The sequence below is a fragment of the Nyctereutes procyonoides genome, unplaced genomic scaffold (assembly GCF_905146905.1).
Source record: "Nyctereutes procyonoides isolate TBG_1078 unplaced genomic scaffold, NYPRO_anot_genome, whole genome shotgun sequence".
Classification (NCBI taxonomy): Eukaryota; Metazoa; Chordata; class Mammalia; order Carnivora; family Canidae; genus Nyctereutes; species Nyctereutes procyonoides.
In genome coordinates, this window is record NW_026575124.1 from 3918736 (window position 1) to 3985979 (window position 67244).

Consider the following 67244-nt stretch of genomic DNA (forward strand, 5'->3'; position numbering starts at 1 on the left):
CCGCTCCCGCCAGCGTCTCTGCCCGGTGCTAACTTTCACCGTGACCTTCCCGGAGTCCGCTTCCTGCTCCGTGGCCGGGAGGCCGGGCCGCGACCTGTGGGCGACCTGTGGCCCGCGGGGCTCCTCGGCCGGTTGGCGCCGAGGCCCTTTCCCCTTCGTTATTTTTTTAATCTGAGGCTAATTACCGCCCGCAGGAAGTTGGCCTGTGGTGGTTTTTTGAGAGAAAGGGGGAGGGGAGAACCTCAAGCAGGCTCCGCACCCAGCGCAGAGCCCACAGGGGACCCCGCGACCTGGGCCAGCCGGGCGCCCCCTTCCCCTCTTCTGCCGTAGCTCAGGCGGGATCTTCCCAGGGGCAGGAAGGCGGACGCCCGGAAGGAACCTGGGGGGGCACGGAGCCCAGGAACCTCCGTCCAGGACTGGGAGGAAGATGGGGGGCCGTGCAGACACCTGGGAGCCCAGCCGCCAAGGGCTCCCCCCGGCCCTCACGCGGGCCCCACGCAGGCCTTTGGACCCACGGCTGCGCCGAGTGGCCGAGGCGGGCCAGCTGCGGGGCTCCGCGGCGGGCGGGGGCAGGGGGTACGGGGGGGGGGGGCAGGGGGGGAGGGCGCTGGAGCGCAGGTGCCGTGGCGGCCCGGCCTCGCGTGCCGCCCCCCGAGCCGCCCTGCAGCAGGAGCCCGGGATCGGGGCGCCCGAGCAGCGCCCGGGAGGGGACGGCAGGGCACCCGAGGAGGGTCGCTTCTGGGGTGCCTGGGCCCCGCAGGCCTGGACCCGGGGGGGCGGGGAGGCCCGGGGGGCGGCGGCTCCCAGCACCCAGGCCCCAGGAGGGGGTGAGCTCCACGGCTGCCCCCCGCCTCGACTCCCCTCACCCAGCAGGAGCCCGAGGAGGCGACCCCCCAGCACCCGAGCCCCACCCGGTGCTCCCCGCAGCGCCAGCCCGGCCCGACCACAGGCCGCTTGGGCTCCCCCAGGCCTCCCACACGGCGCCTTCACCCTCACCTTCCTCACAGCTGCCCTCAGTCTGAGCTGACACCCGGCCACCATCTGGGGAGCCCCCAGTTCCTGGGAACCTCACGAGTCCCCCTGAGGGGCAACAGCGGCGGCCTGAGTGGGAGGCTCTAGCCCTGCCCACGGCCCGGGCCCAGCCTGGCCCCTGCTCCCTTTAAGGATGAAGACCTGGGGCGCCGCCTGGCTCAGAAGAGCCTGGGACGCTTGATCTAAGGGTCGTGAGTTCAAGACCCACGCTGGGTGTAGCGATTGCTCAAATAAATAACAACCTTATTTAAAAAAGAAAGAAAGCAAGAAAGCTTAGAACTGACCTACCCCCTTCGGCAGGCCTCCCCGGCTCCTGGTCAAAGACCCTAATGGCATCTGGGAAGGACGAGGTTCTAGAAGAGCAAGCTACACAGGGGCGCCGGGCTGGCTCAGTCGGTGAAGCGTCCGACTCTTGATCTCAGAGGCAAGTCCAGGCCCCAGACTGGACTCCACATTGGGCCTGGAGTCTACTTAGGAAGAATTTTTTTTTTTGTTAATTCAAAAACAAAAGAACTAACTATAGACTCCAAAAAAGCAAATTTTCACATCCTGTGTATCTGGATTACATAACCAAATCTTCTCCCAAATACCCAGAATGACCCTCAGCCCTGCCCCCTGGCCACTAGCCTCTCATCCCCGTGGCCTTCCTTGGGGCTTCCCCAAACTCCTGCCTGTCCCCTCCTCCCAGTGCCTCCCCACCTGTGTCCTCCCCCGCCCCTGCCCCCGCCCTCCCTCCGGTGGTTCCCGCAGCTCCGACCCCGCTCTGACCCCGAGACCCAGGCCCTCTAGACCTACTGGACACCAACCCAGCCAGGAGCAGTAAGATCTAGGCTCCCCAGTCCCACCCACAACCCCCCCCACGCCGGTTCCAAATGCCAGTCTCTGAGGGACCCACGCTGTCACCATGCCTCTCCCCAGCCGCCAGACTGGAATCAGAACCAGGTTGAAATCGGAACCTTTGCCAAAGGCCAGGGGAGCACAGAGGCGACCCAGTTGAGAGCTGAGACAGGGAGGGACGATGGCCTTGGAGCTGGTGGCACTGGCTGCCTTGGCAGGCCCTGGACATTGAGCCCTGGGCACTGGCTTCTCAGAACCTACACCCCCCACATGTCAGTTTCCAGCACAGGAGATCCAGTGGGGAGGGGGAGGGGGTAGGGTCGGGACGTGCCCAACACTAGAGACCCATGTGGAATCTGAGAGTGGAGAAGATGCAGAGTTTCTAGAAGGACCTCCGTCCCTTCCTTCCAGCTTCCCCTCCAGGGAGACCCAAATCACGCCAGGGCCCATGGGATGCTCCCCGGCACCGGGTCCCCACGCTGCACAGGAACAGGGGTCAGTGCCAAGGGGACGCGTCCCTGAGCCGGTCCCTGAGCCCTGAGGATGGCTTTCTCTGCGCTCAGGGGGGAGGGAGGGAGGGAGGACCAGCGCCAGCTCCGCTCCAGCTCCGGCTCCAGCTCTGGCTCCACCTCCAGTTGCTCCAGCTCCAGCTCTAGCGCCGGCTCTGGCTCCAGCTCCTGGAGCCTCTGGCTCCAGCTCCAGCTCCAGGTTTAGTTCCAGCTCCAGCTCCAGCTCCAGCTCCAGCTCCAGCCCCGGCTCCAGCTCCAGCTCTAGCTCCAGCTCCAAGCGCCAGCTCCAGCTCCAGCTCTAGCTCCAGCTCCAGCTCCAAGCGCCAGCTCCAGCTGCAGCTCCAGATTTAGCTCCAGCTCCAAGCGTGCAGGCTCCGGCTCCAGCTCCAGCAGCTCCAACTCCAGCCCCGGCTCCAGCTCCAGCTCCAGCAGCTCCAGCTCCCGCAGCTCCAGCTCCAGCCCTGGCTCCAGCTCCAGCAGCTCCAGCTCCAGCCCTGGCTCCAGCTCCAGCAGCTCCAGCTCCAGCAGCTCCATCTCCAGCCTGGCTCCAGCTCCAGCCCTGGCTCCAGCTCCTGAGCCTCTGGCTCCAGCTCCAGCTCCAGATTTAGCTCCAGCTCCAGCCCCTGCTCCAGCCCCGGCTCCGGCGCCCCCTCCAAGCGCCGAGGGCTGCTGGGCCGCCGGGGGTCCGGGGGTCCCAGGGGTCCCGGGGTCCCGGGTCGCGGCCTGGGCCCCGGGCCGGCGGGGCGTCCTCGTCTGCCTGGGGCGCGGGGACCCGGGGCCCTCCGAACCGTGTGCGCGGCCTTCCGGGCTCCGGCCCTGCCCCGCGCTCCGCCGCTCCGCCGGGCGGCCTTCCCGTCCCCGCGTCCCTCCGCGGCCCGAGCCCCGGGAGAAGGCGGGGAGGCCGGGAGGGAGCGGGCGGGGGCGAGGGGCGGGGAGCGGGGGAACGTGGGGATTGGAGCCCGACGGCGGGAGGGGAGGGCGGCGCGAGGGCGGCGCGGGGCGCGGGCCGGGCGGGAGCGGGCGGGAGCGGGCGAGCGCGGCGTCGGCGGGGCGCGGGCCGCGGGCCGGGCGGGATGGGCTGGCCCGGGGGCTCCCCCTGCTGCTGCCCCGCCCCCCCGGCGCGCCCCCGCCCCCCCGGGCGCCCCCCGCAGGTGAGTGGCCGCGCCGCGCGGGCGGGAGGGCGGCGGCCCGGGCGTCACGGAGGCCGGGCGGGGCCGGGGCCCTCGGGAGGCGGGGACGGGGGGATGGGGACGGGGACGGGGGGACGGGGACGGGGAGACGGGGATGGGGACGGGGGGCCATGGGCCGGGGTTGGGGATGGGGGGACGGGGATGGGAACGGGGGTGAGGACGGGGATGGGGACGGGGATGGGGACGGGGACCGAGGGCCGCGGGCAGCCGGGAAGGGGAGCAGGGGGCGGGGCGCGGCCCGCGCTCACACGGCGGCCCCCCGTCCCCCGTCCCCTGTCCCCCTGCCCCCCCCCGTCCCCCCGTCGCGCGTCCAGGCCCCGCGGCCCACCCGGGCCCCCGCGCTCCGCAGCCCTCTCCCTCCCCGGGCCTCACCCCTCCTCCCGGCGGGCCCGCGGCCTCTCCTCCAACCACAGCTATTTCCAGGAAGGGGGAGTGTGGGTGGAGGGGTTTCTCCAAACAAACCCGAGGCTTGGGAGTGAGAGGGGGGCCGGGCCAGGGAGAGACTGGCCGGCTCCAGAATGTTCCAGGCAGCAGGAGGGTGAGGGTCCCAGGGGTCTGTGCCTTGAGCGCCCTCCCCCTCCACCCTGGCCCTCCCATCCCCATCGCCCCGCCAGTGGGGAGGGACCCAAGCCACTTCCCCGCCACCGACCCAGGGGTTAGGGAGCCCCCCAGAGGGAACTCCCACCAGGTGAGGGGACTTCTCAGGCCCTCTAGGGCGGCAGGTGTAGAGAGAAGGGTGGGGGGGGGGTGGGTCCTGGTCAGGGGCCGCCCCAACCTACCCACCACCACAGTGCTCCTCCTCCCTGCAGCTCCACTGCGACCCAGACAGGCCGGGCCCAGTTGCCCACACTGGCCGGGGCCCTGGAATGTCCCGGGGCCCAGCCGGGGTTGGTGGGATGGGAGTGGGTTTGCACAGCCAGTGCCCCTCTCCAGTTACACGCTAGGGACCCAAGCCTGGCCACAGAGCTACCTCCGGGCCAAGGTACTCTGGGGACAGACTTCCTGACCTGGAAGGGGAATTAGAGCTTCAAAGGCGAAGCCTCAGCCCAGACCCCTGCCAGGCAGGCCCTAAATAGTGTCCCGAGTGGACTCTGAAGGGGGCTCGTCCCAGAGGAGGCAGGATTAAACCAGCCCTCGGGCGGGAGAAGCCTAAGGACCTGGTGGGAGAAGCCCGAGCTCTGGTACATTCAGTAAATTCCATGCAAATGAGGGGAGGCACGTTGGCACATTCTTCCAAGTGACAGCTCCAGCCAGCCTAAGGGCAGCCGGCCAAGGCTCAGGCCTGAGGACCCCGTGGCCCTTAACCCCATATATTTTTGGCAGATCACTCCCCCCCACACACACCCACTTCCAAGGCCCCAATCCACCTCCTTCCCTCGACTCCCGGGACAGGAAGTTGGCCCTGTTCCCAGGAGGGAGGCAGGAGGCCCACGGAGGGGGTTGGAGCATGTGTTGGGAGGGGGACCTCCTGTCCAGCCCTTAGGCCTGGGACAGCTGCTGAGGAAGGAGAGCAGAGCTAGGAGGGCCATGAAGGTAGTACTCAGGCTGGGGGGGGGGGGTGGCAGGGCCCGGCCCTAGGGCCTGGGTCAGGGGCTGACACAGCAGCCTGGGAAGAGGGGCTGAGGGGCTGGGAGGTCTGGCTGGAAGAGGCCAAGGAATGGAGGCGGGGGCAGGGTGTGGGGAGGACATGGGGACTGTCAGGAACAGAGCAGCGGGGTGCTCTCAGGAGAAGGCCTTGGTCTGGAGCTGAAGGCTCATCTTGTGGTGAATCAGGCCTTCCAGTGGGGAGGGGGAGGGGGAGGAGGCCTACTTCCCAACCGGTGGAACTGAGGCAGGAAGCTGCCCCTCAGGAGGACTCCCGATGCTGGGCTGGCTGGGGCAGTGTTCCCAGCTCCCCCTTCCTCCCCACCAGAGGTCCCCTGAGAGCCCGACAGTCCAGGCTGGGAGGCTGGCCTGATGGGGACACAGCGTTCCCCACTGGCCCTTGAGCCCTGCCCTGAGACCTGAATCCTCACCCCGCCCCCACGCCACCCCACGGAAGGGGGGGCTGGATCTCAGGATCCTTGTAGATCCCTGGACAGGGTGGATCCCTGGGCAAGGAGCAGCTCCAGAGCAAGGGGACTGGGGGGCCAAAGATCCAGGACGGACACTCCCAGCAGGGTAGATCCTGGGAATCTGATCTCCTGGCCTCCCCCACATCCCCCCCCCCCCCCCACTTCCTGGAGCAGCGACCTGCCCCTTTCCCGCCTGCACTCCCCTCCACTTCCAGGGCCGGGCTTCTCCTCACACCAGCCAGACAGCCTGCCCTCCACCCAGGGGAAGCAGCTGCCTCCGCCAGGCCGCTTCCAGGAAGCCCCGGGCCGGGCCCCAGCATTGTTCGGGCCCGCGGTCGGCGCCCCAGCCCGCCGGACACCATGAAGTCCAGCGGCCCCGTGGAGAGGCTGCTCAGAGCCCTGGGGAGGAGGGACAGCAGCCGGGCCAGCAGCAGGGTAGGAGTGCCCGCCGGCGGGGAGGAGGTGTGGGCAGCGGGACGGGACCAGGACTGGGCCAGACCCTGCCCGCGCCCTCCCGGCTCTGGCTCTGCCGGCTCTGGCTCTGCCGCTCTGGGGCTCTGCCTCTGGAGCGGCGGGGGCCGTGCGTGAGCAGCACAGTCTGGATCAGAGCAGACCCCGCGTCCACCCCGTCCCGGCCCGAATTCAGGCCGGCCCTGGGGATCCCCGCCCCCTAGAGCTGCACTGGGTATACTTCACTGTGGGACCTCTCCAGGCACTATCCTGGAGCCCCAGAGCAGGGCTAAGAGATCAAGCCCCTTCCCGGAACCTAAGAAGTCTGGGGGTAATGGGGTGGAAGTGGCAAAGGGAGGGGGCGCGGCGGCCAGGTCTGGAACGTGCCTTAGATTCTGGGGCTTTGCCTTCCCTTGACATCACCCGTGCATGCTGTTAATGCCAAGATGCACCCCACTCTCCTGACAGGTCCAGCAAGGCTGGTCCGGAGAGTTCAGGTGGTGGTTAATTCAGCTGCTTCAGGACAGCCAAGAGAGCAGAAGTGCTTCCCGGGGCCCCAGGATGGCGGGCCTGGAGGCCTATCACTCCATCTCCCCACATCTTCTCAGCCTTGCCCCCCAAAAGAAGCAGCTCGAGGCAACATGAGACAATATTACTGCGGCGGGCTGCTGGGGCAGGGGTGCAGGGGGGTGACGGAACTTGAACTCCCGAGGGAGTGGCCAAGTGCCTCTTAGGAGTTTGGGGGCTTGATCAGGATGGACGAGAAAGAAACCATTCAGTGCAGAAAAATGGGTAGAAGGGAGAGGAGGCATAGGTCCCCGGATGGAGGAGTGAAGGGGACCCACAGCGGGAGGAAGGGACTGAGGGCCCTAATGGGGCCTCCCCACCTCACTGCACCCCGGGTAGGGAGGGTAGGGAGGGGCCGATAGGGCATCTCCTCCACCCCTGCCCCCATCCCATGCTGGAATCCCCAAATGACAGGGAGCTCCCTACATCCAGAAGTCGCAAGAAAGCTAATGTCTCCCCCGCGCCCCGCTCCGCTCCTGTCTGCCTGTCCCTCCAGCATCACCACCCCCTCCTTACACAATTGCGGCCTGCGCCTCAATGCACAATGAGTAAACATGTTGTTCTGACAGAGGGGGAGGAGGGCATGTCAGCTGTCTGAGCGTGGGGACAGCGGGAGCCAGGGCAGCAGAACTGGCCGAGGCCGCTCCTGCCGGGTCAGTCTGGGTGTGGGGTGGCTGACATCCCACATCCGTGTCTGGATCCCCCTCCTGCTCACTCTCCACGGGGACCTTCATCTGGGGAGGGCATATGGGAGGAGAAATGGGAAGCCCTGGGCAGAGAGCACCCCTCACCCAGGAGGGAAGCTCCAGCGCTCGGGGAGGCAGTGACCACCCGGGTTCACGCACCAGGGCGCTCCGAGGGGCCCGAGTGACTCCTCAGAGAGGAGGTGAGCCAGCTGGGGTGATGCAAGGGGGCAGATTCCACACACCCTCAAGGACAGGCCCCACAGTGGCTCAGAAGCAGGTGTGGCCGAGGGCCTCTTAGGAGTTTGGGGGCTTGATCAGGACGGACGGGGAAGAACGCAGAGCGGCGCCGAGACCCAGCCCAGACCCAGAGACGGCGCCGAGCCCTGACACTGGCCCGCGTGTCCCTCCACCCCTAGCCTCGGAAAGCCGAACCACATAGCTTCCGGGAGAAGGTGTTCCGCAAGAAACCACCGGTCTGCGCGGTGTGTAAGGTGACCATCGATGGGACTGGAGTCTCATGCAGAGGTGAGGTGCCCTGTCCCATGACTCAGAGCCTCCACCCAGCACCACTGGGGGCACAACTCCAGCGGGCGCACTCACAGAACAGCGGTCGTAACGTGCGTGCTGCCCCTGGACTGGGCAACATGGGAACCAAGAGGCAGCTGCCTCCCTCCCCTCCCCACGGGCCTCGCTCCCCATGAGACAGCGCCACCCCGCAACCAGGAGACCTCTTACTCTCGGCTGCTTCCCCACTCTGACCTGTGATGGGGACTTCCCTCGCCCCCACCCAGCCTAGCACTTTAGCCCAGCCTGGGCAGTACTACCCCACTGCCATATGCTTCCCCTGAACTGCCCCTGTGCCCCCACCCCCTGCTCCATCTCAACACAGTCTCGGAAGTCCCAAGATCTGGTCGCAGGACCTGGGGCGGTGGGGGGTGGGGAGGGCCGCCCCCCCCAACTGCCCCAAGGCCCTTGCTAACCTCTCTCTTCTCCCCACCACCCCTCTCTAGTTTGCAAGGTGGCAACACATAGAAAATGTGAAGCAAAGGTGGGTGCTTGATCGGGGGAGGGAGACTAGAGTCCCTTGCTCTGACATAGGCTTCTCCAGCCACACTGGCATCAACCTTCCACCCCTCATCATTGGGGGACCCCTGCTGGGGTGGGAGAGGGTGATGTTCTGGGCCCTTTAAGAACCACCCTACTCCACCCCCTGGAGGGCTGGCCCAGGCCGGTGGACAGGAGACAGCGTTTGTCTTGGTGCTGTGCCCAGGCTGCAGCTGGCGAGAGGATGGGGGTGGGGAAGAGGAGGAGAATGAGGAGGAGGAAGGGTGGGGTGGGTGGGTGGGGGAGCAGGATTTCAAAGACTGGGCAGCCGGATGGGCTGTGCCTTCCCTCTGGGGAAGGGTCCTCAGGATGCCTGGGTGGGTCTGGTCCTGGGCCCTGGACAAGGCTGGGCAGATGGCACAAGATAGCAGCACTGTCCACTGGGGACCCGAGACAGCCCCATGTCAGGAGGTTCCCCGGTCCTCCTCCTGCAGTGCGGGGGGTCCCGGGGCTTGGAGTTGGCCTGGGGGGGCTGTGTGCCCAGGGGCGGGGTCTCCCGGTGAAAGAGGCCAGTGTCGTCCCTAGCCATGGCCTGCCTACATGGCTCTATATATAACTCCGGGCCCGCAGCTGGATGAATGGGGGTCTGTGTGGGCAGGGGGCTGGGAGCCAAGAGCAACAAGTGGGGGGCCCAGGGGTGGGGGACCGCGAGGCCAGAGGGGAGGCTCCCTTAAATAGAGGCACCTCGGCTGGAGTGTGTGGCCAGCTGCTGAAAGCCCCTCCACCTTGCTGAAGCCGGGGGCAGCCCCATCCTCAGGCCCAGGAGAGCCTCCTGCACCAGCGCAGTCCCCCCCTCGGTGTCCTTCCAGGTGACTTCGTCCTGTCAGGCCTTGCCTCCCGCCGAGCTGGTGAGTGGGGGGGGGGGGCAAGGAACCTGGCTGAGGTGCCCCAAGGTCTGGCGGCCACCCCGAGGGCCCCCAGGAGGCGCCCCTGGGTACCTGGGTGGACTGCTGTGGGTGTCGCTCGTCCCGAGGGACAGGGAGGAACTGAGCCCTTCCGCGCTTCTTGCCCGCGGGCCGGCTGGGGGCAGGACTCCGCGCCCTCGGCCCTACAGCCCCCGACAGCCCCGACAGCCCCCGACAGCCCCGACAGCCCCCGACAGCCGGGCGCCCTCCCCACCGTCCGGGGCCCCCCTGGGCCCCGCCTCGCCCTGACCCCGCCCCCCTCCCGCCCCTCCTCCAGCGGAGAAACACCGCCCCCGTGAGGCGCATAGAGCACCTGGTGAGTGATGCCGGCGGGGGCGGGAGCAGGTGCGCCTGGGAGCGCGGCCCCCTGGGGACCCCCCGGGGCTCTGGGGGGCGCCTGGAGCGCGGCCCAACCCGTGCGCCGTGTCCTCTCCCCCACCAGGGATCCACCAAGTCTCTGAACCACTCAAAGCAGCGCAGCACCCTGCCCAGGTAAGCGAGGACGCCGCGGGGGGGGGGGCAGCCCCCACCTGCCCTGGGGACCCCGAGGCCTCGCGCTGCGCCCCCGCCGGCCCCCGGAGCCCCGGCGCGTGCCCGACGCTGGCTTCGCCCCGCGCAGGAGCTTCAGCCTGGACCCGCTCATGGAGCGCCGCTGGGACCTGGACCTCACCTACGTGACGGAGCGGATCCTGGCCGCCGCCTTCCCCGCGCGGCCCGACGAGCAGCGACACCGGGGCCACCTGCGCGAGCTGGCTCACGTGCTGCAGTCCAAGCACCGCGACAAGTACCTGGTGAGGGGCGGGGCCTCCCGCAGCCAGCCAATGAGCGGCCTGGGAGGCCCCGGGGGCGGAGCCTCCCGCTGACGTCGCGCTCGCGGGGCGGGGCCGGGGGCGGGGCCTGCTGGGAACGCCCCCCCCCCCCGGGCCGTCCGGGCCTCACCGAGCCTGCGACCTCCTCGGGTTGGGAGGGAGACTTTGCTTAGGGCCGCGGCAGGGGCCGCCTCGCTCCTGGAGGTCACTTCCATCAAGGCCCCCCTTCACTTGCAGCTCTTCAACCTTTCAGAGAAAAGACATGACCTGACCCGCCTAAACCCTAAGGTAGGCGGGGGTTAAAGCCATTAAGCTGAGCCCCCCCCAGCCCCCCCAAACCGCCCCCCCCAAGCCCCTGCAGCCTCATTGATAGTAGCGATTGGCATCCACCTCGTTCTTACACACTTTCCCGGATGACTTGCTCCCGGAGACACTCCAAAGCCTGGCGCAGCAGGTACCAACCCATGTGCCAGCGAGCAAAGTGTGAGGCTCTCCCGGAGGACCAAGAGCCCCTTGACCCTGGCCCCGACTGACCCTACACCCGCTCCCTCTTCCAGCCCCACCCGTCTCTCTCCGGTCGCGGCCCCCACCCTCAGTTGTACCCCCACACCTGCCCAGGTCCAGGACTTCGGCTGGCCCGAGCTGCACGCGCCCCCCCTGGACAAGCTGTGTTCCATCTGCAAAGCCATGGAGACGTGGCTCAGTGCTGACCCACAGCACGTGGTTGTACTGTACTGCAAGGTGGGCTGGGACCTCGGGTTCACGGGGCTGGGGTGCCCTGAGCCTGGGGCGCCGGCTGGCCCTCCATTCCCCTCTCTCTCTCCCTGTCCTCAGGGGAGCAAGGGCAAGCTCGGCGTCATCGTCTCCGCCTACATGCACTACAGCAAGATCTCTGCAGGGTGAGGCTCCCTGGCGCCTGACCGGCCCCTTCCCCAGTGACCCTGTCTCCAGCTGCCGGTGATGGGCCCAGCTCCCTTGAAGCCCCCCTTTGTGTTTGGAGAGCCGTTTCCTATAAACTTGGCCTTTCCGCCTCCTTTTTCTCGCTTGTATCTCACCACAGTTCCCAGCAGAGGATTTGTATCAGGTTCCCAGAGCTGCTGTAACAAAATGTCACAGACTGACTCAGTGGCTTAAGACAACAGGAACTAGTTGTCTCCCTGGAGGCTAGGAGTCTAAAACCGAGAGGCCAGCAGGGCCGCGCTCCCGCTGAGACCCCGGGCGGGACCCTTCCTTGCCCCCGTCTAGCTTCTGGTGGTGACCAGCAGTGCTTGGCGCTCCTCGGCTTGCCGCTGCGTCCCTCCAGCCTCCGCCGCGGTCATCACGTGGCTTTCTTCCTGTGTGTGTGTCTGTGTCTGTCTGTCTTTCTCTTCTTCTAAGGGCACCCATCATAGTGGATTAAGGGCTCATCCCTACTCCAGTATAACATCTTAATTAATTCCATCTGCAACGACCCTATTTCCAAATAAGGTCACGTTCTGAGGTACATATCTTTTGGGGAGACACAGTTCAACCCATAACATGGTCTCATCACCCCCATTTTACAGAGGAGGAAACTAAAAACTCAGGGAACACTTGCCTGAGGTCCAGCGAGTAGTCAAGTGACTGTATGTGGGGCTTCTAGTTCTTTCCACCTCCATCCCGGGGCTTCCTCTAGAGTTAGGGGATCACACATCTCCTCCCTCCCCTGGGGCTTGGGGTTGGGAGGCCTGGACGGATACCAGCCCCTAATCCCCCACACTTGGCCCTGCGGTCCCCAGGGCAGACCAGGCGCTGGCCACACTTACCATGAGGAAGTTCTGCGAGGACAAGGTGGCCGCGGAGCTGCAGCCCTCCCAGCGCCGGTGAGCAGCCGGGGTGGGGCTGGGCCACGGGAGCCCCGCGGTCCATGGCCGCCCAGGCCGAGGGTCGCTCGCTGGAGCAGCACACCCGCGGGGCACAGGGCCTGTGCTGAGAACTCAGGCCCAACACGGTCCCTGCTCTCACGGAGCTTGTGGGAAAGACAGACTTGCAGGACAGTCGGAGCCCACCTCGTCATGGGAAGCAGAGGGCTGGGGGGAAGAGCAGGCTGGGGCGGAGCCAGCAAGCGCAGACCTTTGAGACGGCAGAGGGTTGAGGTTAGACGTGAGGAAGAACTTTCCGGTGAGCTGGGAGACGGGAGGGGCGTGCTGGGAAGGGCCGGCCTTGCAAGGCTGGGCAGGGGTGTGCTTAGTAGAGATGAAACAGAGGGACCTCCAGGGGAGGGGCTTACGTCACACACACACCCTGCCCCCACCCCCACAGGTACATCAGCTACTTCAGCGGCCTGCTGTCCGGCTCCATCAGGATGAACAGCAGCCCCCTCTTCCTGCACTACGTGCTCGTGCCCGTGCTGCCAGCCTTTGAGCCCGGCACCGGTGAGTGTGCCCCGAGGCGCCCCGCGGGGAGGCCTGTCCGCCAGCCCCTCGGCTGAGCGCCCCTCCACGCCCTCTCCCGCCTGCCCCTCCAGGCTTCCAGCCCTTCCTCAAGATCTACCAGTCTATGCAGCTGGTCTACACCTCGGGAATCTAGTGAGTGCTCTGCTCCCGGCCTTCCTGCCCTTCCAGCCTCCCCAGCACCCCCCCCTCCAGCTCCGGCCACTGCACCTGGTGCACCAGGAGGGAGAGGCTGATGCTGAGCAAGCTGGAGGCATGTCACTGGGGCTCACACCCCAAGCTCGCGGCTCCCTCCTGACGCCCCACACCCCCGCCGCCACCCCAGCCCCACTGCCTCCCATTCAGCCTCTGTCCCGTCCTCTCCTCCTCAGTCACATCGCCGGCCCCGGGCCGCAGCAGCTCTGCATCAGCCTGGAGCCGGCCCTCCTCCTCAAGGGCGATGTCATGGTGAGGGGGCCATCCTGGGGAGGGGGTGCATGGGGGAGCGTACCCGCCAGCTGCACGGTCTCCCGTGAGTCATCCAGAGGCCCACTGGCCGGCGGAGAGCCCGTCCCCAGCGAGGGCATCGCCTTGAGCTGAGGCAGGGCAGAGCCGCAGCCAGACAGCCTCCAGGACGGAAGCACAGAGGGGACGCCAGCGGACAGGGAGGCCTGACCCCCGGTCTCCCTTCCCTCATCCAGGTGACCTGCTATCACAAGGGTGGCCGGGGGACAGACCGGACGCTTGTGTTTCGAGTCCAGTTCCACACGTGCACCATCCACGGACCACGGCTCACTTTCCCCAAGGACCAGCTGGACGAGGCCTGGGCTGGTGAGTGGGAGACAGGTGTGGGGCCAGAGCCCCGGGGGATGGCCAGGGGGCCTGGCTCCTCACCATGTCCCCTGCCGCCCCCCCCCCCCCAGATGAGAGGTTCCCGTTCCAAGCCTCTGTGGAGTTCGTCTTCTCCTCCAGCCCTGAAAAGGTCAAAGGTGAGAGCCAGCCCGGTCGGGGCTGCAGGTCAGGGCTGCAGGTCGGGGCTGCAGGTGGCGCCGGGGCCCTCAACACCTGGGTGGCCCTTCCGCAGGCAGCACCCCACGGAATGACCCTTCGGTCTCCGTTGACTACAACACCGCAGAGCCCGCCGTGCGCTGGGACTCCTACGAGCACTTCAATCAGCACCATGAGGACAGCGTGGACGGTGCGGGGCAGGCCCGGCCGCCCACTCCCTCCCTCCCCGCCGCGGACGCCCCTGAGCTGCAGCCTCCTGCAGGCCCCCGGCATTCACTCCCTCCCTGGTCCTCTCCCGCCAGGCTCCCCCACCCACACCCGGGGACCTCTGGATGGCAGTCCCTACGCCCAGGTGCAGCGGGCCCCCCGCCAGACCCCGCCGGCACCCTCCCCGGAGCCACCTCCGCCCCCCATGCTCTCCGTCAGCAGCGACTCCGGCCACTCGTCCACGCTGACCGCCGAGCCGGCCGCCGAGTCCCCTGGCCGGCCTCCCCCGACGGCCGCCGAGCGCCAGGAGCTGGACCGCCTCCTGGGGGGCTGCGGGGTGGCCGGGCCGGGCCGGGGGGCCGGGCGGGAGACGGCCATCCTGGACGACGAGGAGCAGCCCCCCGCAGCCGCGGGCCCGCCGCTCGGGGTGTACTCGGGCCGCAGGCCCGGCCTCAGCCGCCACTGCTCCTGCCGCCAGGGCTACCGGGAGCCCTGCGGGGTCCCCAACGGGGGCTACTACCGGCCGGAGGGAACGCTGGACCGGCGGCGGCTGGCCTACGGGGGCTACGAGGGGCACCCCCAGGGCTACGCCGAGGCCGCGGTGGAGAAGAGGCGCCTCTGCCGCTCGCTGTCCGAGGGGCCCTACCCCTACGGCCCGGAGCTGGGGAAAGCCGCCAGCGCGGACTTCGGCTACCGGGCCCCGGGCTACCGGGAGCTGGTGATCCTGGAGGACCTGGGGCTGCCCGCCCTGTGCTCGTGCCCCGCGTGCGAGGAGAAGCTGGCGCTGCCCACTGCGGCCCTGTACGGGCTGCGGCTGGAGCGGGAGGCCGGGGAGGGGTGGGCGGGCGAGGCGGGCAAGCCTCTGCTGCACCCGCTGCGCCCCGGGCACCCGCTGCCCCTGCTGGTGCCTGCCTGCGGCCATCACCACGCCCCCATGCCCGACTACGGCTGCCTGAAGCCGCCCAAGGCCAGCGAGGACGGGCATGAGGGCTGCTCCTGCGCCCTGTGCCCCGACGGCAGGTATGGGCATCCGGGGTACCCGGCCCTGGTGACCTACGGCTACGGAGGAGCGCTCCCCAGTTACTGCCCGGCGTACGGCAGGGTGCCTCAGAGCTGTGGCTCCCCGGGTGAGGGCAGGGGGTACCCCAGCTCCGGCGCCCACTCCCCCCGGGCTGGCTCCGTCTCCCCGGGCAGCCCGCCCTACCCACCACCCAGGAAGCTGAGCTACGAGATCCCCGCGGAGGAGGGAGGGGACAGGTACCCGATGCCTGGGCATCTGGCCCCAGCAGGACCCCTGGCATCCGCAGGTGAGGACGAGCGCCCAGGGAAGAGGAGGAGGGTCCTGGGAGATGGGGGGGGGGGGCGGCGCAGAGGGAGACAGGGCCAAGCTGGGCAGCGGGGGCCACGGGCTCACGGCCCCTCCCGTCGCCTTCCCCAGAGTCACCAGAGCCGGCGTCCTGGAGGGAGGGCCCCAGCGGGCACAGTACCCTGCCTCGCTCCCCCCGTGATGCTCCGCGCAGCGCGTCCTCCGAGCTCTCGGGGCCCTCCACGCCCTTGCACACCAGCAGCCCGGTCCAGGGCAAGGATAGGTACGCGGAGGGGCCGGGGTGGGGGCGCCCAAGCAGCCCGGGGGGCGGGGTGGGGGGATCGGCTCCTGCCGGGACTCCGCGCCCTGCTAACCGCCCGCCCGCCCTCCCAAACTGCAGCACCCGACGGCAGGACACCACGTCCCCCACCTTGGTGCCCACCCAGAGCCCAAGTCCCGGCGAGCCCTTGCCGTCCGTTCCCCAGGGAGGCGCCGAAGAAAAGGCTCCCGAGGCGCCAGCGAGGAATGGGCTTGAGCTTCCGGCCCCGAGCCCCTTCCCCGCCGCCTCCCCGCCCGGCTCACCCCACGACTGGCCTCAGGAGAGGAGCCCGGGGAGCCGCTCGGACAGCGCCAGCCCCCGGGGCCCCGTGCCCACCACGCTGCCTGGCCTCCGCCATGCCCCCTGGCAGGGCCTCCGAGACCCCCCGGATAGTCCGGACGGGTCCCCCCTCACCCCCGTGCCTACCCAGATGCCCTGGCTCGTGGCCAGCCCGGAGCCGCCGCAGAGCTCCCCCACGCCTGCCTTCCCCGTGGCCGCTTCCTATGACATCAGCGGCCCCTCGCAGCCACCACTGCCCGAGAAACGCCACTTGCTGGGACCTGGGCAACAGCCAGGGCCCTGGGGCCCCGAGCAGGCCTCCCCACCAGCCAGGGGCACCAGTCACCATGTCACCTTTGCACCTCTGCTCCCGGACCAGGTCCCCCAGCCCCCAGGTATAAAGGCCTTGAGGAGGGCGGGGCCCCCTTGGGAGAACCCTGTCCGCCTCCCAGGGAGGGACACGACGCAGGCGCTAGGAAGCACCGGCGAGCCCAGTCCCTCCCGTCCTAGAGCCCCCTGTGCAAGAGAGCCAGAGCAATGTCAAGTTCGTCCAGGATACGTCCAAGTTCTGGTACAAACCACACCTGTCCCGTGACCAAGGTGAGAGGCCAGCGTGCCGCTCCCATCCCCCGCCAGGCTTGGCCTTGGCTCCAGGACCCGTCCTTCCAGTTGGCGCCCTTTCCCTGGGCTGAGTCTCACTAGCAGGTGGTTCTGGGCTTTGGGCCCAAGGAGGTTTAGACCCGACAGTGCCCGGGCGGCGGAGGCAGAGGGGCGACCCGGGGCTCAGGCAGCCACTGACACTGCTCCCGCCTCCTCCCAGCCATTGCCCTGCTGAAGGACAAGGACCCTGGCGCCTTCCTGATCAGGGACAGTCACTCGTTCCAAGGAGCCTATGGGCTGGCCCTCAAGGTAGCCACAGCTCCACCCAGCGCCCAGCCCTGGAGAGGTACGCGTGCCCAGACCAGAGGGGGAAGGGGAGAGGAGTGGAGGGGACAGGCTGCCAAGGCAGGACAGGGCAGGCTGGGCCGTGCCACCCGCTGCGGGGGAGGCAGGAGGTGCCCAGCAGGGGCAGAAGCTGGGCCCTAGGGTGTGACCGAGCCTTCCCGTCCCCTCCCCGCAGGGGACCCCCTGGAGCAGCTGGTGCGCCATTTCCTCATTGAGACTGGGCCCAAAGGGGTGAAGATCAAGGGCTGTCCCAGCGAGCCCTACTTTGGTGAGCAGCAGGGGCCGAGGTCAGAGGTTGGTCCAGGGGGGCCGGTGGGAAAGCTGGGGGCGCCTCAGGACCTGCCTCCCTCCTCCCACAGGCAGCCTGTCCGCCCTGGTGTCACAGCACTCCATCTCCCCGCTGTCCCTGCCCTGCTGCCTGCGCATCCCCAGCAAAGGTGGGTGTCCTGTCAGTGTCCTGTTGTCCGTCCACCCACTGCCCATCACCCGCTGAGCCCAAGGCTGTGCCCACTTGGGGCAACAGAGTCTTCAGCTCCCAGGGAAGGTGACTCCCCGCTCAGCTCCGCCCTTGGCCCTCCCTTCCCTCAGATCCTCTGGAGGAGACCCCAGAGGCCCCGGCGCCCGCCAACATGAGCACAGCGGCAGACCTCCTCCGTCAGGGCGCCGGTAGGAGCCCCCCGGGGCGCAGGGGGGGTGCTGCAGAGAGGCCCTGACGTGTGGGGGGGGCGGGTCTGCGAGGGGGGGGATCATCCGTCTGGGACCTCAGCATCATGGGCACCTGCTAGAACGCAGGCTCCCGGGGCTCCTTCCGGCGGCTCCCACCGTGGATCCAGGGAAACCGCAGCGTCTGCCCATCAGCAGGTGCGCGGAGGGGAGGGGAGGGTAGGGACGAGGCCTCTCCTGCCCCTAGCCTGCAGCGTGCTCTACCTGACATCGGTGGAGACCGAGTCCCTGACCGGCCCGCAGGCGGTGGCCCGGGCCAGCTCGGCAGCTCTGAGCTGCAGCCCCCGGCCGACCCCAGCCGTCGTCCACTTCAAGGTCTCGGCCCAGGGCATCACGCTGACAGACAACCAAAGGAAGTGAGTATGTGCACCAAGCCCAGGGAGCCCGGGGGCCCCCGCTTCTGGCTGTGACCCCCCATCCTCCTCGCAGGCTCTTCTTTCGCCGCCATTACCCGGTGAACAGTATCACCTTCTCCAGCACCGATCCTCAGGACCGGAGGTGAGCGTCCCGGCCGCCCCCCGGCTCTCACGGCCCACGCTCCCGCCAGACAGCACCCCCCCCAGACCTCCTCCACGACACACACCCTGGGCGCGTGGCTTCACCGTCCTTCTCTTCCCGCAGATGGACCAACCCCGACGGGACCACCTCCAAGTGAGCCTCCCACGAGCCCCTGCCCCCCACGGGACCCAGGCGCTGCCTCCCTCTCCGGCCGTGGCTCAGCAGTGTCTTGTGGAAGGGATGTTGAGCCCCATCCCCACTCTGCCTCTGCACCCCTAGGATCTTTGGTTTCGTGGCCAAGAAGCCGGGAAGCCCCTGGGAGAACGTGTGTCACCTGTTCGCAGAGCTTGACCCAGACCAGCCCGCGGGCGCCATTGTCACCTTTATCACCAAAGTCCTACTGGGCCAGAGAAAGTGAAGGCAGAGGCCACAAGCTCGGAGCCCACACCAACACCGCGCACCTCTCAGCACCCCACAGTCCTCACTTCCCCGGGCCCGGGCCCAGGAGCCCCAGGAGCCCCAGGAGCCAGCCCCCTCCGTCGGGAGCGGGGAGCCCGGGACACCGCTCTCCTCCCTGCCCCCAGCCTGCTAAGCCAAGTGGATGGGCCTGTGAGAGGACCTTGCATGTGCGCAGATGGCAGAGACGGGTGTGTGAAGGGTGAGGCGGCATCGGCAGTTGGACCCCGGGGGGATCTGGACAGCCCCGCGTGCAGAACGTCAGGCCTGGCGGGGAGACAGGGCTTGCCAGCTCCACCCAGCTGCAGGTCCCAGCCTGGCAGGGCCGGGGAGGCGGGCGGGGAGCAAGGCACTCCCTCCTCTGCCTCCCCTCCGAGCAGAGGGATCAGAGTGGGATCACATGAATAGGGGAGGAAAAAAAAAAAGAGTCTATTTTTGTCTAATAAAGAATTTCTAGAACATTACCTCGGAGTCGGAGTCGAGCCTTGCTCACGGGAAGGTCAAAGCCTCGCGTCTCCTGGGGCATCCCAGGCCACAGCCAGGTCCACAGAACACACACGATCCCCGTCCTTGGCCTCACACTGGTCCAGGTCTCCGGCGAGCAAGCTGCCTCAGCTGCGCCCACCTCTAGCCTCTAGCCCTGCCCCTGCCCTATAGACTGGAAAGGACGCCCCTGTCCAGACTGTACTGATAAATACAGAAACTCCGTCTTTATTGGCTGTATAAACATCTCTGGGCTGTACATACATTTCATACATCGTAGCGGAGGGCCGAAGGGGGGACCCCAGCCACACAGCAGCTCACCCCCTTTCCCCAAGGCCCACCCACTCTGTGCAAACCAAGGCTAACAGCTCCTGCCCCCTCTTCCTCCCAGGAGAAGTCACTGTATGGGAAGGGGGTCGGGGTCAGGCGGCAGGAGACAGGAGGGCTTGGCCGGGGAGGACACATGTAAGTGCTAGAATCAAACACTGAGGCAAAACAGGCAACTGGCACAGGCAGCAAGCTGGGGCCTGGGTGGGGCAGGGAACGGGGGCGAGGGGCCACACTGCCCTCTGGGCTCACGACCACGGCTCTTGGGGGCTCGGCCTCACCACGGCAGGAGAGACCGCTCTGGACTCTGCCTACAGCCCAGGGAACCAGAGACGGGGTGCCACGGGTAGCCCAAGGATGGCCAGGAGGGAATGGGAGCCAAGGCCCAGCCCCCTCACCGAGCAGCCCCTCTCACTCCATTAAACACACCACGGACGCCCACCTAGGTGTGTACGGCTGCGGGGAGCCGGAGACCCAGATTCTCTGTGGGACTCTACAGCACCTGAGCAGGCGGCGAGGGAGCAAGCGGGCTGTCAGGGGAAGGAGCGGAGACCCCGGAGGAGCATTCCTGGGACAGCAGTCAGTGGAAAGAGAGGGAAGGCCCGGGAGAGCCCCCCTAGCCCAGCCAGGGGGGACGACAGCAGCAACCGGTCCACACGATGAGGACAAGAACAAAAAAGAGAAGATGCAAAGAGAAATACTGTGATAAATAGGGGAGTGGGCAGTCTCTACTCCACCCTCTGCAAAGCCTCATGCCCAAATAGCAGCTGAGACGGGGCCCACTCCTCTCCACTTGCACGGCCCGTGGGGAAAAGCGGGTGCGGGAGTCCACCAGCCAAAGCGAGGGGGACCCACCAGTATAGCAACACCATCCTTTGGGCCTGTTCCTTTCCAACCAGGGACTTAGGCCCAAGACTGACTGATGGTCAGGATGGCACAGGTCAGGAACGTGGGCACAGAGGGGCGTGGCGGGGACCTGTCCGGGAGAGGCAGAGGGGCTACGCACTCCCTGGGGCCTGCTGGGTAAGCAAACCCGGGGGGGAGGCAGGAACTGGGCACCTGGTTCTGCAAAGGGCGAGGGAAAGGAGGCAGGGCAGGTCTAGGGGAGAAGCCCCTAGCCACTTAGGGGATGCAGATCCACTTTGACTTTCTCCCCACAGCTCAGCATCCCGATGGTGGGGAAGAAGCCCCCAGAAGGTACAACAGCATCCTTCTTCCCGATGATCTTGCCGTTCCGAGTGAAGAAAACCTGGGGGTAGAGGCAAGGCGAGGAGTGGAGCAGGCTGGCTCTGGCCTCCTCTGCTGATGCCACAGTCACACAGGCAGGACCCCAGGGCAACCCCCCACCCAGGCCCTCCCAAGGGGAGCCTCAGCATGATGTGGGAAGTGGCCACTAGGGGGCGTCTGGAAACCAGGTCCCACCGCGGCCCAGGGGCGCGTAGCTCCTCAGAACAGCAGCCCCTGCCAGGGCTCCCCTCTTCCAAGCGCTCTGGCTCCCATCCTATCCCCCGAGGGGCAGGCCCCCCAGACCCAGGAACCCTAGTCCAACCCCCACCCCACACCCGCCCCACTCACCACCACTTTCTTGCCCTCATGCTCTTGCTCAATCTCTTCCCCATCTTCTTCCTCTTCCTCTTCCTCCTCTTCCTCTTCTCCCTCCTGGTGCAGGTACATGACATTGCGGACGTTCCGGACGGCACGGGCAGTGGGGGACAGGATCACTGTGTCACAGCTGTCATCACTGTCACCTAGGAGGCCGGGAAACGTGAGCCCCTGTGGTGCTGCCCCCACCGTCGGCCCGACACGCCTGGCCGGCCACCCTCAACCCACTCACCCTCACTGTCCAGAATGTAGTCCCGGGGGAACATGATGCCACAGCCCATGATGTCCCCTTTGTAACAGCGTGGCCCGAAGGGGTCCCCCACACCACTGCCATGGAAGATCTTCCCGTCATCTGTTGAAGGGAGGGGAGAAGAGGAGACTCACACCCGAAGGAGGGGCTGACGCTCTGCCCCCACGCACAGAGAGGCCCCTGCTTCAAGCAGAATGCTAGCCTGCCTCCCTCTCTGCACCCCCCAGGGGTGGGGGGGGGTGTCAAGGTGAAACAAAAATGGAGACAGAAATAGGAAGAGGCCCCAGATTAAAAAAAAAGACACTCTGTTGAAGGGGCTGAGGGACAGACTCCCTCAGGGAGCTGGAGGGAGAGGGAGAGGGCTGAGGAAGGGACAGGGGTGGCACCAGGAGCTCAGGGCAACTGCTTTCTAAAGAGAGCCCTAAAGGAAATCAAGCCGATCCAAAAAAAAAAAAAAAAAGGCAGGATCTACAAGAAGGCGCAGAGGGAGCCAACTCAGAGGCCTGGAATGTCCAGTTTGGGCCCAGATCCCCCGCCCCTGTTCGGCTCCCCTGGCTTTTCAGGCTACGAGGAAAATCAGGAGAAAGCACTACCAGCCTGGGAAAGGGAGAGGAGACAGCAGCCGGGGAAAGTCTCCCCTGCCAGAGGCTGGAGGGGAGACCATCCGCGGGGGGGTGGGGGGTGTCAGAAACAGGCGTGTCTATGCCTCCACATACCCCGCAGCTCTAGGGCAGCCCCCACTCACCTGCATGATAAGCCACAGAGCCTCTGCTCCAGCCAGGGTGTCTGTTCTTGGGATAGTCCTGCACCAAGAAGGAAAAAGAAAACCTATGGTAGGTACCATGTGCGGAAAGAGGACAGGAGAGAGGGCGTGTGAACCTTCAATCTTTTCAGACAGATGGCTGTTCACAACCCTGTGGCCTCTCGGGCACTAGAGAAGCCAGGGAAGCAGGGAGGGGGACGAGGGCGCTTGGCTTTCCCAGCCAGGGCTGCAGGCCGCCCCATCCCACCTTCAGGCCGACCTTCCATTGGGTCCTAGGTCATGGGGGGAGGGGGCTCTGTCCCAGGTTAAGACCCTCCCTCCACAGCCTGCCCACCTCCCCCCAACTTTCCTAAGAGCTTCTGGACCCCATCCCGCCAGCCCCGGAGCAGAGCAGCTCTACAAGTGCCCACCTTCCGGGCCAGCCCCAATGCGATGTAGCACTTCTCTCCAGGGTCCACAATCTCCACCTCAAAGTAGTGGCTACGGGTGCTCAGCGGGTGCCGCGCCTGGGCCAGCCCCACGTCGACGATGCTCTTGCCTTTGCCTAAGTACTCCAGCAGCTGCGGGGGGAGAGCCGAGGGCAGAATGACACCTGCCCCAGAAACCTGGTCCCAAGGCACTCAAGAGCAGTTTCCTGGGTCCAACAAAACCTCTCGCCAAAAGGGAAAGGATCCTAGAGGCGCATCGTGGGCCCCAATGTCCTAGGCAGGCATGGGAGAATGGGGTGCAGTGTGGGTAGCAAAGGTGGCGGCAGGGGCAGGAGGGCCGGGCCCCGCAGCCACCTGCCATCTGAGCCGAAGACGCTCTCCTTGCCTCGGGAGAGAAGTGGGCAGCGGCGCAGCAACCAGGCGGCCGGGTGCCAGTGGCCATGCTGGGGGCCTCTAGGCTCCGGCACCCCCTCCCTGAGCACCTGCTGGACAAGGCCTCCCTGGGGGCCCTGGGCGCAGAGAGGACCCCTGGAGGGGCCTAATGGGGACAGGGAGGGCACAGAGGGTAGGTGGCAGCTCCAGATGTCTGAGGAGCAGAGGAGAGCTCAGAAACCAACGTGCCTGGATGGGAGTACCAGAATGCCTCAGGGCTGTTCTACTTGGCTTTGGACAGAGCTGGGCCGGGGGGCTGCCGAGGGGAGCCGGGGAACCCAGAACCACCGGCTCTACTCCTTTACCTAACAGACGGCAGCGGGAGAAGACACGAAGGCAAGCCTTCCTGTTCACAGCCCCCCGCAGCTCTCTCATAGCACAGGGATGTGGGGGGGCGGGGGCAGAGGGGAGGCGACTGATGGACTCTTGGGGCTCTTCGGTTCCACAATGGTCCTGCCTGGGCATGATGGGGCGGCAACCCCCAAGCTGGGAGGATTTATTTATCAGTTGTCATGGTAACGGTGGGGTTCTGACTCAACCCCATCCCCTCTTGCCCCACCCTAGCATCACCTGGGAGTCCTTAATCCCTTTTTATTTAGCCAAACTGCCCCTCAAGACTTTACTCCAGCTCCTCCAGCCCCTCCAGCCCCGAAGAAAACACTGCCTGGGGACCTCCTCCACTTATCCCTGGCAAGCCTCTGGACCCTGGCCTCTCACCACCAAAGAACTCCTGCCTGAACAGGAAAGGAATTACGTTCGCCTGCACCAGCGTGGAAGCCTGTGTGTGTCTCTGGGACACCCCCAGACGCAGGGCCTCCATCCTCACCACTTTCTTCAGAGAGGAACCAGAAGGACTGGGTCCGTGCTCAGCCTTGGCTCCCCAGAGCCCCACCACCCCAGGTCCATCCTCCCCTCCTCTCCAAAAGACACCTGGAGGTGGGAACGGGGCGGGGGGGGGGGGGGGGGAGACGACAACCAGGGGAAAAGCCAGACGACAACCAGGGCAACCTCCTACATCCACACTCAGGCTCTTTTTCAATTTCCTCCAGCCACGACCCTCTCTGTTTCGGGTTATGCTGGCCCTTGCATGTTTACGCCCCAGCCCAGGTGTCCTCCGTTGGCTCACACTGCTTTCTTTCTGCAGAACGGGGTCCCTGGCAGGCCATCTTCTGACTTTCAGGGTGCTCATGAAGGCCCGTGCGGCTGGAATTCCCCTCACGGCCCCCTGTGTTCTCAGCTCAGCCTGGGTTCCTCCTCTGAGTCTCCCCACAAGCGGGAGGGGTGGCGCCTGGTGCACATTCACTGGCTTACACTCCACCCAGCGAGAGCAGCCCCCAGCCCACCCTCTCCGGCCAACATTGCAGAACTGGGTGGGGGACCCCACAGCTGCCCTTGACCCACTCCATCCAACTGGCCTCGGTGTAGGAAACACAGTGTTCTCCACTCCCAGAGCCAAGAGCCAGCCGCTCCAGCTCCTGATCCTTGGGAAAAACCCGCCCAACCATCCCCTAGGCCTCAGCCCTGAGGAGGGCCGCCGCTGCAGTCTTGTCTGTGGACAGGGTGGGGACGCTTCCTCCAGCTAAAAGGTCAGGAGGATGAAGCAGACGACGGTGGGACTCTGAAACCCACTCCCCAGCCGGCACAGCGCTCAGACAGGCAGACGGATGGACAGATGGACAGACGGCTGCCAGCTGGGAGGCCAGGTCCCTGCAAATGCTGCCCTCCGCACGAGAGGGACACCCACCCCTCAGGGCAGAAGCTGCCCGAATTCTGCTCCTCCCTCAGCTGCTCTCCCCTCCTGCCCAGTGATGTCCCCCGAGTCCTCAGAGGAGTCATCCAGAGCTTTCTCAGCACTTCCGGGGGCAGGTGGGCACTGTGGCCTCCCCGACAGCCTGGCTCCAGTTCACTCCTCCCTCCTCAGACAGAGCGGATGGAGGTCAGCCCCGATCCGATCGGGGCCACCGCAATCTCCACGCTGGTCCCTCAATCTGCGCCTCAGAAGCCTCAGTTGGAAAGACAATCACACAGTAACTCCTGTGACTTACGAGCCCCTTTGAGGAAGTGACTGGCTGCTCTAGGCCTGTTTCTTCACCAGTAAAAGAGGGTTACTACCACCCGCATTTCCAAACAGACTAAATGAAGTGCGGCAAGTGCCGGGGGTCATTACGCGTCTGCCTTTCCCTAATCAGGAAGTGGGGTCTAGACCGGAACACACCAGCTGGCCAATGCTTAAATGCTTAACAGTCACCCCAAAGCTACAAAAGACCAGACGTGCCAACTGCAGAAGGAAACAGCCCTCCATCTCAGCCCTTACCTCCAACTACAATGGCCTCTGAGGCTCCCAGAACCGTCACCTTTCCCCCTAAGAGAGGAGCATGCCCCAGATTACTCTATCCCCTCCGAGCAGCAGTCCCCTCTTAGTGCTTCTCCGCAAACAATGCCCAGCCAACAATGCCCAGCGGATGGGTCCCCTACACGTTTGATGGGGGGAGGGGTGCCCTTTCCTTGGGGCTCTCAAGCCCCCCTGACTCCTGTGCCTCCCTCCCCACACCCACAAGGCCTTGGAAGGCCAGACAGGTGGACTGGAGGGCACAGAGCTGAGGCTGCAGAGGCAAGTGCAAAGAGCCTCCTGCACTCCAACCCCCACCTGGTACCAACAGCACCACCCCAGCCTCCTCTCTCCCGCTGGTACCCGCCCTCCTCCTCTTGCCAGCAGAGACCCTAATCCCTCTTGACAGGAGCAAGGCTCAGTGCCCTGAGGCCTAGAAGCAGCTGAAGCAGGAACCCAGAACGTGCTCCCCACCAGCCAGCTCAGGCCCCAACACGGTCTCCTCCTGGGTTGGGTCCGGGAGGACCCCTGGAGGGTGGGGCCTCAATCACCCCTCTTTGTGTACCAAAGCTGTTGCCCCGTCACTAAGGAGTTGTCAGAGGAGCTATGTGCATGAAACAAAGACAGAATGAGTCTAATCCCCCAGCTTTACCTCCTGCCCCCCACCCTCCACACATGACCTCACTTTGCAAGGCCTGGGGGCAGGGATGAGGTGAGGAGCAACACCCCCATCCCTAAGCAAACACAGCAGCAATTCTTCAACACCCTCATAGCTCTGCAAAGGTAGGGGGACTCTAGGAGGGGAAACTGAGGCCATAGGACATAGGGGCAAGACTTCCATTCAAGAAGAGCCAGGTCTGTCTGTATAAAAACAACAATTGAAGCTAGGTAGTGGGTAGATGATGGATGCTCACTGTATCATTTCTTCAACTTTTCTGTACATAAGAAATTGTTCATAATTTAATGTCAGAACCAAAAAAACGGGGGTCAGGAACTTGCTCTTCTTTGTGGGAAGAACCAGTGAGAAAGAAGGGAGAAGATAACTGAGATTCCAAACTGAGAGAGAGGCCCAGGAGGCAAAGGGTCCCATGGCAGCCCAATAAACTCACCTAGAAGGGCTGTGGCTAAGGGAACCGGTCAGGAGACTCACAGGGAAAGTAGGAACTTAATCCTGGGAACTCCAGATCCATCTTATAAGAAGGGCCAGGAGGAGAGATGACAGGCTACAGAAGGGGGGCTGGGGAGAAGGACACAGCATGTATCTGGTAGTGAGTGGACAGGGCAGGGGCAAAGGATCAAAGAATGAATATCCAGGCTTGGTTTTGCTGCTAATTCACTGTTTGACATTTGAACAAGTCTTTTCACTTCTGTATGGGGCTGTTTTTTCATCGGCTGCACCAGAAGAGATCTGGGAACAAAAGGGCTGTCACAATGACTATGAGAGGTTGCTCTAAGTCATCCTGGGTCTGGGCGCCAGGGATGCTAAACATCTTGCACGTCAAGTAACGGTCTCCAGCTCCATGCTGGGAAGCCCTGGACTAGATGGCATCAGAGTTTCTCCCAAACCATTAATGATCTAAAGGACATTCTACTGGAAACGTCACCCAAGACGGTAGAAACAGGCTCCAACCAACAACAGAGGTCTGAGGCCCCAGGGAAAGGCTCCCCACAGAGCGGACAGGAAAACAGGAAGAGCAAAGAGAAGAAACAGCTGAGCTAGACGTCTTTAGAAATGGGAGGCACACGCATGGCCCAAATGACCTCTCCCAGGCTCCTCCAGGAAACACAACTCTGGTGGCTGGATCAGAAACACAGTGGATGGTCAGAAGGGACAAGAGGGCGCAGGGCAAGAGACAAGTGGGGATGGAGGAAACTGGGTAAGTCACTCTCATTTGGAAGATGGGGTAGTTGGCAAGAGGAGACAACAGGCATACAAGTCTCAAGAGGCTCATGCCCAGTCTCTTCCCCAGAGGACCAGGCGCTCAGGGAACAGTGTGTCCACCCTGCCACCTGTCCCAAGCTGGGGTGAGGGTCTGAGAGAAGAGCCAAACGTCGCAGCTTATGTCTAAGAAAGAAAAAAATTCTCCAATGTGTGACCTAAGGGCATTGGGGGAGGGCAGAGAGGAAGGAAAGCTATTTTTAAACGTCTACAGGATCCTACATCAATTAGAAAAGATTGCCTGGGAGGAGCTGGGGGCAGAGTGGGGACAGGTCCAGGCAGGGAAAGGATGCCAGGAAAACACTCTTGAGGAGAGGTCAGGGATGAGAGCTGGAACACCGCCCTGGCTCAGTCCCAAATTCAACTCTGTAGATGTTGTCAAATGATGGTGGAAGGGGGAAAAGAAAGGAGAGAGATGAGGGTCAGGGAGTGGGCATATGAAGCCCCCGGCTTACAGCCATCCCGTCCTCAGACTCCAGGGCCAGAGGGGGTGCAGAGTGTCAGAAGCAGCAGGAGGGCACATGGTCCATCTTCCCTAAGTCTGACTCACCTCAAACTCCAGAATGGGGGGAGCCTGGCTCATAATCTACTCCCACCCCCCACTGTTTCTGTTTTGCTATCAAAGACTGAGTTGAAAACAGCCTGGGTTGGGGTGAGAAGGCCAGAGGGTGGAGAAAAAGGTTGAGCCGGAGCAGGAGGGCAGCACAGGGACAATTCCAAGTGGGAGGTCCAAGCAGCCCACCAGAGGTCAGGGCCAGCACCCTGACTCAGCATCCACTCACACCCAACCCAGGACGAGGCATAGAGGGTAGATGTGAAGAATTTCCTCTCCCGAGGTCCATTTGCTCCCCCAAGAAAGTTTCAAATCCAAGGAGAGACCAAAGCAGGTATGATGGGAAGATGTATAAAAAATCAAACTTTGGAGAGTCAAGGATTCTCATGGAATCTTCCTCTGCCTTTATTCTCGTCTATTAAAATGTAGGGGGAGACAGAAGACACTGACATTCACACTGACTCCAAACGGATCTCACTTGGTGGCTGGAACAGAAACACAGTGGGTTTGGGGACCCCAAACCCACTCCCACTGCAGGAGTAGGACTTGTGACCACACATGCCCCACAGCACAGTGAATGGACAGCTCCAAAGGCACGTGTGCAGAGGGCAGCAGAGGGTACCCGATGCAGAAGGAAGCAAAGAAGGCAAAAGAGAACTTACTGCTGTTCTGAGAGCAAAGCAACTCACCTGAGCTCTCAGGGACAGGGAAGGGAAGGAGACAACCAGCACTAAGGAGAACACAGATCTGGATTCTAAGAATCATGTCAAGGCCCCTGATGCCATTTCCCAAGACCCTGCAAGAAACACCACCTTGCTCCCCATTCTAAGCAATTCAGACACACTTATATGGCCCGGGGGGTGCGGCCCAGCCCTCCCTGGCAGTGACCACCGCATCCCATGCTTCTCACTTACAGTTCCGCAGACTCTGACATCATGCAGCCGGCCCCACTCGTCCTCGTAACTGTCCACCATCATGACGCTGTCATCCTCGCGGCCCAGCTCAGCATTGAGGTGCAGCCGCACCTCCTCACCCAGAGAGTGCATGCCCACCGCTGGGAACAGTCCATCTGGGGACATGGGCATGATGGTGGAGCCCACCTGGAGTGGAGGGAGGAAGGGAAGGAGAGAGCTGCCGCCAGGCTCCCTTTTCTATAGCTCACCTGATTCTCTCCAGGGTACTTTCGAGATGATGCAACAAATAATTATCACACACGCAGACAGACAGAAAAACAAAAGTACAGAAAAGATGGAAAAGTTGCTAAGCACTCCTGGCCAAGCAAGGTATCCACAGAGCTAGATGGCAAATGCAAGTCTCTTGACTTGCTGCCGAATGGTTTTGGTACATGTGAGTGTGTTCTGGAGCAGGTAAGTGAGGAGGCATGGATCCTATGGAGGGACAACCTCGTGGCCAATGCCTGGGACAGCGATCCTCCCAGGGTGGGAGAGGGAGCTGGGTAGGAGAAGTAAAGAGCTAGGGGGCTCTCTCTCCTACTTGCTCTTACCCATCTCTTCACCACTACTAGCCTCTCTCTGAAGCGGGAAGGAAAGAACAAGTGAAACAAAAGAACGCACAGAGGGGCATATCCTCACATCTTCCAGTCAAAGCTCCAAAGAGGACCTCTAGCTTATGCATCCAGGCTGTAACTTCTCCCTCTCTTTCTGCTCAAAACCTTCCCCTAAATCACCTGATCCTTTTCCCAACAATCTCTGCTCACCCTCCACTGCACAAACCTACCCCTCTGCATCTATCCTCTAGGCTAATGTCCCGGCATCCCTGGGCAGGGGCGGTGTCTTCTCCTATATGCAGACTTCAGGAGAAGCTCAAGATGGCCTGAAGGAGATGGGAATTCAGCCTCGGGGTCCCTGGGCAAGCCCCAGCCAGTAGATCATTTGCACACCCACAATTCTTCAGATGGCTTCAAGCCCCTCAAATCCCACCCAGAATTTCCCACTCACCCGCTTCCCATTTTTGGTGAAGAAGATCTGAGCAGTCTGCACATCAAAGGACACAGGCTCAATGCCACAACCAATCCGGTCCCCAGAGTTGCACTTTGACCCAAACTGGCGGCCTTTGGCTCGGCCGTTGTACAGCCTGTGGACAGAGCAGCACAGACACAGGACCTAAGCCTGGCCTCCCAACTTCTCCACGGCACAAACCCCTGGGGCCTACCTTCCTGCTCCCAGTCACTCTGCGATGGCATCTACTTGTGTCCACACATGAGCTCCACCCGCCCCTCTAAGTCCGAGAACCTCCAAGTCTAGCTATTAGGCCACCTTCCCATCCTGATCAGAAAAGTCCACGCAAAACATGCCAAGATAGGTGACGGAATGGCAGAAGCAATCCAGGGCAGTCCTTGGTATCTAAGGTTCCCGAATCCATAGGAAAGGGGTCAGGTTCCACAAGAGGCAACTCACTTGCCATCATCAGCATGGTAGGCTACGGAGTCAGGCAACCAGCCAGGCTGGTGATCCAAGCTGTAGTACTGAGGGACCAGCCCCACAGCAATGGTGCCCCGGACCCCGCTGTCCACAATCGACACCTGGAGGAAGGAGAGCAGGGCACAGTTAGCAGGTACCAGAAATGCGATGAATTGCTGGGGGTGCTGGGGAAGGGGAGCAGACATCAAAGACTCAAAGAGGCTCAAAGAGACGAAAGACATGCGGATTGGAGAAAAGACGGGGCACTCTGAACTGGGGAGACTAGGGCCCTACTTTATCATGATTACTCAGAAAATCATTTCCAAATCATGGGAAAAGATTGGACATGGAGCAGAGGCTGGGCTTGGGTTAGCAGGTGGGAAAGGACATGGGTCAGAGCCTGAGATACGGGTCAAAGCTACTACCTAGCTGAGGGGCAGGAGAGCAGAAGGACCAGGGTGACAGGACTAGGGCACCTATCTCTCATCTGAGACGCCATACTATCCTCTGCCCTTTTCTCAGCTAAAAAGACAGCCCAGAGGGAAAATTAAAAGGATCAGATCAAGAATCTAATAAAAGAGCTCCCTGGAGCTTAACATGCTCACCCCCTGCTCTGCCCACCCACTGCCTTGATCACCTCAAAATAATTGCTGTCCTTGGTCAGAGGTCGAGAAGCCACGTAGCAGCCAACTTCCCCGGAGTTTCCATGGTAACTGATGGAGGAATGAGGGCGGAGTTCCATTAGCAGCCTAGCCCAGGAGTTGGGGGGAGGGCCTCAGATCCCCAACCCCCCAACCCCACAAGGGCCAACACAGAGGAGAATCCATCAGGTCACACTTCAGGACATCTGCACAGACACCAGAACAAGATACTTGAGGTCACCTACCGCTCCTGCTGCCTCCAGCCAGGGTCCTACCCACGCCAGACCAACACAAGGCCAGCTCCTTCATTTCCAGGGAGAAGAGAACTAAGCAGAGCCTCGCTTAGTTGCCTAATGGGGGGGGGGGTCTCACAACCTTGTCTAACCTCAATCCCTCATGCTGCAGCTTCGGCCCTTTCCCTCTGGCTCTGTCCTCAGTGGAGCTGAAGAGCCGCTAGTCTTTATCCTCTGTACCAAAGCCCTTCGTAGACTGGAAGATGGTTATTCGGTCCCCACACCTCAGCTTTCTTGTCTCCAGGCTAAAAAGCACTACTTCTTCCCCGGTTCAGGGACAACTCTGAGAGAGAATCAGGCTCAGGAGGAGTCAGGGAAGGGGTCAAGCCAGAAAAGAAAGAGAAAACAGGGGATCCCTGGGTGGCTCAGCGGTTTACTGCTGCCTTAGGCCCAGGGTGTGATCCTGGAGACCCAGGATCAAGTCCCACATCGGGCTCCCTGCATGGAGCCTGCTTCTCCCTCTGCCTGTGCCTCTGCCTCTCTCTCTCTCTGTGTGTGTGTGTGTGTCTCTCATGAATAAATAAATAAAATCTTAAAAAAAAAAAAGAAAGAGAAAACACACACACACACACACACACACACACACACAGCACAGGGCTGGAGGGTGGTGGGCAGGATGTACTATAGAACCATCCTTCCCAAAACAGGAGATCCACTGCCTCTGAATCCACGGCCACTCTCCATCGGACCCAACCCGACACACAGGCTGTGGAGACACAGACACCCCACACGCCCCTGGAGTCCTCTCTTCCCCACAAGGCACTTGGGCAACTCGAGACGCCAGCGGCTTCCTACCTCTGTCGTGAGTGCTTGCAACACAGACCAGAACACAGTGACCCAGAGAAACAGGCAGAAGGGGGCATGGGGTGTAGCCACACACACTGCTCCACTCAGAAAGGCCTCCAGGGTCAAAGGCCCTCCCGGTACAGTGCAGACAGTCTTCTGCTTCAGAAAAAGCCCTTTTCATCTCTAAGACCTGGCAAAAATGGGGATCCCCGGTGGCTCAGCGGTTTAGCATCTACCTTCGGCCCAGGGCGTGATCCTGGGGTCCCGGGACCGAGTCCCACGTCAGGCTCCCTGCATGGAGCCTGCTTGTCCCTCCTGTGTCTCTGCCTCTCTCTGTGTCTCTCGTGAATAAATAAATAAAACCTCAAAATAATAAGATCTGGCAAAGCAAGGAAAATGTGGAAGCACTCCCCTAAACTCACCTCAAAGTGTCTCCATCTACAAGAATGTGCTTGAACCTCTCCTGGTATCGGAAAGCCCGGACCTCTCGAATCTCCCGGATCCTCCGGCGCCAGTTCAGAAACCGGTAGTGCAGGTTGAGGTCATCCATCTTGTTCATGAGAACAAACCTGTCACGGAAAGAAGGGGACTGAGAAGGAAGTGGGGCCCCGAGCAAAGCACCTCAGCCTGTTTGACCCAGAATGTGGAGAGGGCACCGGACGGATGCGAAGCCAGCCATGATCCCCATCCTCATTCTTCCACTCAGCAAACGTTTACTGAGCTCCTACTACGTGCCCTGTTCCTGGTGCAAGGGGTATGGCTGTGAACAAGATGGGTGGAATCCAGGCAGCCCAGGTGGCCCAGTGGTTTAGCGCTGCCTTTGGCCCTGGGCCTGATCCTGGAGACCCGGGATCGAGTCCCACATCAGGCTCCCTGCATGGAGCCTGCTTCTCCCTCTGCCTGTGTGTCTCTGCCTCTCTCTCTCTCTCTGTATCTCTCATGAATAAATAAATAAAATCTTAAAAAAAAAAAAAAAAGATGGGTGGAACCCGTGCTCAGCACTTCCAGTCTGGTCAGGGAGACACGACAGGTAAGACGCGGACCCAGCAGCGCCGGACACTGGAGGACATAGCCGCGTGGTGTCACGCAGAATAATGAGTCAAACTCTAAAAACGACTTTGGATACAGTGGACAGAGGAAACCTCTCTAAGCTGACATCTGAGTTGAGATGAGAAGAGGCCCAAGAAACAGTATTTCAGGCAGAGGGGACGGCTGGCAGTTGGGTCCTGGGGCAGAAGGGGGCAGGCATGGCAGAGGAACAGACAGGCCAAGGTGGCTAGTCCGTAGGGAATATCCAAGAAGAGAACGGGAAGAAAGCGGGAGCCAGCAGGAGGCTCTAGGAGGCCCCATGGGCCACGCTAAGGAATCTGGATCTTATCCCAAGTGGGCTGGGCAACCTCCGGAGGGCTTTAAGCAAGGAAATGATAGGATTTCAAGGTTCAAAAAATAAAAAATTAAAATAAATAAAAATTTCAAGGTTCATCGGGTCGTTCAGGTCATTCAGGCGGCTGGCTCCGAACTGATCATAAGAGAAGCAGGACCCCAAGGAGCAACCAATTCGGCAGGCGGTTGCTGCAGCAGCTCCACGAAGCCATGGCATCCACAGGGATGGAAGCAGTGAAGGCGGAGAGGAGGGCGGTGGAAGAGGACCAGGGGAGTTGAAGCCACCAGTGAAGCTGATGGATGCATGGATGGATGATGGATAGATGGATGGATGGATTTTATGAATGAATGAATAAATGTTTTATTTTTTTAATTTTTATTTATTTATGACAGTCACACAGAGAGAGAGAGAGAGAGGCAGAGACACAGGCAGAGGGAGAAGCAGGCTCCATGCAGGGAGCCCGACGTGGGATTCGATCCCGGGTCTCCAGGATCGCGCCCTGGGCCAAAGGCAGGCGCCAAACCGCTGCGCCACCCAGGGTTCCCTGAATGAATGATTTTTTTCCCCTGGAAGCCAAAAGTGAGCAAAAACGGGAGGTACGAATGAATGAGTGAGTGAGTTAATGAGAGTGAGTGAATGAATGAATGGATTTTTCCTGGAAGCGGAAAGTGAGGAAAACGGGAGGAACGAATGAGTGAGTGAGTGAGTGAGTGAGTGAATGAATGAATGAATGAATTTTTCCTGGAAGCCGAAAGTGAGGAAAACGGGAGGAACGAATGAGTGAGTGAGTGAGTGAGTGAATGAATGAATGAATGGATTTTTCCCGGAAGCCGAAAGTGAGGAAAACGGGCGGTCCTCTTCCTGTCGCCCAAGCCCTGGGCAGCCGGCGCCGCGCCCCACAGCGCCCGTCAGCCGCCCCGCGGCCGCCGCCGCCACCACGCGGCCCGCAGGGGTGGGCTCCGGGGGCCGCCAGCGGCGCCCCACACCCGCGTCCGGCCGCCCGGAGCCGCCCCGCGCCCCGCCTCCCGCCTCAGGCCCCGGCGACACCGAGACGCGGGGGCCGGCGTCCGGCTCGTCAGGGCGTCCGCGCGGCGTCCCGGGCCCGGAGCCCCGCCGGCGAGGGTCCTGAGGCGGGAAGCCCCGTGACCGCGGCGCAGGCCCCGCCCCGGACCCCGCCGCGCCCCCGCCTCCGGCTCCGGGGACACCCGAGGCCTCCGGGACCCCGCCCCCGATCCCCGCCTACCGGGGCCGCCGCGTCCTCCTCATCCATAGGCCTCTGAGCGCCGCACACTAGCTGCTCGGCCGCCGCCACCACACACATCCGGGTCCCCGCCCTTCCTACGCTCCCCGAGGCCCGCCCCCCCGCCGGGCCGGCCAATCCGCAGCGGCGCAGGGCGACCGGCACCCGCAGCAGCCAATCGGAGGCCGCGGGCGGGGTCGGGCGCGGCCCGCGGAGCCGGGCGCCAGCGCGGGGCAGGGGCCGGCGAGGCCGGGTTCGGAGCGTGGGAGGCGGCGACGTGGCGGCGCGGACGGCGCGCTGGGCGGTCACGGGCGGCTGCCGCGCGGCGCTGGAGGGCAGCCCCGGGGAGCGTCCCGACGACCCAGCAGCGCCGGGCGGCCTGCCCCGCCCGCGAGGACCGCGAGGACCGCGAGGACCCCGAGGCCGGCCGCCGCCCCGGGCCCCGCGGAGCACGTGCTGCCCGCGCTGCACACAGCCCCGTGCCGAGGCGGGGAGGACGGCCCGGGGGACGGGGCCCAGGACGCCGCGCAGCGCCGACGCTCTGGCCGCGACCCCAGGGCCCTTGGGGCGGACCCTCGCCCCCCCCCGGCCTCGCCCCCCCAGGCCTCTGGGCCCGCGGTCTCGCCCTCCGCGCTTCTCCTACTTTCTCAGCGCCCCTCATTGCTTGGAGGCCCCTGCTCGCCTGCGGCCGCCCGCACACCCTGTGCACACCCTGGGCCGGACGCCGGCCCCTCGGCGTCGTGCAAACCAGCGCGGGGAGTGCATGCACGCGGGACGCTGCGGAGGCCGCATCAGGGCATCAGGGCCTCCCTTCGGTGCGCCTGAGCTCGACCCCTAAGCAAGAATCTTGAGGGCAGCCCTGGGGGCTCAGCGGCTTGGCGCCGCCTTCAGCCCAGGGCGTGACCCCGGGGTCCCGGGATCGAGTCCCACGTCGGGCTCCCTGCACGGAGCCTGCTTCTCCCTCTCTGCCTCTCTCTCTCTCCCTGTGTCTCTCATGAATAAATAAACAAAACGTTTAAAAATAGATAAATGAAATAAACAAGAATCTTGAACCGTGTGGTCTCTAGGCTCCCATCCACCCCCTGGATGGCATGAATCCCCCAACTCATCTCCTGCGTCCTTCATTGCTACTCTTTGACCTCCTCTTCCCGAATTACGAGAACACCCCAAGCCTCAGCTCAGCTCTTGCCAAAGGCAGCCAAAAAGCAACTCCCAGAGTCAGGCCAGGGCGACTCCCAGAGTCACGGCCATCCCACGTAGGCTCTCCTGGCTCCTTCCAGAACCCAGCTAGCTAGTTAGGGCATGGAATGGACAGATGGCACAAGAAGGTCTTCCCAACATGTTACTGATGGTTGGTGATTCCACTCAACCTTTCCTGATCTTCAGGTTCCAGGTGCAGGGCCCCGGCCCTTTGGGTGAATCCTCAATCTGTTGGCGTTCTTGGGATTTAATTGGCAATTTGTCGGAGGGGGACACTTGACGGGATGAGCACTGGGTGTTATTCTGTATGTTGGTAAATTGAACACCAATAAAAATTAATTTATAATAAAAAATAATAATTGGCAATTTGTGCTTGGTATCTAAATCCATTTGACTAAACAACGTTATTGGGATATAACTGACATGCAATAAGCCCCGCATATTTAAGGTGTACAGTGTGGTGAGTTAGGTATACACCAGCGAAAACGGGGCAGTCGAAATAGTGCACATATCACTACCTCCAGAAGTGTGTTCCTGCTGTTTTTGAAATCCCTCCCTCTCACCGTCTCATCCCCAGGAAACGACTGATCTGCTTTCTGTCACTAGTTTAGCTTGCATTTTCCAAAATTTTACCTAAACGAAATCACAGAGTATATGCTCTTGTGGGGGAGGAGTGTCTGGCTCCTCTTATTTGTCAGCATAACTATCTTGAGATTCGTCCGTGTTGTGTCACGTCTCAGTAGTTTATTCTGGATTTTTTTTTTCTGAATAGTATGCTACTGTATGGATATGCCGCAATTTGTTTATGATTCACCTGTTGACGGATGGACGTTTGGTTGTTTCCAATCTTTGGCTGTTGCAAATAATGCTGCTAGGAACATTTATGCCATATCTTTGTATGGATACACATTTCATTTTCTCTTTAAGATTGTATTTATTGGGATCCCTGGGTGGCGCAGCGGTTTGGCGCCTGCCTTTGGCCCAGGGCGCGATCCTGGAGACCCGGGATCGAATCCCACATCGGGCTCCCGGTGCATGGAGCCTGCTTCTCCCTCTGCCTGTGTTTCTGCCTCTCTCTCTCTCTGTGACTATCATAAATAAATAAAAATTTAAAAAAAAAGATTGTATTTATTTATTCATTCATGAAAGACACAGAGAGAGAGAGGCAGAGACACAGGCAGAGGGAGAAGCAGGCCCCATGCCGGGAGCCGAAGGTAGGACTCATCCCGGGTCTACAGGATCACGCCCTGGGCCGAAGGCGGCGCCAAACCACTGAGCCACCAGGCTGCCCTTAATTTGCATTTTCATAATGACTAATGATATTGAATATCTTCATGTGCATATTTGTCATCCATATATCTTCCTTGGCGAATATTATTATACTTCCTTTTTGCAGATGAAGATCCTGAGGCTGGCCTCCATAACTAATCCTAATAGGTCCACAATCAAGATAAGGAACATGTCTGTGCAAGTCATTTGCCCAGTTTTAAAAATCGAGTTGCCTTACTTAATATTGCATTTTGAAAGTTTTTTATATATTCTGAATTCAAATCCTTTATCAGATTTGTGATTTACATTTCTTCTTGTCTTCTCATCATTTAACAGTGTCCTTCAAGGAGCAGAAGTTCTTAATCATGAAGATGTATAATTTATCAAGTTTTAAGTTTATGAATCGTGGTTTTGGTGTTCTATTTAAGAAATTTTGCCTAACCCGAGGTCACAAAGATGTTCTCTTGTGTTTTTTTTTCTAGAAGTTTTATGGTTTTAGATTTTTACATTAAGTCTATAATCCATTAATACATTTTCTTAAAATTTTGAAACCACTTATACTTGCAAAACTAGTACATGGACTTCCACATGACTTTAGCCCAGCTTCCCCTAATATTAACATCTTACCATAGGTTAATCGTTGAAACCAGGATATTAACATTGGTATAATACTGTTAAGTGATTTACGGATCTCCTTCAAACATTGCCTACTGTTCCCCTAATGTCCTTTTTCTTGTACAAGATCCAATCCAGGATTTCACATTACATTCACTTGTCATCTCTCCTTAGTCTCCTCAATCTGAGACAGTTATTCAGTCCTTCCTAAAGGGTAGTTAACCCTTGAACAACACAGTTTTTTTTTTTTTTAAGATTTTTTTATTTATTCATGAGAGACACAGAGAGAGGGAGAGAGAGGCAGAGATTCAGGCAGAGGGAGAAGCAGGCTCTATGCAGGGAGCCCGATGCAGGACCCGATCCCAGGACCCCAGGATCACGCCCTGGGCCAAAGGCAGGTGCTAAACCACTGAGCCACCAGGGATCCCCCAAACAACACAGTTTTGAACTGTGCAGATCCACTTATATGTGGGTTTTTTCCTGATAAACACAGTACATTTATGTATAACTTTTGACTTCCCCAAAACCTAACTGCTAATAACCCACTGTTGATCAGAAGACTTACCAATGACACAAACAGTCGATTAGGTATTTAACAAAAGACATTTCGTATGATATATATATATATATATATATATATATATATATAATATACTGTATTCTTATGACAAAGTAAGCTAGGGAACAGGAAATGTTACTAAGAAAATCACAAGGAAGAGAAAATACATTTACAGTGCTCTACTGTATTTATCAAACAAAATCCACGTATAAGTGGACCAGTGTACTTCAAACCCATGCTGTTCAAGGGTCAACTGTATTTTATTGTGATGTATAAGGATGTAATTGCTATCTCCCTAAATTTACTCTGTTTGTTTAATATTAAATTCTAGGCTCTCAGGCCAAAATTTTAGGGAGGAAAAAAGAAATATTTGCTACAATCAATGTTTTTATTAGAGCCTGGGATACTTCCTTCAACACCTTTGCCAGAGATAGGTTATAAAGAGGGCATAGCTGGCCTGCCCAAAATGGTAGGGACCCAGACCTCAAAAAGCCCCAGGTTGCCTTTGGAGAAAGCCCAGACTCAGGCTGGGGATAGTCTCACAGCTCAAGAAGGAGAAAAAGAGGAGGTCTAGTCTTTTCATGACTTGCCAGGGACCTTTTACCTATGATCTTATTAATTCTTTTTTAACTTCTTTTCTTTTTCAGTCTGTGCTGTATATCATAATTATACATTTCTTGTGTTTATTCCCACCCTACCCCCAACATAAGACTACCCTTCCTTTTTTTTATTTGCCTTAAAACAACCTCTCTCTAGCTCTAGAAATTACATGTGGTTTGAGTATTTCGATAATTTAGCAAAGAAGTCTGTATTTAACTTATCCAAAGTCTTTGTTTTTCTAAATCATCAAAGTTTTACGTTGAAGTAAAAAGAGCATTGAACTTGGAATCCAGTGGATCCCACCATCTAGCTGTGTGGCCTTTGGCAAGGTATTTAACGTCTCTAAATATGTCTTCTTATTTGCAAAGTAGACATGGTAATGGAACATTGTGAGAATTATGCAAAATGTGAATAAGCAGTCATGAACTTGAGTTGAATCTGAATGTCTCTGCCTCCTCTTCAGATTGAACAGCCCTCATCTGTTTGGTTAGCTCTCACAGGCTAGTATCCTTGCCCTGCTGTAACATTGCTGAAAGATCTGGATCTTTTCCCATCCAGTGAGGCCTCCCAGAGCACAGAGTTCAGAGGTAAACATGATTTTGAGCCAGGGTAGGATCATTCATTCATTAAATGCTAGGTACATTAGTGTAGGCCGGGAACTGAGTTAGACACTTTATTCATTACAGGAAAACAAAAACAAAAACACCGAGTGCCTACCAAGTACTTCACATGAATTTCCGCTAACAAACTGACAGTAATTCTGTCAAGTAGGCATTGCAACCCACATTTTATAGAGGGGAAATAGAGGATGTGGCCCCTATCCTGAAGGCATCCAGAAGCCAGTTAGAAGAAGATAAGATACAGTAAATGAAAAGCTGCTAGAAACACAAGACAAACTGTAAGAGATGCTAGAAGATATGTGATCAACAGCCATATGACTGGTAAAGACAAATACTGCTCCCTCTGCCGAGAAGCCTTCCCCTCAGTCCTTCCCTAATAAATGTTTACTCCTCCAAGAATCAACCAAAGCATCGCCTCCCCTGTGAAGCCTTCTCTGCTTCTCCAGGCAAACCTGAGTTCTTCTCCCAGTGTCTCACTTAGCCCTCGATCCCTCCTACCCTTACATAGTGTCATTGTTGATGTGCTTGTCTGTTTTCCCCAGACACTGCGAGCTTCTTGGGGTCAGGATGAACAGACTTACTCAACTTCACCCACAGCTTCATAATAAAAATTAGAGAATACAAGGGTAGAGAAGGAGGGAAAGGTTAGGAGTGTGATTATGAATAAAAGCTCAGGGTATGAATTTAAAGGGCCTATTTGGTCAAGGGGTGGGTGGTTCTTGTAAGATAATGATACGGGTTTTAGAACAAGTGGATTAAAAACCCAGGATTTGGACTTGATCCTGGAGTTATTAGGGAGTCATTAAAGGTTTCTGAGCAGACGAGTCATATGCTGTATTTTCATTTCAGGAAGAATAGTCTGGGTAGAGAGTGGGTAGTATCTGAAAACTGGGCAGTCGGTGGGAAACTATCAGCGTGGTCCAGGTGAAAGACAATGAGAGCCCCAAACCATCAGGATGGCCATAGAAATGGAAACCCTTTAAGACCAGGTGTGGGGGATAAAAAATTAAAAAAAAAAAAAAAGGGATCCCTGGGTGGCACAGCGGTTTGGCGCCTGCCTTTGGCCCAGGGCGCGATCCTGGAGACCTGGGATCGAATCCCACATCGGGCTCCCGTGCATGGAGCCTGCATCTCCCTTTTGCCTGTGTCCCTCTCTTCTCCTCTTCTCTCTCTCTGTGACTATACATAAATAAATACAAACCTACAAAAAAAAAAAGACCAGGTGTGGGGGGGGTGGGCAAAGCACCAGGGTGGTTTTGGTGTAGTCTAACTGACTATTCTTGATCTCAGCTCAGGTCTTTTTTTTTTTTTTTAATTTTATTATATTTATGAAGATCACAGAGGAGAGAGAGAGAAGAGGCGCAGAGACACAGGCAGAGGGAGAACAGCGCCATGCACCAGATCCCTGACGTGGTACCGATCCCGTGTCCTCCAGATCGCGCCCTGGGCCAAAGCAGGCGCCAAACCGCTGCGCCACCCAGGGATCCCTCAGCTCAGTCTAAATCTCAGTCTGATTCAAGCCTCACTTTGGGCTCCTCAACTGGGGCATGGAGCTTACTTAAAAATAAAAAAACCAAAAAACCAATTGGGAACCAACAAAATAGTAAATTAAGGAGACAAAGAGTGGAGGATGGACTGGAAAATAGGACAGTGATGAACCTGACAAACCAGGAAAGCTTAAGGAATAGTTTTGTGGAAGGAGAGAATCAGTGTGGTTTTAGATGCATCGGGCTTGAAACTGGGGCAGTGAGACAATCTATTAGGATCCCAGTATTCATAATAAATAAATTATAATAATAAATAAAGGAAATAAAAAGAAATGAAATTTTTTAAAATTAAACAAAAGACTCCCAGGTAATGCCTTCTGTTTAACTTCCTATTCTTCCTTCCGATGCCTACTGTTCTTATAGTCATGTGCCTGTAGCGACCTCTTAAAAGCTAAGAAATTAATCACAGATGCTCTGTGGAAATGACCTTGTTTTCCACAATCCAAGTAATCATGTATACAAGAGGACTTTTCGGAGGATGGATTTGCCCAGGAAAGATGGTTCAAAGTAAAGACCTCCCGACACTGATAAAGATAACTAGGATGCTGGCGAGACAATGAGGCAGTCACGGAGGGCTCAAGTGAGATGTGAGGGTCAAACCCTGCTCCAAACACTTCTCTCTAAGACTCCGTGATTCCCTATAAAGAAATATAATGGGGCAGCCCGGGTTGGCTCACGGTTAAGCGCCGCCTTCGCCCAGGGCGTGATCCTGAGATCCGGGATCGAGTCCACGATCGGGCTCCCGGTGCATGAGCCTGCTTCTCCCTCTGCCCTTGTCTCATGCCCTCTCCTCTCTCTCCTCTCGTCTCTCTCCTCATCGTCTTTCATAAATAAATAAAAAAATTAAGATAAATAAATAAATAAGACTAATAATGGACTAAGTACATCACCCACCTTATAAACTTGCAGTAAGCATTAAATGTAAAGTGCTTAGTGTAGTTCTCAGCATATAGAAAGTATTATTAGATTATTAATTAGGATTATCATTGTCCATGTGACCATCCTCTGTAGACTGTGATCTCCTTGGAAGCAGGGGCCATCTTACTTATTTCTGTAGCTTCAGCTCAGGGTACAGGACATATAAAATTTTTGTTTATTTGTTGGTTTAGAAACATTTAAACCATTACTATGATATATATTTTTAATAAGCCTTTTATTTTATGATAATTTTACATTTATAGCAAAGTTGCAAAGATAATATGGAGAGTTCCGCAATACCTCTCACCCAGTTCCTCCCACAGATAATATTTACATGTCCATAGTATATTTGCCAAAACTAAGAAACCAACACTGGTACATTACTCTAAACTATATTCCAAAAAAAAAAAAAGAAAAACTATATTCCAGACTTTATTTGGATTTTTTTTTTAAAGATTTTATTTTTAAGCAATCCCTGCACCCAACATGGGGCTTGAACTCACAACCCTGAGATCAAGAGTTGCATGCTCTACCAACTGAGCCAGCCAGGCATCCCCCCAATCCCACTTTTTTTTTTAAAAAAAAAATTATTTGCATTTGATCATTTTTCCGCCGATGTCTTCTTTCTGTTCTGGGATTCAGTCCAGGGTACCACACTGCTTTCATTGTCATCTGTCCCCAGTCTCCCCTGGTCTGAGGCAGTTTCTCAGTCTTTTTTTGCTTTTCATAACCTTGACAGTCTTGAGGAAAACAGGCCAGGTATCCTGTAAAATGTCCCACAATCTGGATTTGTCTGATGTTTCTCTCGTGGTTGGATTGGGTTATGGATTTGTGGGAAGAAATTCACAGAGGTGAAGTGCTTTCCATGTCATCATATCAAGGGGCACATGAATACCCACCTGACATCTGTGGTGAGGTTAACCTTGATCACACGGTTAAGCTAGTGTTTGCCTGGTGTCTCTCCTATGAAGTTACTATTTTTGCTTCCTGTACTATACTCTTTTTCTCTCCCCTCTCCCCGATACTCTTGGAAAAACCCCCTTCACCCCTGTACTCTATTCTTTTTTTTTTTTTTTCCTGTACTCTATTCTTTAGAAGCATGGTCACCAAGTCTAGCCCAAGGCAGGAGAGGTGTTAAGCTCTGCCTTCTGGAGGACAGAGTACCTACAGACATTGGAAGTCTTCTGGAAGGAAGATTTCTTTCTTTCTTTCTTTCTTTCTTTCTTTCTTTCTTTCTTTCTTTCTTCCTTCCTTCCTTCCTTTCTTTCTTTCTTTTTTCTTTCTTTCTTTCTTTCTTTTTCTTTCTTTCTTTCTTCTTCAACTGCTTGTTTATATCAGTGTTATGGACTGAATTGTGTCCCTCAGAAGAAGAAATGTTGAAGTCCTAACTGCCAGTACTTCAGAGCGTGACCTTATTTGGAAATAAGGTCTTTGCAGATTTAACCAAGTTACGATCATTAGGGCAGGTCCTAATCCAATATGACTGGTATTTTTATTAAAAGGGGAAATTTGGGGATCCCTGGGTGGCACAGCGGTTTAGTGCCTGCCTTTGGCCTGGGGTGCGATCCTGGAGACCAGGGATCGAATCCCACGTCGGGCTCCCGGTGCATGGAGCCTGCTTCTCCCTCTGCCTGTGTCTCTGCCTCTCTCTCTCTCTCTGTGTGACTATCATAAATAAATAAATAATTAAAAAAATAAATAAAAGGGGAAATTTGGGTAGATGCACACAGAGGGTAGTGAACGTGAAAATGGCCATGTGATTACAGAAGCAGAGATTAGCCTGATGCATCTGCAAGCCAAGGAACGTCAAGGATTGATGGTTACCAACTAGAAGTGAGGAAACGGCAAGAAAGGGTTCTACCCAGAGTCTCAGAAAGAGCATGGCCCTGCTAGCACTTTGGTTTGGGGCTTCTAGTCTCCAGAACCAGGAAGCAATAAATTTCTGTTGTTTTGAACCACCCAATTTATGGCACTTTGTTACAGCAGCCTTAGCAAATGAATACAATCGGTCTGCACTTGTATATTTAGTTTATACCGTATTTAATCCAGTATGATATTACGTATTTGTTGCACAAAATTTTTTCAGCTTTGACCTTTGAGAGTCCTTTCAGGTGGTTCCTATGTGTCTCTAACACGCTCCCATCCTTTTGTTTTTTGAGCACTTCTTTACTTTCTGGTACTGTAAGAAGCTCTAGCTCCTCTTCTGTTTCCCTATACCAGGCCTCGAATCAGCTATTCCTGGAAGGAGTTTTGCTTCCTTTTATTGGAGGATGGTACTTAGAAACCAAGATCTGGGTGCTAGCTGTGCTCACCGCTGTTGGGATCCCATTGCCTCTAAACCCTTACATGAATGGAGTTAGATAATACGTATGCTAACCCATGTATATACACAAACCTAGCGTTGTTTCTTTCTTTTAAAGATTTTGTTTTTAAAAAAAAAGTTTTTCTTTATTTGACAGAGAGAGAAAGCACAAGCAGGGGGAGTGCTGGGCAGAGGGAGAGGGAGAAGCAGACCCACTGCTGAGCAGGGACCCCGATGCGGGGCCCTGGGATCATGACCTGAGCTGAAGGCAGATGCTTAACCGACTGAGCCACCCAGGAATCCCTAGAGTTGTTTCTAGCAATTGCCCATCTGTATGTATATCAAGCTAAACATAAGTTCATATTGCGGTCTCTGACTCCTAACCAAGCACCAGAAGATACATTCTAGCCTCCCCCCTTTACTTATCAGTGACTTCTCCCACCAACAAAGAGAAACCTGGCTCCTGATACCCATAACTTGTTCAATCCCAGTATATATCCAACAGCTTCAAAAATTTGTAACCTGGGGCACTTGTGTGGCTCAGTGGTTGAGCATCTGCCTTTGGCTCAGGGCATGATCCCAGGGTCCTGGGATCGATCAAGTCCTACATCAGGCTCCCTGCAGGGAACCTGCTTCTCCCTCTACCTGTGTCTCTGCCTCTCTGTGTGTCTCTTGTGAATAAGTAAATAAAAACTTTTTAAAAAATTTGTAACCTATGAGCCTGTGAGAAAATTTATCAACTAGAGCACGGTGTTTATGTAGATTATGCTGTGCCTTTAATCGTTAACCTTATAGTTTCTAGTCAACACATGGTTTTCTAGAGTTGCTTAGGTCAGCACCTTTTTGCCCCTCACCCCCTTCAGTACGTTTATGTCATAGATCTAGAATACAGTTAGATTTATTTGCAACAGTCTACATTCTATCCTGGAATACCCTAGAATCCTTCTTGGTTTTTTTTGTTTGTTTGTTTTGGTTTGTTTGTTTTTTTTTTTTTTTTGTTTTTTTTTTTTTTTATGATAGTCACACACAGAGAGAGAGAGAGGCAGAGACACAGGCAGAGGGAGAAGCAGGCTCCATGCACCGGGAGTCTGACGTGGGACTCGATCCCGGGTCTCCAGGATCGCGCCCTGGGCCAAAGGCAGGCGCCAAACCGCTGCGCCACCCAGGGATCCCTCCTTGTTGGTTTTTAAGTGTTTATGAGGTGTGTACTAGATGGACATATATAAATTCTAAGCTCTCTGAGAGCACAATTTCTCTCTATTTGTGGCCATATTACCTACTCAGATCCACATAAATAGATGCTCCATGAATCTATTGAATATTCTTTTGTTCATTTAATTGCAAAGAAGCAAACCTCAGATCTGCAGTTGCTGTTCCTTGTCCACTAATGATCCCCAGTCCCCAAACTGTCTGGCTGATTCCAGCCCAATCTAGAAAAATGCCCTGCTGTCTTCCCAAACTTTCCCAAACTCTATTATAAAGTTGTATTCTTTAGAGAGCCCTCTTTTATTTAATCTGGAGCCAGGTTTCCCTCTCCTATTGCACCCTGACCACCCTCTGGGCCTCTTAGACTCTTTGGCCTTTACTTTGGCCAAAGCAAGGGGAAGAAAAAAAGAGAGAGGAGGGCTGAAGGGGTGGGAGGGCCAGGAGACCTCCTGGGGTGGGCTGAGCTAGCCCAGAAGTTCAGGAGCAATGGTGGAACCTCCAGAAGAGGTACAATGTGCCCCGTCACCTCTCATTGCCCTCCCCAGGACTACCTTTGCTCCCACCAGAAACACCAACCTTTACTTAAATCAATTCCAAACTCTTTATATGGGAGCTGGGGGCCTAGAGACAAAGAGTGTGTAGGGCCCCTGTCCTCAAAGTACTCACACTCTAACTGGAAAAGTAAGACACATGACTAGATAAACAAAAATTTAAGACGGCAACACAATAATGTGGATGAATTCAAAGGAAAGCAGACAGCTGGCCCAGCAGGTGAGGAAGAGGGGATGGAATTTGGTTTGTATTGAGGGAAATGAGGATTCTACACCTGTGAGCTGAAAGCTTGGAGTCCAGAGGAAGAAATCATCTCTGAGCACCAATTAGGGCCACACATTCACTTCCCTAATCTCCATTCAGGCCCAGAGATGGGAGACTGCCAGGGGGTTCTGGGGAAGGTGATCCAACCAGCTGGCTGAACCAGGGCTCACTGTCCACAGGGCCCTGGATGGTAAATGGGAGCACAGGTTTTATCCAAGTGGGATGTAGGGGACATGACATACCACAGAGGCCTTCAAGGAGGAGAGAGTCATATGAGCAGGACTGTGGGCAGCAGGACCAGCTGGAAGGTTGTGTGGGAGACAGATCACGGGGATCAAAGGCCGGAGGCCGGCTGAGGTTATATCACAACAGTTCTCATCCAAGCCACACCAGACTTGGGCCACGTTATTGATCTGCATCCCGGGGGGCTTTCTGCCTGTGAGATGGGCCACCACTTGTCTCTCCTCAAACTCAAAGCTCAAAAAGGTCTAGGCAGGCCCTTTCTGTTACCCCTTGTCCTCAAAAGGAAGTCAGGACCTGGGGTGCTGGGGACTTGGACAGACAGGCTGGCCATGAGAGACAGAGCATAAGGGATCCAGAGAATGGAGCGTCCTATGCAAGAGAAGGAAGAGGCCCAGCAGAGTTTACTTCTGGAAAAGCCTGTTTTCCCAGCCCTGGCAAAGCTCTCAGCAAAGTCTTCTCTCACAAGGAGGCCAGAGTCCCAAAGGTCTGCACCTTGGCCCGCACTCCATCCTGAGCACTCAGCATCTGCTTCAGATCCCACTATTTCCGGTGCTGTGGTAAAGGGCATCCCAAAGGGAGGAAAAGCAGAGTCCAAGAGTCTCAGCCTGCAAGAAAGAGACTGGTTAGGCTCCAACAGCCACAGAGTGCAGCTCTGGACCTCCACGCTGGAGGAGCAGGGGAAGGGCAGTGTGGTGCTGGCATGGTGGTGGTACTGGACTGGGCCGTCCAGCCTGCGCTGCAGGGAGGGAGAAGCTGGGCAGGTGGGGGCAGTAAACAGGGTAGTTCTGTTGTAGGGGTACTGGCATTGCAGGAGGGGGAAGGGGGTATGCGGAGGGGGTACGGAGAAGGAGTGGTGGATGTGAGATGCTACCCAAGTAGGGGGCTCTCCTGCAATATAACCTACAAAGGAGAAGTATGAACATTTAGAAAGTCACACTGGGATCCTGCAGGGAGGACTCCATCTCCTCCTCATCCCAAACTTCTGATGGCCTTCCTGTTTGAGGTGGGAACAACACGCTGGAACCCATGCTCAGGGCAGAATAAATAGTGATAAGGGTTTGGGGACAGGATGAAGCTAGTTCTCCACCCTGAGGTCAGAGCTTGGGGCAGGAGGTCCCAGAGTCTCCGCAGAGTGGGAGAGAGCTGCCCCCCCACTTCCCCTCCTCTCCTCCTCCCAGCCTGTCCAATCTGCCTCTGCGGCCCGGAGCTACTGCAAGACACTGCTCCCCAAATTCCTGTTCCAGGGTCCCAGGGTAGCCAGGGAAGGTGGTGGAGGGGGGCCGGGAGTGAAGTTCTTTTTTGGTATTTACCTAAAAGCTCAGGAAGCCCTTGCTGACATTACTGCTTGGGGGCCCAGAATTTAAACTTAGTCACTGCCCAGAGCCCTTGTTTTAGGAAAGAATGAGATGGCTCTTGTTGCGTAATCCAGAGCAGGGCGGGTGTGAGCTGCCAAGAGAAGCGGTCCTTCTCCCGGCCTCTAGGAAGGCGGGCGCAGCTCGGAGGCTGGGATGGGTGGGGCACTGCCCCGGGAGGGGAGGTGGGCAGCGCGGGTGGGGGAGCCGGTGGAGCGGAGGCCGCCCAGACCAGTCCCAGGCCAGCACCCCCTGGCAAAGCCGAGGAAACCGATGAATCCAGGCATCCCAATGGGTGATACTGGGAGTTAAGGGGCAGATTCTAAGAAAGAGAGGAATGGAGGCCAACCTGGAGGAAGGAGAGAAGTGGGGGAGGGCATGGTGTTCTCTGTCCACTGTTCCCAAGCGCACCCAGAGTGTGGGTTCCCCTAACTTTTGCCCCACCCGCCTCCACCTCCATAATTGCAAGGGGCCAGTCTCTCACCACTGCCCTGTCCCCACCTGCCAGGTGTTCAGCTATTCCCACCCTTGCACACTGGTCCCTCTGGGCTACTCCGGTGGCCCCACCACCATCCTAGGGTTAAAGCCTACACATTCGAGGTGCGCCTGCCCACCCTCTCCCCACCTCTCCCCTTGCTTCCCCCCAACCCCTTCTACAGCCTTAGCCCAGTCTGCACCCACCCCCCCGCCCCGTTTTCCCACAGTAACATGTCAAACCTTGCTCTTCCTCTCCTCTCCCCTGGGCTACTTTCTCCCATCAGCAGTCCCTTATCTCAAGACCGCATTATCCATCCTCGGGGCCTTCTTTTCTTTCCCTTTACACACATCCCTCCCGTGACTCCCACACCCCATCCCTTCTCCCTTCCTTTCAAACAGCACCCCCTCACTCCCCACCAGGGACCCCGCGCCCCTTCGCCCACACATACACATGAACTGGGTTCCTGGATTTCCCTTCATCCCAATTCCCGTCCTCTCCTTCTTCCACCCCTCCCCACCCTCTAGTGCCTGCAGCCAGCTGTCCAGCTCCCAAATTCCAGCCCGAGAGTCCCGGGAACAAAGCAAGAAAAATCAGAGTAATTTGGGAAGTAAACAGAAACTGGGAAGGGAGGGGGGAGAGTAAGTGGGGAGGACCCAGGTGGGGGGGGCCTCTCCAGTCCCACCCAGTTTAGGGAATGCCCCTGCCTTCTCCCCCACCCCCCTTCACCTGGCTCTTAAAGGGCCCGGCCCCTGGCCGGCGGCTACTTAAGGCAGAGGGGCGGCGGCGGGCGGCAGCTGCTGCACGACTGCCCTGCGAGGAGCGGACGGGGCCGACACCCTGACCATGACCCCCCGCAGGCTGCTGCCGCCCCTGCTGCTGCTGGGCCTGCTGCTCGCTGCCCGCTCGGGAGACGCCCTGGCGCGGTGCCCAGGCTGCGGGCAGGGGGCGCAGCCGGGCTGTCCCGGGGCCTGCGTGCAGGAGGAGGACGGGGCGCCGCCGGCGGAGGGCTGCGCCGAAGCGGGGGGCTGTCTCAGGAGGGAGGGGCAGCTGTGCGGGGTCTACACCCCCAACTGCGTCCCGGGACTGCAGTGCCAGCCGCCCGAGGAAGACGAGGCGCCCCTGCGGGCGCTGCTGCTGGGCCGCGGCCGCTGCCGCCGGGCGCGCTGGCCCCCGGGTGAGTCCCGCCCCGCCCCCCGCCCGGCTCCGCCCGGAGCCTCGTCCCTAGCCCCGCCCTCATCCCGGAGCCCCGCCCCCAACCCGGAGCCCCGCCCCGCCCAGGAGCCCCGCCCATCTCCCCGCCCCCGAGCCCGGCTCCGCCCGGAGCCTCGTCCCTAGCCCCGCCCTCATCCCTGAGCCCCGCCCCCAAGCCGGAGCCCCGCCCCCGCCCAGGAGCCCCGTCCCTCGCCCCGCCCCCGAGCCCGGCTCCGCCCGGAGCCTCGACCCTAGCCCCGCCCCCGCCCCAGAGCCCGGCTCCGCCCGGAACCCCGCCCCCAACCCGGAGCCCCGCCCCTCGCCCGGCTCCGTCCGGAGCCCCGCCCCTAGCCCCGCCCTCGCCCCTGAGCCCCGCCCCCGTCCGGCTCCGCCCGGAGCCCCGCCCCTCGCCCCGCCTCCGCCCCAGAACCCGGCTCCGCCCGGAGCCTCGCCCCTGAGCCCCGCCCCGCCCGGCTCCGCCCGTAGCCCCGCCCCCAACCCGGAGTCCCGCCCCCTCGCGCGGGGAGCTGCGGAGCGGGGTGCGGGCGACTCCGCGAGCCCCTGGGTTCTGCCCCGATGCTCCGTCATCCTCACCCTGGGGAGGGGGCAGGTTTTAGGGGGCGAACGGGCCAGGGCGGGAAGCAGCTAGAAGCCTGGGGCGCGGCCGGAGGCCCTGAGGGTAAAGCAGGGAAATGTCTGAGCTCTCCATCTCTTTCCCCCCACCTCTGTTTATTTTCCCTGGAAGGGAAAGGTGGGGAGGGAGGGGTTTCGGGTCAGGTCCTAGGCCACAGCATCTCAGCTCCTTCCCTCGACCCCATCACCCCACCCCCACCCCGAGCTGGAGAAAGGATCCAGACGGTGTTCCCAGCTTCCGTTTGGAGAAAGAGGGAAGGGAACCCAGACTCCCAAATCCCGCGCGCACTGAGAAGTATCCCCCCTTCTCCCCTTAATATCAGGGTGTCCAAAGCACCTGAACGTGAAGTCTAGAACAGAAGATGCCCCAAACCCAGAATTGTTTCAGACTAGACTAGGGTCAGAGGGCAGGCTCTGGGGGCCTCCCGAGAAGGGGACAGAGGTGGGGAAAGAAGGAATCTGCCAAATCAGGGTTACAAGCTGCTCAGAACCCTCCACCCACCCTACCCCACCCTACCCCAGGGAGGAAAATAGAAGCCTGAGTCATTGGGTGGGAGGGACAGAAGTGAGTCAGAATCCAAAAGATGGGGGGCAGCACGGGACAGAGGGAGGACAGGAAATGAAAGCAGCCCCCCCACCCCGGGGCACCCGAGCTCCTGGTTCCTTCCGAGGCAAGGGAGGAGATGGTAATGTGAAGTTTCTTTCAGTCCTGAATGCCTGGGTCCAGGCTGCTAGGGGTTGCCTGGGTGGGTCAGAGGAGGCAGTGGGAGCATGGGGGAGGTAGGGTGCTAAGTGGAGGGAATGAGGAGCATGGTCTGAGAAGGGCGGAGGAAGAAGGATGCCCAGGGAGGCAGGGCTGCAGAGGGAATGGCTCTGGGGTGGCGGGGAGTAGGCAAGTGGGAGCAACTGTCTGGGTTTTGGGATCGGGACCTTGAGCAGAGCTCGTCTTTGGACACGGAAGAGGAGAGATGATGCCTTTAGAGGCCACAATATCTAATTGTACAGCTGGGCCAAATTCCAAGCAGTGCATACTTCCCTCCCTGCCTTTTCCTCACCCTGGCGTCCTGATTTATTTCCTCACCCCCTTCCATCCTGAGCTTTCCCCAAGCCGCCCAGACACCATGTGTGACACTTTCTCCAAAGCCAGGAGCAGCCCACAGGTTAGAAGCCCCTCATTCCCTGCATCTTTGCAACCTGCCCTCCGCCTGTCCCTGCTCCTGGGACCACTGGGGTTGAGCTGGGCTGAGCCATGGGGGACCAGAGAAGGGAGAGGACCCCGCTGCGGTGCCCCAAAAGTAATCATGTCTGAAGCCTGGGAAGGGTGGGCTGAGTCACAGCAGGGTCACACAGGGGACACACATTCCACTCGGGTCCCTGCTAACCCCCTCCCACATGCCTGGCTCTCCTGCCTCATCCCTCTGGCTTGGTGCACCCCCTGCTGGCTTCTCGAGGAACATTCAGGTCTCCCCCCCCCCCCCCCAAGCCCAAGGCCTCCCAATATATTTGTATTTGTCCTCCGTGTCTGCTTTCCAAAGTGCTTCTCCCTTATAAGACCTAAGACTAGTCTGGGCTGGGGGTATTGTCAGGAAAGGTCATATAACCCTTTGTCAGAGAGAGAAACCGAGGCCAGAAGAAGGTAAAGGTGGAGGCAGGTTCTAACCACCCTCATTTCTACTACTTGGAAAGACCTTCTCTTCCTCCCAGTGCAGGGAGTCCGGGTGAGCAAGGCTCTCTTCCATTTGGTTCTGGTCTTTGACATCTGATTCTCGGACTCTCCCTTCCTCGTTCCTCTTGTGGCTGTAGGGGAGAATCCTAAGGAGAGCAAACCCCAAGCAGGGACCACTCGTCCACAGGATGTGAACCGCAGAGACCAACAGAGGAATCCAGGGGCCTCTACTACTACTTCCGGCCGGCCCAATCCTGGTGGTGTCCAAGATGCTGAAATGGTGCGTGTGCGGCTGGCAGAGAGCAGGAGGGGGGGAGCCCCGGACATTCCCATCTGAGACTGTCGCCTTGAGCTTGGAGAGGTTTCCCACGTGGGTCCTGGAGCCTGGCTATGGGGGAGCTGGGGGCCATGTCCTGGAGGCTGCAATGGTTCAGAGTTGCCTGCTGTCCCTTTTCCCAGGGCCCGTGCCGCAGACATCTGGACTCAGTGCTACAGCAGCTACAGACCGAGGTGTATCGAGGGGTTCACACCCTCTACGTGCCTAATTGTGACCATAAGGGCTTCTACCGGAAGCGGCAGGTGAGGCCCCTCCTCTCCTCTCTTCCACCTGGTCCAGCAGGAGGCTCCTGCCAGGGATGGGGCCAGGGGAGCTTATAAAGGGGCATAAGGAAGACACTGCCCCTGCCTTCAAGATCTCCCAGCTTTAGGGCCCACACAAACGTAGAAGAGAAGCCAGACCGCCCAACTCAGGAATGCCTAACTCGGAGGTTCACATTTATGAGGCGGCTCAGAGTCACCTAGGGGCTGAGAACAGGCGGGTGGCTGAGCCTACCGCAGTCTGAGGATTTGCATTTCTAACACAGCCCCTAGTATTTTGAGAACTAGGGTTCTGGTCTAGAAGAATAGGCCCAGTTTAGTGGGTAGAGAAGAGGGGAGTAAGAGAAGGGAGCCCAGAGAGCCTCCCTGTCCTAAGAGTTCTCAGATGTTTCTGCATATTCTGACGGGGGAGGGGGGGAACACAGCCCACCCCCACCCATGGGCCCTCGTGTCCCTCCTGCTGGAGCCTCAGCGCTGCTGCTCCTCTGATCCCTGTGCCTCTCTCCCCAGTGCCGCTCCTCCCAGGGGCAGCGCCGAGGTCCCTGCTGGTGTGTGGATCGGATGGGCCAGCCGCTGTCGGGGTCCCCAGATGGTGATGGAAGCTCCTCCTGCCCCCCTGGGAGCAGTGGCTAAGCCTGGGGGCAGGGCTAGGGGCACTGCCCGGCCAGTGGAAGGAGCATGGGGCTGTCCTCTTGGGTCGTTTGTTGAGTGATGAGTAACTCGGAGCCCTGAGCCCACACTCCACCTTCAGGCCCCCCCCACTACCCCCCGACCCCCCAGGACCCTGCACATGGAAAGATTGTTGGTGTGGGCTTGGGGTGTTAATAAAGCTGTGTTGGGGGTCTCTGGCCTACGTTTCTGAGTCCACCTCTCACGTCTGTGGAGCCCCTGGCCCCTCTGTCCCCCCCATTCTGCCCCCACCCCCAAGCCCCCAGTGCAGCTCTCCTTCCCTGTGGACTGCTTGCTGGCGCTCCTGTGGCACTTGGAATGCAGGAGACAGACAGTGGCAGAGGTTTCCAGCCCTGGAGCCTCACCTAACACCTACCAGGGAGTGGGAGCAGGGGAGACATGGAGGCCGTGGCCTCTGTCTGAGTTTGTGACCTTGTTTCTAACACTAATATTTGGACACAACGGGAGAGGGGAGAGGAGGGATTAATAGTTAATCCCCAGCAGGAACCTAATCAAGAGGAACTCTCAAAGCACTTACCTTTCTGCTACATCCTCCTAAAAGGGGAAGGAAATTCTTACTTATCAAGCCCCTCCCAGGGGCCAGACCCTGGGCCGTGTGTTTTTACGTGGATTACCTCATTTTGTGCTTACAATAAGCTTGTGAGGTAGGGACTTTTGCCCCTGTTTGTTCGAGGAGGAAACTGTGGCTTAAAATATTTGGGTCACTTGCCTGAAGTTACACAGCCGGTAAATGACTGAGGGAGGATTGAAATCTTGTTCTTCCATCTGTGCCAATGCCTGGCGTCCCCCAGGCACTGAGTGCTCCTTTGGCCTCCTTTCTGCCTACGTGCTAACCCAAGCAGGTGTAGGGGCCCTGGCGCCCAGCACTTCCTGGAGGGGCCGTAGCATCACCTTTGTCACAGGTGTCAACCCCATCAGAACATGAATCACATGCATGGAACACATCTTATCTCGTGGTCTAAGGGAGCTGAGGGCACCTGATGATCCTTCGGGCTGCGGGGAAGGAGATCCAGCAGGCAACTCAAGCTAGGCGATAAGCCCCAGGGAAGCCCAGGCCCCCGCCCCACGACACAGACAGGTGCAGAGCTGCAGAGCCGCTGTCCCTGTGGGAGGGGCAGCTCACCCAGCTAGGCACCTGTGTGGCGGGTTGATCTGTTGGGGGTTAGTGACCATCCCCGGGGCAGCCAGCAGAGCGGAACCTGTAGCTGAGAAGCGTCACCCTCCAGACCGGATAACCTATTGGTGCTCCCTGGAAGGACTTTAGTCTTTGGAGCTGATGAGCTGAGTGAGATAAGAGTTTGGCAGGCTGCGAAGGAGGGGAGGGAGCACTTCACAGCCGTCTGCTGCCCAGTGGGGACACATCATGGAGCCAAAGGCAACCCGGCTGCGGAGGGGAGAAGGGCCGAGAGGAGAGCAAGAGGACCGGCCCTCCGGAGAAGGTGAACCCCCCTCTGGGGGTGCAGAGAGCTGGGGGGTGCTGCAGGTGGGGACGCACCGTGGAGAGGGTGCTCCTGCGGTCTCGGGAGGCTCGGGAAGGCAGCCGCTGCCCCTGCCCCTCACTGCCCAGCCACGAGAGGGAAGTGGAGAGATACTCAGAGCTGGGGCCCTGCCTTATCTTGTGGACTCTTTCACCACCTCCAACCCCCACCCCTGTCGGCGGGGTGGGGGGGTGAACGGAGTAGCTTCCTGTTTCCCAGCTAGTGTCATCAGGCTCCCAGTGGCTTCCTCATCCCCTGCAGGAGTATAACTTCCCCTTCTGATGGCCCCCCACGATGCTAGATACTCCACTGGTTGGGGGCGGGGAGGCTGCTGAGCTTGGTCACGGAAAACATTTCCTGGACAGAGGATGCTTCTGGGTCCAGTACGGGCAGCAGAGGCCTGACTCCTCCCCCTTGGGTGTGCCCTTTGACCCCTCCTCCTAGGAAGCACCGAGAAGGATAGAGGCCTGGACTTGGTGCAATGGACGCGACATATGGAGGTGAGGAGGTCAGAGGTCAAGGTGGACAGGTCTTGGAGCAGAGGGAGGGAGTAGGGGCGAGGACCGGCTGGGCGGTAAAGACGATTTGTTCTTGGGTTCAAACCCCTCAGATCAGGTTGGAACCAAGGATTAAGATGGAGGGGTTCGAAATACAGGTCAGCAGGGCAGGGGCCAAAAGTCAGCCAGTGAACAGACTTCTGTTAGTGGGACCAAAGGGCAGGAGAGGGAAGGCCGAGGACAGGGAGAGGACAGCAGGGTGAGGGATGCCAGGTGGTCGGCATCCAGACCCTGGCGCTGGAAGGGTCTTTCCGGGTTCCCCCCTGCTGCCCTGGGAAGCCAGAGAGAAATAAACTGCGGGGCGCGGTGGGGGCCCGGGCACGGGCTGTGCTTGTTCACCATTCTGTCCCCAGCACTTAGGACGCGCCCGCACCCAGAGAAGCCCAGTGAGTGTACGGTGAAGGAGAGGAGAGCTGGCTGGCTGGGGAGACAGCGGGCCCTGCCCTGCTTTGTCCTGTAGGTTGTGAAGACACAGTTGCTAGAACATGCGCAGGGACAGCTGACGGAGCTGCTGGATCGGGCCATGTGGGAGGCCGTACGGTCCTACCCGCCGCAAGGCGGACCTCTGCCCTCCACGCCTCCAGATTCCTTGAGCAAGTAAGAGCCTGAGGGACTGGGGCCTGGGGAATGGCTGGAGCAGTCTCCTCTCTCATGAGGCTTGTGAGCCGTAATGTCACCTCGCACCTCCTTTGCCAGCACTGACATGACCCCCACGTCCACCTTCTCTCCTCCGCCCTGATCGCTTCTGCCTGCCTGACACCGACCTCCACCTCTGGCCTTGTTCTGCCCCGGCCCTGACCTTCCACTTGGTCCTGCCCTCTGGGGGCCCTCACTCTGGCCTTCCTCTGCTACTGCCCTCGGCTCTCAAGTCCTGACCCTTAGGGTCCTGACCCGAACAACTGTCTTCATTCAGGGGCCGGGAGCCATCCCCCGGGAAACGGAAAATTTTCATCATCCGGAAGTCCCTGCTCGAGTAAGTCCACATCAAGGACAGGGGGTGGGAGGAAAAGAAAGAGCTTGGGCTGGGGTCCAGAACCCCTCATTCCTACTCCTCAGGTTCTAGGTGTTTGGAGGGAAGACTTGGAGAGGTTTTTTTTTTTTTTTAAGATTTTATTTATTTATTCATGAGAGACACACAGAGAGAGGCAGAGACACAGGCAGAGGGAGAAGCAGGCTCCATGCAGGGAGCCCGACGTGGGACTCGATCCCAGGTCTTGGAGAGGTTTTCTAACGTTCGGTTTTCCCACTTCCCCCGGCTGTGATTGTGGAAGAAAGGCCCCAGCACGAAAAGGCTCAGCCATGTCCCTGCCCTTAGCGACAAGTTCCCAATCGCTAGTCCCCTACCTCACACGTGTACAGTGCTGGAGCTGGTCCGCACGACCTCGAGGACCCTCCTACACCGACACTCGGGCCCCTGTCCCTGCAGTGAGCTGATGGAGGTGCAGCATTTCCGCACCATCTACCACATGTTCATCGCCGGCCTGTGCGTCTTCATCATCAGCACCCTGGCCATCGACCTCATTGATGAGGGCAGGTAGGACGCCTCCCGCCTGGGATAGGCACATAAATCAGACCCCCAAGTCTCCGGTGTCCCACTTGCCATTGGCCAGATGAGCACAGGCCCCCCGCTCTTTGATCCTTTGATTATTGGACACACATCAACATTGCCTCCAACAATCTTCCCAGCTAAAACTCATTCTTAGACTTCTTCTTCCCACAGCCTTTTAACAGTTTTGAGAGTTTCCCTCCAGCGCATTTTCCATGTGTTGGCATCCACATGTATATAAGAACCAAGAGGGGGTATGTTGTGGGGTTTTACATAAATAAGATACCCACTCCTTAACAATTTACCTTCCTATCTTAGAGATTGTTCCATGTCAGCCCATTGTTATTGATGACTGCAGTCTGGCACGCCAGCTTTGGTCTTTTCCTAAGGGACATTTAGGTGGTTTCCAATTTTTCACCATTACAAACCATATGGTCTTAACATGAGCAAATAAAAACACCCAACAACCTACTTTCTACTAACTCCCGTCTACAGCTATAAACACTCCAAAAGAACACAACTAACGAAGATCGAGGCTAAATTCTAAATACCTCATATTCTAATAATACGTGCGGCATACGAAGCTCTGAGCCCTCCTGCGCCACCGTAAGATGCAGAAGGCTCTAAAGGTCATTCATAAGCAAGCCCGTCCCATGATTGAGTCTTTCCGGCAACACCTTGTGCTACAAGTGTGGGACAACAGAGGTGCACCTTGAACACCTTCAGATATGGGGCGCTGGAACCCTTAGCAAAATGCCTGGGTTTACCTTCCAAGAGCTCTGACTGCAGAGGGAGGGGACAGGGGTGGGCCACACATTGGTCTACGTCGTTTCTCTCTCTCCATTCCAAGGCTGATGCTGGAGTTTGACCTCCTGATCTTCAGCTTCGGACAGCTGCCCCTGGCGCTGATGACGTGGGTGCCCATGTTCCTCTCCACCCTGCTGGTGCCCTACCAGGTCCTGCGGCTGGGGGCGAGGCCGCGGGCCGGAGGGGCCTGGGTGCTGCAGGCCATCCTAGGCTGCGTGCTGCTGGTGGCCCACACCGTGGGGCTCTGCGCCCTCCCGGTGCTCGTGGCCCTGAAGTACCAGCTGCCACCCGCCTCCCGCTGCATCCTGGTCTTCGAGCAGGTGACCCGGCGGGGCGTGGCTGGGCGCCCTGGGGAAGGGGGGTTCTGGGGGTTGGGGCGCTCCGCAGGCTGCAAGGAAATTAACAGCTGGCTTTGCGCGGAGCCGCAGGGGTTGGCTGGCCCAAGGCCCCGCCCTGGCCTCGCAGGTGCGCCTTTGCCCTGGGCTCATCCCAGCAGCTACCTGTTAGGCTGTGAGACTGTCCCACAAAAAGATAAAGTCCGGGCTTTGACCGCATAGATCTTGCCATCTGCCCGCCTCCCTTCCCTAAGCGAGGCACAGAGATCCTGAAGTCATCACAGCCCCGCAGCAGCTTACCCTCCCTTCCGTTCCGTCTCAGGTCAGGCTCCTGATGAAGAGCTACTCCTTCCTGAGAGAGGCTGTGCCCGGAACCCTTTGTGCCAGAGTAGGTGAGGCCTTGGGTGGCCCTGCTGTGAACTCAGGCCTTTAGGCTGTTGGAGTGAACCAGCGGTTGGGAGACTCTCCTAGAAGCTTTGGCTTCCTAAGGCCCTGTTGCCCCCAGGGCAGATCCCTGGCCTCCAGCTGGGCTCTGTGGGCCTCAGTCTTTGGGCGTTCTCAGGTCCCGCCTCTGAGATGTGGCGCCTCTGTTGCCTGGGACTTCTGGCACTTTCCAATGTCCAGGGCTAACTTGGAAAGACCCAGGGTATGAGAGCCTTATCTCAGGAAGTCAGAACAGGAGAGAGAGAACGTGTGGTGGAACTTGTGGTGCCACATGAAGCTCCAACCACAGCAGGTCCTGCACCAGAAAGTTAGGGTGCAATGGAAGCAAGAGTGTCGAAGAGCAGCTTCAGCTCCTGCCTAGTCTCCCCTTCCCTAGCAAGCCTCCAGATCCAATGCCAGCCGCTCACCCATCCCCATCCCCTGAACCCCTGTCCTATCCAGCCCTCCACCCACCAGCCCCAGCCCTTCCCCAGCCTCCATCATCACCCCCTTCCTTCCCCCCTCACTGATGGCTCCCTCTCACTCCTCCCCAGGTGAGGGCATGCAGGCCCCCAGTTTCTCCAGCTACCTCTATTTCCTCTTCTGCCCCACGCTGATCTACAGGAAGACTTACCCCAGGTAAGACCTGCACCTCTTTTCCAAATGCCCAGGCCCATCAGGGACCCGGCCCTTCTATTTTCCTCTCTCTGAGGTCTTTGGCCTCACCCCAGACACTGGCCACTTTCTCAGGAAGCATCCCACAATTAAAACGGGAAGTAACTGGCAGGTAGACTGCCCCTTCTCCTTTGCACGACCCATGGCGACACGAGAGTGACCAACTGTCCCGGTTTGCCAAGGACTGTCCCAGCTTTAGTGTCGAAAAATCCTACCCCCTGGGAATCCTGTCGGTCTGGAGCAAACTCCTGATGGTTAGTCACTTTAGTTGACACTGGAGCTAAAAATCTGTCTGCCGTGTCTATTATGGAAGGTTCCAAAGTGTTCTAGACCCTTACCTCCCAGATAGTCCTCCCAAGGCCTGAGCAATTGAGGGAGCTTCGGAGAGGGGGCTCTAGAACCTGTGCCCCAGCGGGCAGGGAACAAAATAAAAGGACGAGAAATATCTTATCCTCCTTGTTGCTGCAGGACACCCAACGTCAGGTGGAATTATGTGGCCAAGAACTTTGCTCAGGTCAGAAGATGGGGTAGAAGGACGGACTTGTGGTGGCCAAGGGGGCATTTCTGGGAGGGAGGTGAGGAGGCCCGGGGAGGGAGGAGGTCGGAGGGTGGTGCTAAGGTAAGAGGAGGTGGGTGCTGGGCCCGAACCCAATTCCAGAGCGGAGGGGCAGCTGCGTGACGCCTCCCAAGTGTGTGTCCCCCGCCCTCTGCACCCCCAGGCCCTGGGCTGCGTGCTCTACGCCTGTTTCATCCTGAGCCGCCTCTGCGTTCCTGTCTTTGCCAACATGAGCCGGGAGCCCTTCAGCCCCCGGGCTCTGGTGCTCTCTATCATGCACGCCACGTTGCCAGGTACGCGGCCGCCGGAGGGCAGGGCCGGGAGGGCTGCAGCTGGTGGAAGGGTTCCTGGCCGGGCCGCCTCCCTCCCCTCACTCTTTCCCTTCTGTCAGGTTCAGCACCTCCCGCCTCGGAACCTCTCCCACGGGTGCCCCCCCCCCCCCATTGCTCATTGCCAGGGCCTCAGGTTGGACGCCACTGCACTCTCGCTTTCCACGTGGGCGTCCTCACCTGTTCCCTTACCCCTCCAGCGCTTCCTTTCCCGCCTGCCCTGACGCTGCCGCCCGCAGGAACCACCCTCCTACAGGTTATCATTCCCCACCCTTGGCCTGGCATCCAAAGCCCCCCAGCTGGTCTTCTCATCCTACCACAAGCTCTGCTCTTCCTTTTTTTTTTTTTTTTTTAAGATTTTATTTATTTATCCCGGAGAGAGGCCGAGACACAGGCAGAGGGAGAAGCAGGCTCCATGCAGGGAGCCCAGTACGGGACTCGATCCCGGGACCCGCGGTCATCCCCTGAGCCTAAGGCAGAGGCTCAACCACTGAGCCCAAGTGCCCCTCCGCTGTTCTTGAGCCGCCTGCTCCTTCACGCCTCCAGGCCTTTGCTCAGCTGGGTCCCTCAGCTTGGAATGCCCTTTCCTCATTTTCCAGCTGTGAAATCTGATCCCTTTTTGTTTTTTGTTGTTTTGTTTTGTTTTCTGATCCCTTTTTGGAGGCCTACACTGAGTCCTCCTCATCTAGGAATCCTGTCAGTGTTACCCTTCCATCACATCGACCTACCCCTGCTCTGCCCTCCCAGGTGCACCCACGGCTACCATGCTTAGCTCCCAGCACATCCGACCTTGATGCACCGTTCCATATGTCTCTGCTGCCTCTGTCTGTCTCTCCCTCTCTCTCTCCAACCACTCTGTGAACTCCCAACGGTCAGGGACTTCGGGGTTCATCTCTGCATCCCCCATATCCGCCATGGGATTCATGAGTAATATGCATGAATCAATGAGTGACTAATAAATGGTTGGTAGGAGTCGGGGCCCTGGTTGCTGATGAGGGCCCCTCAGAGCTTCCCGGGGGATCCAGGTGGGCCAGGCTGACCTGCAACCCTTGTCCCCACTCACCAGGCATCTTCATGCTGCTGCTCATCTTCTTTGCCTTCCTCCACTGCTGGCTCAACGCCTTTGCAGAGATGCTACGATTTGGAGACAGAATGTTCTATCGGGTGAGGCCCGGACCTGGCTGCATGGGAGCTGGGTGCAGGGAGGGCTGGGGAGTGATCTGGGGAGGATGGTAGCTCCACTGGGTGTCACCCCAGCTGTGCTGTCAACCTCCCACATGAGAAATGTGCTCCTCCAGGTGTGGCTCCAATGCCAGCCCTCCACCCCCTGACCAGTTAAGGCTAACTGCCTTTGTGTGCACGGTGCTTTGGAATCCTCTTCTCCTGAGAGGGGGTGAAGGAGGGAGGGCGGGCCCCAGGTCCTGAAGAGGCAGCTGGAGAGTGCTTGCTGTCTCTCTTCTGCCAGAGGCCAGCCCTTGTGGAACACTGGGACAGGGTAGGGTGCAAGAAGCAGGGAGGAGCGGCTGGGGCCTGGAAGAGTCAGGACCCTGATGCTCTCCTCCTTCCCTCTTCCCCAGGACTGGTGGAACTCGACGTCCTTCTCCAACTACTATCGCACCTGGAACGTGGTGGTCCATGACTGGCTGTACAGTTACGTCTATCAGGACGGGCTGTGGGTACGGGCTCTGAGGACCCCTGGGCCCCCACAGTTAATGGAGCCTCTCCAGGACATTCTCCCTCCTTCTGTCTACACCACCTACCTTTTCCAGACCTAGGGGCCCCCTTGACTCCCTCTACCCTCTTCTACCCAACCCAGTGGGCAGAAAATCCTCCTTATGGTCTAACTTCCTTCCTTCCTGACCCTTAACTCCGCCCCTCCACAGAACATTCCTCTTCTCCTTAGCCTTCTAAGGACCCTGCATATAGTAACTCTCAGTTGCCAAGACTTTCCACGTGCACAATCTGCACGGTGCCCCTGAGAAGCACGTGTTATTATATCCCCTTTTAAAAATTGCACGAAAGGCCCAAGAGCTAATACAGCGCTCCTAAATAAGCCAATTCGGCCCCTCAAATACCATATTCTATTCCGTTGTGCTGTACACTCTCCTGGCTTCCTTGGGGAGGGGGCTCTGTGGGGGAGTCTTGGGGAGACTCACCCCCCCACCCCCACCCCCAGCTCCTTGGTGGCCGGGCCCGCGGGGCGGCCATGCTGGCTGTGTTCCTGGTTTCTGCAGTGGTCCACGAGTACATCTTCTGCTTTGTCCTGGGATTCTTCTACCCTGTCATGCTGATACTCTTCCTTGTCATCGGAGGTGAGCTTGGCCTCTGCGCCACTGGCCTCTGTCCTCTCCAGCCAGAGGGCGGAGCCCCGGAGTCCTGCTCCGGGAGATTCCAGACACACGGGGAAGACACCCACCCTTGGGCGACCCGGAGCTTGGGAACAGGGGGGAGGCAGCCGGGATGTAGGAGAAGATTTCTGGCTGCAGAGGAACATCTGAGCCGGGCACACATGGGGGGCAAAGGGGAGAGCTGGCGTGGGGCTGCCGGGGTTCGCATGAGACCCAGGATGCCGGCGTATGAACCGAGGGGTCCTGCTTTTACATGAGCCCCTTAAGAGCACCGCGTGTTGCTGGAGCCGGGCTCAAGATCTTGCCCCGTAGTGCCTTCCTGTCCCATCTCCCCCCAGCGCCCTGGGATGGGAGGCAGCCAGGGAGACAGGTGTCTGGAACCCGAGTAACAGCCCTTCCTCCTGCATCAGGGCTGATGAACTTCATGATGCATGACCGGCACACAGGCCCCGCGTGGAATGTGCTAATGTGGACCATGCTTTTCCTGGGCCAAGGCATCCAGGTCAGCCTGTACTGCCAGGAATGGTATGCTCGGCGACACTGCCCCCTGCCCCAGGTAAGGGACCAGGACCCTCACTCAGCTCCCCATCCGGAGGGACACACCCCTCTCCCCAGCAGCCAGCCCTCTGTTGTTACCCAGTTCAACCCCCGGGGTCTGGGGCCAGGGGCTGGTGTGGGGGTGACGTGCTCCAGTATCTCAGATGTGTAGGGTGGGTACAGGAGGGAACTCATGCACGGTTCACCCTTCTCTGCCACAGACAACCTTCTGGGGGCTGGTGACACCTCGATCTTGGTCCTGCCATACCTAGAGGTCAGGGCACCCTCACTGCCCAGATGACACCACCACGTTCCTCTCAGCCTGCAAAGCCCGGGACCGTGGCTCCTCTGCCTGCACTCACAGACCTGGCTCCAAGCCACCGGGGCCTGGCACGCATGACCCCACCAGGGAACTCCAGGAACTGCCATCGGTGGACCTGTAGGACAGCTGAGCACAGACTCAGAATGGTGGTGGCTCTTGAGCCGCCAGCCCCCTCCGCTGGGCACAGACCCCCCCCTCCTACCTCATGACTGCCCAGACTTGAGAAAACTTGAAGGATCTTCCAGATTTGGTGAAGGCAGGGTGACCAGAGAAGCCGGAGCCCCCAAGGTCTGAGAAGGGTTTGGCCTGCCCTTCATATGGCTTCCAATACAGTAATAAACTCCGTGTCTCTTTTTATTCATTCATTCATTTATCCTTCATTCATTATTTGTTGAAGGCCCGCTCTTGGCAGGCACGACAGATGGATTGAAGAGTTGTGTCTGCAAAGCCAGACTTGCAGGTGGAGGGGCTGAGGGTCTTGGATGCCCTCCCCTCCCCTAAACCCAACCTCACCTTCCCTTCCACCTCTACTCCTTCTTCAGCTCACATTTCCACAAGCCCTAATCCTTCTGCTCCCAGCAACCTCTGGCACATTTGGAGAGGGCACCCTGCAGGCCTCCTTTCCCTCTGCAGACCCCGGAGAGAAACTGCCTGCACAGACCCGAGGCAATTATTTTAACTTCATGAGCCACGGTTTCCACAGCCATAAAGTGGACCTTAAAATGAAGAGTTTCCTGACTGTATGCGTTCAGAAAGTCAAAATATTCGTGTTCATCACCACTTCGGAAACCAGACTGTGGTCACTGTAAGGAGAGGATCGTCTCTGTCCTCCTTACACAGGTCCCCCACCCAACCTGGTGCTGGGAAGACATTTAGATCAGGAACCTTTCAGGGACCTAAGCCCAAGGGACAGAGACCAAACCAACCAGGGTCACTAAGAGAAGCATGGGTACTTTTTTTTTTTTTTTAAGATTGTATTTATTTATTTGACAGAAAGAGAGAGAGAGAGAGAGCACAAGGAAGGGGATTGGCAGGCAGAGGGAGAGGGAGAAGCAGGCTCCCCGCTGAGCAGGGAACCGGACCCAGGGCTCAATCCCATGACCCTGGGATCATGACCTGAACTGAAGGCAGATGCTTATCCCACTGAGCCACCCAGGCGCCTCCTTTTTTTTTTTTTAACATGTTAACAATATGTATGGATATCTTTCCACGTCAATATTATAGATCTGCTTCATCACTTTTAATTACCACATGGTATTACATGGCGTGTATATACTAGAATTTATTTAACTAACTGCATATGTGTCAATTGTTTCCAATATTTTGCTCTTAAAGAGAATTCTGTGGGCAGCCTGGGTCGCTCAGCGGTTTATAATTTTTTTTTATTTTTATTTATTTATGATAGTCACAGAGAGAGAGAGAGAGAGAGAGAGAGAGAGGCAGAGAGAGAAGCAGGCTCCATGCACCAAGAGCCCGACATGGGATTCGATCCCGGGTCTCCAGGATCGCGCCCTGGGCCAAAGGCAGGCGCTAAACCGCTGCGCCACCCAGGGATCCCCGCTCAGGGGTTTAGCACTGCCTTCAGCTCAGGGCGTGATCCTGGAGTCCTGGGATCAAGTCCCACATCAGGCTCCCTGCATGGAGCCTGCTTCTTCCTCTGCCTGTGTCTCTGCCTCTCTCCCTCTCTCTGTGTCACTCATGAATAAATAAATAAAATCTTAAAAAAAGAAAAAGAATTCTGTGATGAACTCCCTCTTGTATATATACACATCCTTGTGCATTTTCCTACAGGAATTTTCTAGAAGCAGAATTACCGGAACATTGGGCCGTATTACTTTCAATTTTATATACACTGCCAAACTTCCCTCTAGAAGGTTTATCTTTTTTAAGATATTATTAAAATATGAAGTTTAAGGCATACCATGTGAGGAGCTGATATATGTATACATTGCAAAATGATTACCACAAAAAGGTTAGTTAACACCTCCAACCTCTCACAGCATTCCCGGCATGCGCGTGTTTGTGCTCGTGTGTAGTGATAACATTTGAGATCTTCTCTCTTAACAACTTTCAAACACATAACCCAGTATTAAGTAGAGTCACCACGCCGTACGTTAGCTCCCGGAACTCACGCCTCTTACAGCTGGGAGTTTATGCCCTTTGACCAACATCTTCCTTTTATTTTTTTAATATTTTATTTATTTATTCACGAGAGACACACAGAGAGAGGGAGAGAGGCAGAGACACAGGCAGAGGGAGAAGCAGGCTCCATGCAGGGACCCTGATGTGGGACTCGATCCTGGGACCCCAGGATCATGCCCTGGGCTGAAGGCGGCGCTAAACCGCTAGGCCACCCGGGCTGCCCAACCAACACCTTCCCATTTCCCTCCTCCTCGGCCCCTGGCAATCATCAATCTACTCTCTACTTCTATGATTTGGCTTTTTTAGAGTTTACATATAAGTGAAAACATCCAGTATCTGTCTTTCTCTTTTCTCTACTTGATTTATTTCACTTAGCACGACGACGCCGTCTCTCATGAATAAATAAATAAAATCTAAAAAAAAGATGTTTTATTTTCCTGGTACTTCTACCCAGAGAAGAGAGACCTTGACTGCTTCCCACCCCAGGTTTGGCTGAGAGAGCACAGTGCTTAGGGTCCTAGGTACACTAGGGGTCTGTCCAGCTTCGTGAGCGCTTAACGGCAGGAAACTTGGCCAAGCGCCCTGCTCAGCGCAGGCTTTTTCTCCCCGTTGTCCTCCTCTATCTTGACTTCTCTATTCTCTAACCAAATTTTTGCTTGAGTATTTTTCTCAGGTGAGATAAAAGATTGATATACTCTTTATAGCTCAAATATCTTTCTTTTGCTCTGACAGGTGAGAGCTTTTCCGGCAGGGGATGAGGTCCCCGGGCAGCCGATCCTTTTCTCTCTCACTGTCCCCACGTTTAGTTTCTCTTGCTGCAGGTGAAGAGTCCAGGGTCAATTTGATTCCTTTCTCTTTATTTTATTTACAGAACTTGCTCTTTCTGTCTAGAAACTTGAAAATGTTTTTCTTTAATCTTGGAATTCAGAAGTTTCCTGCTTAGATGTCTGTTTTTTCTTTTCTTTCCTTCTTTCTTTCTTTTTTCCTTTTTTGTGTCTGCCTGTGTCCTTTCGGTCTGCAAGCTCAGATCTTTCAAGTCCCTGAAGTATTTTTCTATTTTTAAATTATTGCCTCTCCTCCATCTATGCCTTTTTGTTCTTTTGGAGCTAATATATTTGAATGTTAGGACTACTGGATCTCTTCTCCAAGTCTCATATTTTCCTCGTTATTTCCATCTCTTTGTATTATTTGCTCCGTGCTTGGAAATATTTTTTCCACTTGTTCTTCCAAGCCACTAATTTGAGCGTCAGCAGCGACCAGACCTCTCTCTTTCGATGCATACACCAAATTTTTGGTTGAAATAACATTTCTTTAGTTCCAGAAAATTTGTTTTTTTGTTTTGTTTTGTTTTGTGGGGTTTTTTGTATACTCCTCGAATCTCTAAGTGCTCCTAGTATTTTCTGAAACTGTCTTACAACTCTTCAGTGGTTCCTGTGCTGTCTGGTACGCAGGAAGAGCAGCCACGATGACCTCATCCCTGTAAAGCCAGGGTCCTCTGAGTCATGTTCTTGCAGGATCGCCCATGGTCCTGACCTCTGCTTAGGGGCTCTCCAGAGCTGGTCTCTAGGCTCTTACACGGTGAGAGTGAGGAAGCTCCTCACCAGGTCTGCTCATTAGGCCTTCCCCTTACTAACTCCAAGTTCAAGCGATCACTTGCACACCCTGCCCCTGGCCCCAGCAGCAAAATGGTTAAGGAGAATCAGGTGCTTGGAGATGGGATGGAAATTCCCTTAAAACGGTGGCTGTCAAATTTGAGCACGCCCTCAAATCGCCTCCAGGGCTCGCTGGGAGAGATGCTGAGCCCCACCCCAGGAGTTTCTGATTCATTACGTCTAGGGCATGGCCTGAGATTTTGCACAACTAACCAATTCCCAAGGAACGCTGATGCTGCGGGCTGGGAACCCCACTTTGACAACCACTGCATGAGCATACACGAAACCAAGCTGTCCTCCTCCTTCAAAATTACAGGGTTTTTTTGGGGATCCCTGGGTGGCGCAGCAGTTTAGCGCCTGCCTTTGGCCCAGGGCACGATCCTGGAGACCCGGGATCGAATCCCACGTCGGGCTCCCGGTGCATGGAGCCTGCTTCTCCCTCTGCCTGTGTCTCTGCCTCTCTCTCTCTCACTGTGTGCCTATCATAAATTAAAAAAAAAAAATTATAGGGTTTTTTTGTGGTAAGGAAATTAATCCAATGTCAGGGAGGTATTGTCTCCTCATTTTACGTTGGGTTCTTCAACTTGTTCATAGTCCTGAGGCTTGTCCGTGACGGGGCTCCATCCAGGCCCCCTCACCCACCCACCAAAGCCCCAGAGGGTGCTTCGCTGCCCTGACTGCTGGTGTGAGAAGCGGGGAGTGGCAGAGGGCCAAAAGGCACCCCCAGCAGGACACCTTTGGGCTGCACCGAAGTGGAGTAGAGGTGGGCCAGGCCAGAAAGCCTCCTCCTGCATAGGCTCAGGACCCCCCGGTACCTCTGTTTTACCCTGGTATCTGGAGGGTGGGAGCAGAGCTTCCTCAGCTCTCCCTCCGGGTCGTCAGTGGGGATAC

General features: G+C 58.1%; 5 protein-coding genes across 6 annotated transcripts; 4 read left to right on the plus strand and 1 right to left on the minus strand.

Moving 5' to 3' along the window:
* The first annotated feature begins 3487 nt into the window (after positions 1–3487).
* TNS2 (tensin 2) lies at positions 3488–18738 on the plus strand. 2 transcript variants are annotated; one of them, XM_055336918.1, is made up of 29 exons: positions 3488–3529; positions 7742–7850; positions 8336–8373; positions 9239–9277; positions 9612–9650; positions 9777–9826; positions 9954–10125; positions 10381–10431; positions 10762–10884; positions 10978–11042; positions 11901–11984; positions 12424–12536; positions 12629–12689; positions 12926–13001; positions 13235–13364; positions 13457–13522; positions 13618–13731; positions 13844–15055; positions 15187–15337; positions 15455–16047; positions 16163–16252; positions 16473–16598; positions 16773–16865; positions 16957–17034; positions 17186–17263; positions 17508–17676; positions 17750–17818; positions 17942–17971; positions 18098–18738. In XM_055336918.1, exons 7-29 carry the CDS (start codon positions 9976–9978, stop codon positions 18234–18236), a joined length of 3861 nt encoding a protein of 1286 aa, XP_055192893.1. In that variant the 5' UTR covers positions 3488–3529; positions 7742–7850; positions 8336–8373; positions 9239–9277; positions 9612–9650; positions 9777–9826; positions 9954–9975; the 3' UTR covers positions 18237–18738. The 2 variants fall into 2 exon arrangements, with proteins under 2 accessions (XP_055192893.1, XP_055192894.1); XM_055336919.1 differs by lacking the exon at positions 3488–3529 and adding an exon at positions 5216–6057.
* Positions 18739–18959: 221 nt separating this feature from the next.
* On the minus strand, positions 18960–34236 carry SPRYD3 (SPRY domain containing 3). Its single transcript, XM_055336920.1, has 11 exons — positions 34148–34236; positions 31943–32089; positions 30438–30513; positions 29798–29922; positions 29339–29474; positions 28295–28480; positions 22110–22259; positions 21682–21739; positions 20919–21038; positions 20660–20832; positions 18960–20333 (listed from the first exon to the last, which is right to left on the minus strand). The coding sequence occupies exons 1-11, from the start codon at positions 34168–34170 to the stop codon at positions 20199–20201; spliced, it is 1329 nt and encodes a 442-aa protein (XP_055192895.1). The 5' UTR covers positions 34171–34236; the 3' UTR covers positions 18960–20198.
* Positions 22266–28286, plus strand: LOC129517248 (uncharacterized). Its single transcript, XM_055336921.1, has 2 exons — positions 22266–23459; positions 23704–28286. Exons 1-2 carry the CDS (start codon positions 22669–22671, stop codon positions 24140–24142), a joined length of 1230 nt encoding a protein of 409 aa, XP_055192896.1. The 5' UTR covers positions 22266–22668; the 3' UTR covers positions 24143–28286.
* Positions 34237–48643: 14407 nt separating the features above from the next.
* On the plus strand, positions 48644–52809 carry IGFBP6 (insulin like growth factor binding protein 6). Its single transcript, XM_055337133.1, has 4 exons — positions 48644–49043; positions 51497–51639; positions 51819–51938; positions 52467–52809. The coding sequence occupies exons 1-4, from the start codon at positions 48713–48715 to the stop codon at positions 52587–52589; spliced, it is 717 nt and encodes a 238-aa protein (XP_055193108.1). The 5' UTR covers positions 48644–48712; the 3' UTR covers positions 52590–52809.
* An 822-nt stretch (positions 52810–53631) lies between these two features.
* Positions 53632–62909, plus strand: SOAT2 (sterol O-acyltransferase 2). Its single transcript, XM_055337029.1, has 15 exons — positions 53632–54085; positions 54569–54624; positions 55142–55278; positions 55595–55654; positions 56108–56215; positions 57078–57354; positions 57692–57761; positions 58347–58431; positions 58936–58981; positions 59187–59316; positions 60419–60516; positions 60930–61028; positions 61529–61664; positions 62111–62256; positions 62459–62909. The coding sequence occupies exons 1-15, from the start codon at positions 54010–54012 to the stop codon at positions 62507–62509; spliced, it is 1575 nt and encodes a 524-aa protein (XP_055193004.1). The 5' UTR covers positions 53632–54009; the 3' UTR covers positions 62510–62909.
* Positions 62910–67244: the final 4335 nt, after the last annotated feature.

Coding starts and splice junctions, on each gene's coding strand:
- TNS2 (XM_055336919.1), top strand. CDS start 5,983: ATGAAGTCCAGCGGCCCCGTGGAGAGGCTGCTCAGAGCCCTGGGGAGG. Junction 10,885..10,977: donor TGGTTGTACTGTACTGCAAG/GTGGGCTGGGAC, acceptor CCCTGTCCTCAG/GGGAGCAAGGGCAAGCTCGG. Junction 13,732..13,843: donor CCATGAGGACAGCGTGGACG/GTGCGGGGCAGG, acceptor CTCTCCCGCCAG/GCTCCCCCACCCACACCCGG.
- LOC129517248 (XM_055336921.1), top strand. CDS start 22,669: ATGGGGACAGGGAGGGCACAGAGGGTAGGTGGCAGCTCCAGATGTCTG. Junction 23,460..23,703: donor CCAGAGCCCCACCACCCCAG/GTCCATCCTCCC, acceptor TTCTTTCTGCAG/AACGGGGTCCCTGGCAGGCC.
- SPRYD3 (XM_055336920.1), bottom strand. CDS start 34,170: ATGAGGAGGACGCGGCGGCCCCG. Junction 32,090..34,147: donor AGGAGGACGCGGCGGCCCCG/GTAGGCGGGGAT, acceptor TTTCCGTGACAG/GTTTGTTCTCATGAACAAGA. Junction 28,481..29,338: donor TCACCAAAAATGGGAAGCGG/GTGAGTGGGAAA, acceptor CCTCCACTCCAG/GTGGGCTCCACCATCATGCC.
- IGFBP6 (XM_055337133.1), top strand. CDS start 48,713: ATGACCCCCCGCAGGCTGCTGCCGCCCCTGCTGCTGCTGGGCCTGCTG. Junction 51,640..51,818: donor GTGTCCAAGATGCTGAAATG/GTGCGTGTGCGG, acceptor CCCTTTTCCCAG/GGCCCGTGCCGCAGACATCT. Junction 51,939..52,466: donor GCTTCTACCGGAAGCGGCAG/GTGAGGCCCCTC, acceptor CTCTCTCCCCAG/TGCCGCTCCTCCCAGGGGCA.
- SOAT2 (XM_055337029.1), top strand. CDS start 54,010: ATGGAGCCAAAGGCAACCCGGCTGCGGAGGGGAGAAGGGCCGAGAGGA. Junction 55,279..55,594: donor CCTCCAGATTCCTTGAGCAA/GTAAGAGCCTGA, acceptor GTCTTCATTCAG/GGGCCGGGAGCCATCCCCCG. Junction 62,257..62,458: donor GACACTGCCCCCTGCCCCAG/GTAAGGGACCAG, acceptor TCTCTGCCACAG/ACAACCTTCTGGGGGCTGGT.